This window comes from Durio zibethinus, chromosome 10 (genome assembly GCF_047325235.1).
Source record: "Durio zibethinus cultivar Kanyao isolate XHJ-2024 chromosome 10, ASM4732523v1, whole genome shotgun sequence".
Lineage (NCBI taxonomy): Eukaryota > Viridiplantae > Streptophyta > Magnoliopsida > Malvales > Malvaceae > Durio > Durio zibethinus.
Window position 1 is genome coordinate 14,017,507 of NC_143171.1, and position 72,089 is coordinate 14,089,595.

General features: G+C 30.8%; 1 protein-coding gene and 1 pseudogene across 2 annotated transcripts; both read left to right on the forward strand.

Moving 5' to 3' along the window:
* Positions 1-5,472: 5,472 nt before the first annotated feature.
* On the forward strand, positions 5,473-24,331 carry LOC111291864 (TOM1-like protein 5; annotated as a pseudogene). The gene is made up of 11 exons (XR_016345782.1): positions 5,473-5,779; positions 6,045-6,132; positions 12,211-12,323; positions 12,486-12,561; positions 12,651-12,749; positions 12,834-12,947; positions 20,396-20,553; positions 20,943-21,018; positions 21,141-21,226; positions 21,779-21,955; positions 23,996-24,331. The product of XR_016345782.1 is annotated as a TOM1-like protein 5 (transcript).
* An 11,041-nt stretch (positions 24,332-35,372) lies between these two features.
* On the forward strand, positions 35,373-39,741 carry LOC111292666 (serine/threonine-protein kinase SRK2A-like). Its single transcript, XM_022885160.2, has 9 exons — positions 35,373-35,922; positions 36,249-36,323; positions 36,408-36,509; positions 36,620-36,673; positions 36,774-36,866; positions 36,954-37,046; positions 38,229-38,333; positions 38,436-38,534; positions 39,225-39,741. Exons 1-9 carry the CDS (start codon positions 35,803-35,805, stop codon positions 39,534-39,536), a joined length of 1,053 nt encoding a protein of 350 aa, XP_022740895.1. The 5' UTR covers positions 35,373-35,802; the 3' UTR covers positions 39,537-39,741.
* The last annotated feature ends 32,348 nt before the right edge of the window (positions 39,742-72,089 follow it).

Here is a 72,089-nt window from a genome sequence, read left to right on the forward strand (position 1 = left end):
AAAGCTCAAAGTACATAAGAACTCCATAGGTCAAGTAAGATTTGCCAAGCTTTTAAAAGATGCGAATTTCTTGTGGATAAAGATAAGTTGATCATAGATGATGATCCTACTACCTATCAAGAAGCAATATTGGATATTGATTATAAGAAATGGCATAAGGACATGAAATCTAAAATGGAATCCATGTATGCAAACTAAGTATAAACTTTGGTAGAACCACTTGAAGGGATAAAACCCATAACGTGGAAGTGGGTTTTCAAGAAGAAAATCGACATGGATGATAATGTACAAACGTACAAAGCTAGGCTAGTTGCAAAAGGTTATAATAAAAAATAAAGAGTTGATTTTGATAAAAAAATTTTAACAATAGCCATGCTAAAATCTATTAGGATTTTGCTTGCTATTGCTGTATACCATGACTATGGGATATGCCAAATGATTGTCAAAACAGCATTCCTTAATGGGAATTTGCAAAATGATGTGTACATGACATAACCCAAAGGTTTTTTAATCTAAAATGAATGCCGACATGGTGTGTAAGCTTCTAAGGTCTATATATGGACTTAAACAAACATCAAGGAGTTGGAATATATATTTTGATAAAGCAATTATAGAATTTGGATTCATAAAAAATATAGATAAACTTTGTGTATACAATAAGATAAGTGGAAATGCAATCATTTTCATAGTGTTTTATGTGGATAACATATTGATTATAAGATACAATATACCCATGCTACAATCTACTAAGATTTGGTTATCAAAAAAGTTCTCCATAAAGGATTTAAGAGAATAAACATATGTTCTAGGCTTAAGGATCTATAAAGATAAATTAAAAAGGTTGCTTGGTCTTTCACAATTTGAATACATAAATAAAGTGTAAAATGGTTTAGTATAAAAGAATCCAAAAGAAGATTCTTGCCAATCTTGTAAGGAATAAATCTTTCTAAAGGCATGTGTCTTAAAACACAAATTGAGAAAGATAACATGAATAAAGTTTTATATGCTTTAGCAATTGGATCTATTATGTATGCAATGCTATCTACAAGGCCTGATATCTCATATGTTTGAGCATAACAAGTAGATATCAAGCAAATCCAAGTGAATGTTAATGGAAAGCCATGAAATAATCTTTAAGTACCTGAAAAGAACTAAGGATGTGTTTCTTGTTTATGGTGGAGTCAAACTCCTTATTGAGGGCTATTATGATGTATAAGCTTTCAATCTAATAAAGATGATAACAAGTCATAAAATGGCTATGTTTTCACTCTAAATGGTGGAGTAGTAAGTTGGAAAAGTTTTAAATAGAGTACAGTTGCAAACTCTGCAATCGAAAACGAATATGTCTCTGTATTTAAGATTGTAAAATAGGCCATTTGGATTAAGAAGTTTGTAACTAAACTAAACATTGTTCCTAGCATTGTTAATCCATAACAGTTTATCATATCAACAATAGAGCTATTGTTCAAGCCAAAGAATCTTATCAAAGATCCAAACATGTATTGAGGCGATATCATCTCATTAGAAACTTTGTTTCTAAAGGTAATGTTAAAATTGAACTAGTACATATTAAAGATAACATTGCTGATCCTTTTACTAAAGTTATGTCCCAATAGAAACATAAAAAGCATATAATTAAATATGGTATTAGATATATGAATGATTGGCTTTAGCGTAAGTAAGTAATTGTTGGTATTTGCTCTTTAAGTCAAATCATATTTTGGCTAAGTACATTCATATTTGTAGTACTTTGATATTTGATATCTTGTAAAAGTTTTTATTTTTTATCATTGAACTTGTATACATAATTTCAATGTTGATGCTTATATGATAAAGTCTTTGGAATATAAATAAAACTTTGCAAGAGAATTACAATGAGATTATAATTATGAGATCATTATTGCATAAAATCTATATATTCCAAAATTGTTCCTAGTCGATGCTTTATCAATAAAAAGACATTGACAAAAGTTGTTGAGGCTAGCACTTGATTATACTTTTGCTTATGAAGTAAGTAACTAATCTTATAAGTTAAAGTTTAGCTAAACTTGAGCTAACATATGGGTACTTGTTATAAGAATAAGTTCATTGAATATGACTTGATATAAGAATGCTATATGATAGTTCACATAGTGTCTATAGCTACATTCTCATGTGATGGTTGTATAAGTAATCTTTTGACTTAAGATTACTTATAATCTTATATGATAAATGTTATACTTTAACTTTACTATACTTATGGTTCTAACTAAGAATGCTTTAGTCGAATATTGTTAGGTATAACATGAGGCATATAAAGATGCATAAAGTAATCAAGATGGGATTCATAACCTTATGTGATCATGAAAGTATCTTAACTAATCTTGATTGAATTAACTTGAGAAATCTTTAGTCAAAGTGAAATAAGATTTTAGATTGCTCTAAAACTTATTTGGGAGTTAATGTCAAGGGCAAGGCTTAATATGGTTGAATAAGCTTGAGTAGACAGTAAACCATACTAAATGTTCAAATCAAGATACTATGTGATAAAAAGATATTAATTATACACTAAGATCATTCATAGATAGGTTGTCAAGTCATAAACTTTTCTTTAGCAGTTGGGGGTCATGACAATAAAGCTAGCATTAATCATAATCTATAAACATAAAATTGACTAATTGAAGAATTGGTAATGAAGATAAAAAGTTTGTTTCATCTATAGCTAAATGCTAAGACATACAATGCTTGTGTTTATTGTTGACATGCTAAAAAACTAATAGGTCACACACAATTGGATAATTATAAAAGATTAAAATTAGAACAAATTATGTTAGACTTAATTTGATTTTGGTATGACCCAAAAAGAGGAAATAAAAACAAGAGAAAGAGCTTCTCTTGTTGGTACATTTTACTAGCATAGAGTTAATTATGAAAATTTGTATTCCAAGCATTAAACCTAATGTGGCCAAATGTTTCCCCTATAAAAATAACAACAAGCTGCCTCTTCTTATAAGTAAGAGTAACAAAACCAAGTATTTAGAGAGAAACTTAAAAAAATACAAAAAGTCTTGAAAACACTTACTAGCTATAGTGTGGTTTTGAGTTCACAAAACCTTAAAGAAGGTTCTTTCACAAGAATTCTTGTGGATCACCATTAGAGGCTAAATACTTTGGTAATTTTTTTACTCAAAATCTATTTGGAAGATCACCAAATTGAACCAAAGAATTTTCGATATTCAAGGTAACACCTTTAACTGAAACTATGCATGCTTGTAAATGATCTTGGCTTTATGAAATTAAAATTTTAAAAATTCTATTGCTTTAACATTTATAGTGATACAAAATTTCATTTATTCAGCAAGTCAGTCTTTATAAGATATTTCCATATTGAAAGAGGAGTTATAAACAATGCAATAACGTATCCAGCAAAAAAAATGAATGTGCTAAAATTGAATAAGAACATGCTAAAATAGGTCAAGAGTATGCAATATTTTAGTAGTTGCATGATCGATTCGACACTTTTATAAATTTTGTGCAACAATAATTTTCAAGGACCGATCAAGTGGTCCACCAATCAAGCATTCTATTTAGTAACTACTTATAATTTTTAATATCAGAAATAGCTTATTATTAAGTATAAAGACTTTTTATTTAGTAGGTTCTTGAGCATGCTATGATCATGGTGAAAAAAATCATTCATCAAATGATAGTGCTCCAAGTCTAAATGGTTATCAATTTCATACATTTTAAATTTTTGGTTAATATACTAAAACAATTTGAATATAATAGTATTAAACTTTGTTTCACATGCATTTTGGAACAGATTATGTATTTAGATATTTCAATATTTATAATATTCAGTTTATGAATTTAAATTCATATTGATTTCTTTCAATATTTTTTTATTTAATTACAGTAGTAAATATTGAAAGAAATAAAAAAAAGTAAAATTCCTAACATAGTGATCACTACAAATGCCACTAAGTTAGCGGTGTTTTTCCTTAAAACATAGCAATTTTCCTCAATGTAGGTATAACCGACACTTTTAATGGTGTTTTTGGCAAACACTGTGAATTGTTTAGCAGTGTTTATAAACGTTGCTAAGCGTGAAAAAAAAATATTGTTAAAAATCTATTCTTTTGTAGTGCATGTTTTAAGGTTTGGATAACACAAAATCAATTGGTACCATCATTCGGATAAGCGTTATGAGGACATTATAACTTTTTTCATGCATAACCATACTCCTTGATCTATTTTTGATTTCATATACTAAAATCTACTTCTTAAAAATACTCAAGTTAAGTTTGAAACTTTTTTTTTAAATGGGACAGATTAAGTTAAATAGCTGATTACACCTAAATAAAAAAAATGGTGATAACTCATAAATTGTATCTAGTGATAAATTTACGAATTTATATGTTATGGTTATATCTTTAATTTTTTTTCTTTGATATTTTATATTAAATATGATGTTAAAATGATTTAAATATTGCAATTTAATGCATGTAATGCAACCCATGACACTTTTGGTGTTGTTTGCCACATATTTTTTAAGTTTGAAACTCATTTATGATATTAGTATGATATTCAAACTATCTTTTTATATATTTCAAATAAGTAAAATTTTCAAAGTTTTTTATCTTATGGTTAGATAGATATTCGATATATTGCTAAATATTAATAATAAAAAAGTTTTTAAATTTTAACTAAATATTTAAAATTTCTCGTAATCTTGGAAGTAAACGAAAAATAAACCATGCAAATAGATAGATAAATAGATAGAGAGAGAGAATGTATAGTTATTATTATTATTTAGATTTATTTATAGTTAATTAAATAATCTGTTAAACCTGAATGAAAATTTAAGTAAAATTTTTTAATTTAAGTCTAATTTGACTCAATTAGGTTATTTTTAATGTTAAATATTAATTTTATATTTAATTTTAATTTTAAAATATTCAAATATTAATATAAAAATATATTTTTAACAATTTAATATTAAATTTAAACTAAACAGGTTTAAATGGACTTTTATTAGCTTATCGACTTGGCCATGAACATTTTTATATTACTATTATATTTTTATTTTAACTACATATTTTTTTAAACTTTTATCTTAAGATATTTTTTAAAAAGTTATAAACCAAAAAGTAGCATAATATTTGTGAGAAATACTAATTTTTGTGAATATAGTATATAATTTAATAAAACTAATCCATGTATGGTACGTTTACAAACTAGTTTGTATACATTAAGAGAACAAAATAATAATTTTAAAAATTAAAGAAAAATTTATTATATTAATTATAAGGATAAAAATATAACCATACTCCAACTAACCTTAAACAATTAGCAAAAATCCCATTCTTAAAAAAAAGAAAAAAATCATTTTGCGCTTTGAATGAGTGGGGACTTTGAGTGTCCAGAGCATCCTTGGCACGCCGCCAAAAAGAAAAAAGCGCAAAGAAATAACGACAGCTCACCTTTAACTTCAAGCGACGTTAGGAAAAGGAAGCTTTGGACAGCTCCTCATCGGCATGGCGATCACTGCTGCTGCAAGGTTCAATCAATCTGCCCAAGCTTTAAAAAGGGAATTTCATTTAATCGGCACTGTGGAATTCCTTCATTAAATTATTGTTATTATTACCATAAATAAATAACCAAATTTAAGCTTTATTAATCTGTTTTAAAGCTCAGTTTTGGTAAATTGATGCTTCGCTTCGTCTTTTAGTCTCTGTATCCGAGTGGAAGCTTTTGAGGGTTTATCACGTGTTCCTTTACGTGGTCTCTGTCTGTACAGGTACGCCGTCGTTTAGAGTTCCTGCGATGAAATGTTTGTTCTGTTTTTTTCTTTTTTCAGAAGTTATTTTAATTTGGTTTAGAAAGATATATAAGATTGAAAGCAATTGAGATCTGAACCTGTTTTTTCAATTGGATAATTTTGAGTTAATAAGTTGGTTTTCTCAATTCACCCTTTTCTTTCGAGGTCATTTATTCTTCACTTATTTTACCACTGATGGTGTACTTTAATGTTTTTCCAAACTGTGTTGTTTTGTTGTTTGCAGAGTAACAAGTGAGGCTGTATGCAATTAAAAGTTGCTGCTAATAAGAAAAAAAAACCGCTCAACTAGTTTCGCTCTTCCTCTATCAAAGGTTTGTCTCGTTTCTCCAAGGATTTGAGGACTTGATTAACTAATTGAATGACCCTCTATTGTTGCTTTATTTATTCTAAGGTCTTTCTTTTTGTTGCATTTGTGCATGTAGTTCTATCACATAATTAATTGCCTGATTTGCTTTTTCTAAAATCATTCCTTGAGTTTTGGCTTTTTGCTTGAAATTTTCTGTAAGTGTTATGTTCTTCTACAGTATGAGCTTTTGGGTTATTGATTTGCTGGAAAAAAATGGTATTCAATGTATATATTCATGTGTCATGTATAGTTCTAAATATGTAAGAAGTGGTTGTAGATTTTTTCTAAATACCATATCTCATTATTTATACTTTGGACTGGTGAATTGCGATTGGTTATACATGTATGTGATTCTTTTTCTTCTCAGACATGTAAGAGTGAGAGCTTCCTTGAGGAGTTAACACATTTGTCACATAGTAAAGTTCTGATTCAAGAGAAGTAATTTTTTTCTTTTTTCATTTTGGCTAAAGAAGAGACTTAAATTGAACATGGGTATGACTTGAAGTGGTATTATCTGAGTAAAAATAGGTTTACAAATGACGGGAATGCAGATGTAATTGCAAAAAGAAATAATAAATACCTACATAAATAAAATCTGTTGATATCTTCTGTTAAATGCTGGTTCAAGCAACATAGCATTATTGAATTACTTTCCATTTGACTATTTTTTCTTCTATTTTTCAAGAGAAGGCTGGGAGGGATTTGGAGAAGGAGGAGTAGGAGTTGTGCATTTATTATTTCTCCATGAAATGCTATTAAAAAAAAATGCTCGCAACGTTTTTGAACCATGGAGCTGGGGTAAGGAAAATATTGAGAGCAAGAAGAAAACAGAACTAATAGATAATTTAATGTTGGGGCCTATGCTAATGTGCTTTTCCGAGGCACTACATGCTTATATATCCAACATATGTTTATATATGTACATATATACAAGCAAACCTTGGGTATTTGTACCACCTCACAACTCGTAGATAATGATTTAAGCCCGTTACTAAAATTGATAGTAATTAAAGTAACATATTTGATAGTTGTAAACGTTGACTGACTGACCCTTTATGTAACCTATATGATTTGAGGTTTTTGTTATTAATTCAAGGTCATAGGTCTAGAGATTGGTGTTTGGTTTTTTACCAATAAAATTGTACATGCCAATAAGCACACTGTCCATATGAATTGCTGAAAGTCTATTAATATGTGTTAAACTGAATGGAAAGCTAATAGTAAAATTGAATGTATATTGAAAAATTAATTGTAAAGAATTATACAAGCACCTTAGATTTATATACAACTAACTAGTGGGTAAACTAGGAAACTAAATCTTCCTAAAATTGATCCTATAATTGAGGGATTGTCTATCCAAATTTTTTATCCTTCATTCTAGGGATTCAAATGCTTAATTCTAGAGATACAAATATAAATATATGGATTACAAGATTACAACCAGCTGTGAATAAGTGTTTTCTCACACTCCCCCTCAAGCTGGTGAATAGGTGTTTTCCATTCTCAGCTTGGAAATAATTTCTTGAAATGTTGTATTGCTAAGACCTTTAGTCAACACATCTGCAAGTTGACCCTTGGTTGATACATATAGTGTACAAATCAACCCACTGTCTAGTTTCTTCTTTATGAAATGCTGGTTTACTTTAATTTGTTTTGTTTTGTCATGTTGCACAGGATTGTGTGCAATGCTTATTGCAGACTTGTTATCATAGTAGAGTCTCATTGGTCCATCCCACTTGATCGTCAAGTCTTTTAGGATAATCTTTAACCATAGTAATTCACAAATTCCTTGAGCCATTGCTCTAAACTCTTCTTCAGCACTTGATTTTGCCATCACATTCTGTTTTTTACTCCTCTAAGTTACAAGATTACCACCTAGGAAAGTGCAATTGTCATGGGTCGAGACTTAAGCTCTGACCCGCACGGCTCCAGGACCCGGGCATCCACTCATCCAGCATCCCAGATTAGTCTAATTGCCATGGTTCACACCACCTCTGCCTTGTGAGGCACATTTTGTAGGACAAAACCGTGAGGTCAGGGGGGCTAAAGCGGAAAATACCTCACAAGGGTGTGAACCGTGGTAGATAGGTTGATCTGGAACGTCGGATGAGTGCATGCCCGGATCCTGGAGCCACACGAGCCTAGAGCTTAAGTCTCGGCCCGTGACACAATAGCCTAAGGTGGATCTTCTATCAGTTACTGAATCTTAATAATTAGCATCTGTATATATCTCTAGAACTAGTTTCAAATTTCTTTTGAAAAAGATATCTCTCCCAGGATTGGCCTTCAAATAGTGCAATACACAGTAGAGAGCTTGTAGGGGCTTTTTTTTAGGACTATGCATAAATTGACTTAGCACCCTCACAACATATGGTATATCAGGTTTAGTATATGAGAGATAAATGAGTCTTCCAACTAATCTCTGGTACATTTCTCTATCTACAGCAGTATCTTTATTAGCTTCTCCAAGTTTATGATTAGGATCTATAGGGGTATTTGCAGGTTTACATGCAAGCTTCCCAATTTCCTTCAAAAGATCCATCACATATTTCTGTTGTGAGATGAAAATACCATATTGTGAGTGAGTTATTTCAATTCCTAAGAAGTACTTCAATCTCCCTAGCTCTTTTATCTCAAATTCTCTAGACAAACATTGTTTTAGGGATTCTCTTTCTTTTTCATCATCTCTAGTTACAATTATATCATCAACATACACTAATAGAACTCTGACTCTCCCTGAATCAAAATGCTTGATAAACAATGTGGGATCTCCTTAACTCCGCTTATATCCCATTGCTAGCATCACTTTGGCAAATCCCGAACCAAGCCCTAGGAGACTGTTTAAGGCCATATAAAGCCTTTTTTAGCTTGCATACTTTGCTTGCTTCTAGATGATCTCCAAATCCACGTGGAACTTCATATATATTTCTTCTTCCAAATCACCATTTAGAAAAGCATTCTTTACATCAAATTGTTGAAGTTGCCAATTGTAATTTGCAGCCAATGATAACAAAATCCTAATTGTATTCATCTTTGCAATTAGAGAAAAGTTTTCTGATATATCACTCCATAAGTTTAAGTATAGCCCTTAGCCACCAATCTGGCTTTATACCTTTCAATAGTACCATCTGCCTTGTATTTTACAATGAAAACCCATTTACATCCTACTGGATTTTTTCCTTTAGGCAACTTTACCAGTTCCCATGTCTTATTTTTCTCTAAGGCCTCCATTTCTAATTTCATGGCTTGCCTCCATTTCTCACTGAATAATGCCTTAGATAATGTAGTTGGAACAGAAATAGTGTTTAGGCTCACAAAAAAATCTTTGTGGGATGGTGAGAATTTTTCAAATGACACAAAATTAAAGATTGGGAATAATGGATGCTTAGTATATTTTCTAGTTTCTTTCTAATGACCATAGGCAGATCATAATCACTAGTTATAGTTTTAGGAGATTCATGCTTATTTTGAGAAACAGAGTCAAAGATTGTAATTATCTCATTTCCAGAGTTAGGATCAGGTTCTTGGACTTGCATTGGTTCATGATCTAGAACTTTTCTTCTTGAGAACCCTTGTACTTTCTTCATAGAATCAAGAATAATATTATCCTTTGTCACATCTTCTATGTTTGGAATGGGTTCAGACTCAAATTCAGTGTTTGACTTGGACTCAGAAGAAACAGGTTTCTATTCAGAAGAATTAATGGGTGAAAATGTTGAAGAGGACAAATCAAGCAAAAAAAAAGTCTTTATCCTTACCTTTCATGAATGAAGTCTCCCCCTGAGGATAAGGTTGAGTAAAAAATGGTTTACTTTCTTCAAAAATGACGTCTGTATGCACAAAATGTTTTGGTAGGAGGATGATAGCACCTATACCCTTTTTGAGTTGATGAATATCCCACAAAAATACACTTAATTGCTCTAGGATCCAACTTCCCCTTATTGTGACTTTGAACATGAACAAATGATGTACAACCAAATATCCTAGGTGTGAGGTTGTTTATGGTATTAAAGTTGGGATAAAATTGTTAGAGTTGTTCCATAGGAGTTTTGAATCCCAAAACCCTTGAAGGTAACTTATTTATAATATGTGTGGCAGTGAGAACAGCTTCCCCTAGTAGGATTTTCATATGTTTGCTTGAAAAAGTAAAGCTAGGGTTGTGGCTAGTAAGTGACTGTTTTTCCTCTCTACCACTCCATTTTGCTATGGAGCATTAACACAAGATGATTCATGAATAATCCCTTCCTTTTGTAAATAGGTAGATAAACTCTAGTTGAAATAGTCTCTTGCATTATCAGACTTAAATCTCTTGATTTTCACTCTAATTGATTTTGGATCATGTTTTGGAAGCTTAAAAACACATTATTCACATTTGATTTGGATTTAAGTAAAAATATCCAAGAGACCCTGGTACAATCATTCTGAAAGAAACAAATCACCTTGCACCAGAAGTATTAGGAATTGTAGAGGGACCCCATATGTCACTATAAATCAAGTAAAATGAATAGAACTTATTTTTTTGCTAACTGGAAAAGACAAACGTCTATGCTTTGCAAGTTCACAATTATCATAATGAAAATTTTTTGCATTTAATCCTTTGAACAAAGAAGGAAGCATGTTTTTCAAAGTTCCAAAAGTAGGATGTCTAAGACGAAAATGATAAAGTCAGATTTTGTCTTTATTGGGAGATTTTTCGGAAAGAAATGATAAAGGTAAACTGTTTTTTTGTATTACTTGTGTTGTTTGATGTCTCAAGATAATATAATCCATCCTTTTCCTTAGCAAGTCCAATCCTCTTCCTGAACTCTGGTCTTGAAATTCACAATAAAAGGGATAAAAATTCACTTTGCAATTTAGGTCTCTGATAAGTTTTTGTATAAATATCAGATTAGTAGACAATTCAGGAACATGAAGAACATTTTTAAGAACAAATGAGGTATTAATTTGAATATCTCCTAATCCTGCTATTGTAGTAAGTGAACCATTTGCAACAACAATTTTCTTATTACTAGGACACAGGATATATATACTAAATTTCTATGAGGAATGTGTCATATGGTTTGTGGCTCCTGAGTTAACGACCCAAGAATTTGTAATAGACTTAATCGAGACATTTAATCAATAAGAATCAAAAGCTTTCCTTGAACTGGAGACCTTACCTAAAGAATATACTCCAATAGGCTTTTCGAGAGTTTTCAATAGGCTTTTTAGTTTCTCAATCTCTTCTCTATCCAACTCTCTTTGTTCTTGAGACTTTTGTAGTACTCCGGTGGTTTTACGAGTTGTCACTTTCTTAAATCGGGTAGTAGTGACAGATTCTGCTATCTCTGGTATGGTTATCTTTCTCAGAACTGAAACGAGTCTTAATAGTAAAGGCTTAACCAAAGACGATTCTAGGCAATGAAGGCCAAAGAAGGAAAAAATAAGGCTGAAATATTTAACAAGATTTGGCTATGAAAGCTTGAAATAGAATTCAGCAATGAAGGCTGAAAAAATTTTCCCAAAAAGTGCCTAACGCTCTAATACCATGTTAAATTGAATGGAAAACTAAGAGTAAAATTGACTGTATATTGAAAAACTGCTCATAAAGAATTATACAAGCACCTTTGGGTTATATACAACTAACTAGTGGGTAAACTAGAAAACTAAGTCTTCTTAAAACTGATCATATAATTGAGGGATTGTCTATCTTAATTTTTTGCCCTTCATTCTAGGGATACTAATACTTAATTCTAGAGATACAAATATAAATATATAGATTATAAGATTACAACCAGCTGTAAATAAATGTTTTCCCACAATATGTATTATTTATTATATCTTGAATCTGAAACATGCTGATGCATGAATGACAGATCTCAGTTTAAATTGCTTCTTCTTATCTGATTTTCTTTTTACATGACTATATAATTTTAGTTCGGAACTTTATTAGTCTATTTACTTTTTGAACTTGTATCTGCAGTGATCTATGTATTTTTTTTCTTGCTGATCTATTCATGTTGTTGTCAGTGTTCTTATTTTCTATTAATTTTAGTTCATTCAGAAAAAAGCAGAAATGGCAGCTGAGCTCGTCAATTCTGCTACAAGTGAGAAATTGCCTGAGATGGACTGGACAAAAAACATTGAAATTTGTGAGTTAGTTGCTCGAGATCAAAGGTAGTATTTTTTTCCCCTTATATATATTTTTATTTTAAATGAAAATGACCACTAAGAGTTTTGTTAAAATTGACGCTTCAGTTCATTGTTCTGGGTTGACTATATTCCATTACAATTTTTCTTTTTGTTTATTTGGTGTTGTTTTATGATTTCTTTACACAGGCAAGCTAAAGATGTTAAAGGAATTAAGAAACGATTGGGGAGCAAAAACCCAAATACTCAATTGTATGCTGTATTGGTGAGTATAGGCTATTTTTGCTTAATGACAATCTGACCATATGTTGTTCTGCAGCTTGAAAACACATTCTTTAACGCCTAATTTTGCAGCTATTGGAGATGTTGATGAACAATATTGGTGAAAATGTTCATAAGGAGGTGATTCATACAGGAATTCTACCTATTCTTGTGAAAGTAGTGAAGAAAAAGGTGTACACTTGTTTCATTTCTACAATTGTTCATCGATTTTGTACAACTCTAGTGGTTTTCTTATTATTCTTTCCTTTGTCACAGTTGGATTTGCCTGTACAAGAGAGAATATTTCTGCTTTTAGATGCTACTCAGACATCCCTTGGTGGTGCTTCTAGAAAGTTCCCTCAATACTATTCAGCATACTATGATTTGGTGGTAGGTACAGACATGAAACTTGTGTAACACCCTTTTGTTGTACATTTTTTATGAGTTAGACAAAAGGTATCCTCTCTGGAAACCTAGGGCTAAGGTTATGAGTTGCACTCAATTTAAAAGACTTTTTCTTCATGAAGCATGGTAATGATGATAGTCAAAGCCATTAATAGATTCAGTTTGAATCATATGATTGCTGCATTTTATACATTTATTGCTTATATTTTTTAAATAAAAAATCTGCAGCTTAAGTGTACACTCTTCATGAGACTGTAGTAGTTTAATAATAGTAAGGGTATGTTGTTGGGATTGTTGTTATTGTGATTTTTGTGATTTCTTCTTGACAGTGATGGAACAAGAGATGGCCTCCATTATACTTAGTTTCTTCTAGATTCTTTTGGCCAAGTTTGCTCAATATTTTCTCAGTAATTTACTATTTCTCTTTTTCTTCCTTGGCAGTTTAGTTTTTCTTCTTTTGCCTTTGTTTCTTCAGTTCTATTTATTATATGCGGTTACACTCCTAAGCCACCTCCTCAACCTATGCCATAAACAAATCAGATCATACCTTTAATGGATATAATTATGTCTAAATGCTCTCAAAAATGTCTACAGCTCTTTCATTATATTTTACCATCTTTTTTTCTTCCCTAGCAAATTGCTAATTGTGTTATTTGCTTGCTTCCTTTTAAATATCTGCAACCCTGTAATCACCAAAATCCTAACAAGTTGAATCTCAAAGTTCTGCAAAAATACCTTCATCTGCACAACCATCTCTTTAAGTCCAAAATTCTGGTTTACATTAACTGATATGAAAACCTTTCGTATAAATTTTGTCGAATCCATCTTATGTAAATACTTTTTTATGTGATATCTAGAAGAGTCCATTTTCATTAGCATTTTGTAGTTTGGTTTACTGTTAAATCTTGATGCCTAGGAGTTATTAAAGATGATGAAGGTAATATGAGCAGGCACAGTTATAGAGTAGAAACAAGTATGCGAGTAATCATTTAGGAATGTTATAGAGTAGAAACAAGTATGCAAGTAATCATTTAGGAATCATTATTACACCTATTATCAAAAGACATTAATTATTTGTTGTTAGCATATGAAAGGAGTTGAAGCAGAGTGGGTTTGTAGAGAATTGGGTTTGTGATTGTAAGGCATAAGCTTGATGCGTAGTCATTTTGAGCACATTCATACCTTCTTGAGATGCATGTTGTGAAATGCAGCTTGAACCAAAAGCAATAAAGTGTATGTCTCCTTTAATGTCCATTCCATTTTTGTAAAGACATTAGTGCTGTTAGAATTAAGGCTTTAGAGATCAACTTGCTAATCCCTTGGATTAGCCTTTCATTATATAGACGAGACTAAGGAAAGAGAATCAATTACAAATTACACATTAATGCTCCCAATTAATCCCTCCTAAACTATCTCCATTGGAATATTCCTATAATATTCCAACTCACACACAAGCATACACTAACACTCCCCCTCAAGCTGGAGCATATATATATATATATCAGTTATGCTCATCTTGTTACATATTAGTCAACTCGAACTCCTGGAAGTGATTTCATAAGAACATCGACTAGTTGTTCCCTTTAGTGCACATGTTTCAATAATATTGTTCCTCTCCGCAACTTTTCCCTAATGAAATGACAATCAACTTCTATATGTTTGGTTCTTTCATGAAATACTGGATTGGAAGCAATATGAATCATCGCCTGATTATCACACCATAACTTTGTAGGGGTCCGAACTAAAAGCCCAATTTCATCTAAGAATCGAACCATCCATAATACCTCTATTGTAGCCAAAGCCATGGCTCTATACTCTAATTTTGCGCTAACCTAGCAACTAATTGCTACTTCTTGCTCTTTCAGGACACTAGATTACTCCCAAGGAAGATAGCATAACCAAATGTAGACTTCTTATCTATAGGAGAGCCTACCCAATCTACATCTGTATAGGATCGAGTACCCTCATCGCGAGTAGAACTGTAGAGTATTCCTTTTCTAGGATTTCTCAACAAATATTGGAGGATGTGCATCGTGGCTCTCCAATGAAGATCTCTGGGAGCTACCATGAATTGACTTACCACACTCATTAGAGAAGATATATGAGGTCTTGTTATGGTCAAGCTGTTTAGTTTTCCCCATAGTCTCTTGTAAGGTGTGGGATCATCAAGTAAAATGCCATCTTTTGGAGAAAGCTTGATACCTGGATCCATCGGTGTGTCTCTTGGCTTGGCATGGAGCAAGCTTGCATCTCTCAAAATATCCAGCACATACTTCCTCCAAGATACAAAGATTCTCTTTTTACACCTTGCCACTTCAATACCCAAAAAATATTTCAATTGACCAAGATCCTTGGTCGCAAATTGGGACTTAAGATACATCTTAAGTTTGTTAATCCCTGTACTATCACTGCCAGTGATGATGATATCATCTACATACACTCCCAACAATATAAGGCTAGAACTCTGTCATATTTAAAATATTGAATGATCCTTCTCACTGTCGCATGCCATACTGAACAAGATTTGCACTAAATTTCCCAAACCACACATGTGGCGATTGCTTCAGACCATACAGAGACCTACACAAACGGTACACCTTCCCAAACTCCCCCTGAGCAGCAAAGCCCATTGGTTGATCCATATATACCTCCCCAGTCAAGTCAACATGTAGGAAAGCATTCTTCACATCCAATTGATGTAATGCCCATTTATGTGTAGAAGCAAAATTGAAAAATAGGCGTATAGATGTCGTCTTTGCCACTGGTGAAAAGTATCAAAATAATATACTCCATATGTCTATGCATATCCCTTTGCTACTAGTCTTGCCTTCAATCTAGCTAATGAACCATCGGGATTCAATTTTATGGTGTAAACCCACTTGCACCCAATAGCTTGCTTCCTTTTTGGTAGGGAAACCAAGTCCCATGTATGGTTGGCCTCTAGGGCCATCATCTTATCCTCCATAGCCTTACACTATCTTGAATCTACAAAAGCATCACGAAGAGCACGTGACACAGTAATAGCGTCAATTGTGGCAATACAAGTCTGAAGATAAGCAGATAGTCCTTTGTATGAGGGCTTTTATAAAAGAGAATTTTCACAAGTTCGCGTACCTTTCTGTAGAGCAATTGGTACATATTCAGCCATAATGTCTCGAGGTGGATCCATTGATGGAGAGATTGTCTCGATAAGGGAAGTTTCCTTAGTCGGATCTACGCAGGTCCTTCTAGTGTACGTATGACCAAATCGTTTATCTGGGCATGCCTTAGAAGGAGATGCATTGACTGGTGATTGCTGTTACTTTTTAAATAGAGCTTACAAGTGCACAAATCAAGTAATAAAGTGGAATATTCCAAGTATTGTCTTTTCAGGGATTATAGAATGTAGTGTTGGATAGTTCAGGCTGAGAACCTATATCTAAACAATTAAATATTCAAGGTTTTAAGGTTACAGGGTTTAAATAGATACGGATCAAGTAAAGATTAAAGGTAATGTATGACAAGGTTCTAAACTTCACCAAATCACTTGAGAAGTAAAAGATTAATGCCAACAACTAATCTGAAAGCCGAGAATTAAAAGATTGTAAACAAGAATGCCGAATTGCTTTGAAAGAAAATTAAACTTGCATGAAAGAAATTAAAGAACATGTAAAAGAGAGTGTAGCCGAATCTTGCAAAGAAAACAAAGAAACTTGGATCAATCTTGGAAAAGGATGCTTAGCCGAAATTAAAGAAAACAAGAAACATGATTTGCAAACTTTAAAAACAAGAAAAGAAATCTTTGAATGAAAATACTTCTTGATTGAACAAAGATTTTAAAGAACAAGAACTTGGTAACTGACAAATCTGTCACTTAAGCCAATACCTTAACTAAAGAAATAAAGAACTAAAGAAACTAGAGAACTTAAAAAAAGAAGAGAAGTGAGGAGAGGGATGATGAAATAAGTGAATGGCCTTGCCTATTTATAGGCATAGGTTTGACTAAGGGGGATAAACTACACAAGTGGTTGATTTTAATTCAAATACAATTGGATGAGTTTTATCTTGGTCTTCTGAGCTTTATGGCCGAATAGGACTTTCCATGCTTGAGTGTTCTTGGCCGAATGGAATCTTGGTGGATTAATCTTGGCCCTTGCTTGAATCTTGATCAAATCTTGGATAATCTCCTCCATTAGATTTGGCTAAGGCTTGGAGTTTCAAGAGAAATTGGATTTTTATCCAATTCTTGAATTTTGAATGAGTAAAATCCTACTCCAATTCTTTAAGATTAATCAACCATCTTCATAGTAAGCTTCAACTTCATCTTGGCCGAATGCATTTACTCACCATTGTGGAAGGAATACATGATAACTCTTTGGATTTGCTTTGGCCGAATGTGATTAACCTTGTAGAGTCCTTGTGCCATGCATTCTCTTCTTGGCTAAGCAAAGGAAGTATGATTATCTTGAAATTTCATCTTGGCCGAATGGATTGGGATCTAAGTGGGCTTGTGCATGCTTGAATTTGAACCAATGGTGGGCGGCATTGTGCTTGCATGGTTGGGCCGAATGTGAGCTTTGCATGATTACATGCATGGCTTGCATGAAAATGAGTCTTGTGCTTAAAAAACCTAAAGCCATGAAAATATCATGAAAAGCACCAAAAATCATCCAAAATTTTAAATTTTAGCACCATTTTAACATGTAACAACTATATATATTTTGGTATTATCAACTGTTGTACTATGTATCTAATGGATGAGAAAATCTTCTTCTGATATTAGAGGTGATGGATGAAACTGTAGTACCGAAGGAAAAGAAACTGACTCATGAAACACGACATTTGTCAACATACTAAAGGAACCCATGTTTGGAGAGTAGGATCGATACCCTTTCTAGATATGTGAATAACCTAGGAAGATACACTTAAAAGAACATGGTTCTAATTTACTGTGAATTGAACGAGTGTCACGAACAAAATATGTACACCCGAACACCTTGAGGGTGATTGGAAATAAGGGACGTTCAGGACACATAGCTCGTAAAGTTGACTTAGATGGATGACTAAAACAACAATGAGACTCATAAGCTGATGATAATTCTCCCGAGCATGTCATTAATCTAGACTATCTTCTATATGTTATCAAGCACGTAAAGACCTCCTTCGACCCTCCCCCTACCAATAGTCTGCTTCATTAATAGATCTTTAAAAACACAATAAGTAGGAAAAAAGGAAACACTACAATTTAAATTCCTTGTAATCTGACTAACTAAAAGTAAGTTAAAAGTAGAAAAAGGGACATATAGCATGGAATGCAAAGGTAACGTGGTATAGGTTGAGCCTTGCCACTTCCCACAATATCTATAGAGTTTCCATCAGCAACCAAAACAGAGGAGCATATGAATAAAAAGTACCTGTACTACTCGTCATGTGATTCAAAACTCCTAAATCAATCACCCAAGTCTTAGAGAAAGTAGCTAGACATGTAGTAGATTTACCTTGTATAAAAGTTGCTGCTGGAGAGAAGATTGAAGTTTGATTCTGAAGCATTTGAATAAGCCTGTCATACTCATCCTGGGATAATTGAACTCCATTCTCCTCTTGCTATTGGGGCCAAAACATAGCATCAGTCACACATGCCACTAGCGGGCCAGAATTGCCCCGAAGTTGCGAACAAACATTCCGTAAGTGTCCTTGCTATCCACAATGATAGCAAGACCCTGGGTCTCCCTTACCACTTCCACGTCCTCTACCTCGTCCACCATGTCCTTTGCGCGGTGGTAACCCTTCACGTTGTGGGGCCACAAATACTGCCCTATCTTCTGGTGGAGGATCATGTTGAGTGACCTTGCTCGGGCACTTATAAGCATCTAGTAAAGAAAGTGGATCTGTTTCTACTAACATCTGAGTACTAGCACTAGCGTACTCCTTCCTCAATCCTGCTAAGAAAAACACTATAGCTAGAGCCTTTTGTTGCTTCTAGGTTGAGTTAGATCGGTAGACAGGGGCATGAGTTCATTAAATTCATCATATACCACCTTGAACACAGCAAAACTCCCTCAGGCTCCTATCGGATTGCTCCATTCTAGTCCATGCCCTGGTAACATCTAAGATCCTCTGCCAATTCTCAGAATTTGCATAAACAATTTTTAAAGCATCCCAAAGTTCCTTACTTGTAAAGTATTGATTGAACATCACCTTTACTCGACGTTCCATTGAGTTGAATAATTGTCCAAGCACTCGATTGTCCTCCTGCTCCCACATTGCATACTCCGAGCTTTCTTTTGCTAGTGGCTTACTTGTCAAAAATTGAGCCTTTCCAAGACCTCATGAGGTCACCAACATAGTCTTGTTCCATGATAAGTAGTTGGAGCCATCAAGTTTCTCATTCGACAACTGTGAGCCTGTGATAAACTCCTGAGTTATCACCTTCGATGCGATTGCCTCTTTTTTTGCCATGGACATAGAACCTTCTTCCTCTAGAACACAACTGGTAATCTTTCAATCGGGTAACACAACCGGTAATCAACAACTAGGAACTCCATCACTAGTTTTGCAGCCATGCTCTATATTGAGAAGAACTTGTGTCCCTTAATCTATCATTCACGAAAAGGTTGCAACCGCTTTTTCTTGCCTCTTTTGAGAATAAGGGGGCGTCCTCCTTTCAACTAATGAGGGACTACTAAAGAGGAAGGAAAGTTTTAAATATGCAGTTTTAGGGTTGCAAGATCAAAGTCTGTAGTAGCAACGGCTTAGGTGACAATGTAGGGGCTATCTCAAAGGGGTTTGGAGAAAGAGAGAGAGAAAGGGGGGGCAGGGGCTAGGGTTGCGCTGCTGGCTCTTATACCATGTTAGAATTAAAGTTTTAGAGAACAACTTGCTAATCCGTTGGATTATCCTTTCATTACATAGGCAAAACTAAGGAAAGCGAATCAATTACAAATTATACATTAATGCTCCCAATTAATCCCTCCTAAACTGTCTCCCATGGAATATTCATATAATATTCCAACTCACACACAAGCATACACTAACAGGTGCGATTCATAAGCTATCTTGTGAAAGTTCCAAGTTCTTTTTATAGTAACACAATAGATGATATTTTAGGACATGAGTGGATATTTAACCTTTTTTAATTAGCTTTCTGAAAAGCATGGTTTTGAGAAAGATGAACACATTAGTGCATAGAAACTGTTTCCCTAGTTTTCTGTCAGTTTTTCTGTATTTTTTTCATAACTTTCCATTATTGAAAAGTGTGCTTCCTAGGAATATATGCTTCTTAAGGTCCAGTGTTATCCAACACTCTATTTTGATACGTTTTCCTGAGTGTAAAATAAACGTGCTGCATAAGTAATTTTCTGTTGTTTTATTCCTGAGAACACGTAATTAGTAGATGCAATTCTAGTGAATTTGATGGTAACTGCATTTTTCTTTTTCTTTGTTAATCCTTTTAGAGTTCTGGAGTGGAATTTACTCAAAGGCCTCATGCTACACTATCAAATCCACCAACTTCACTACCAAATAAGAATAATACACTTAATGGGGAACTTGCCTCCACTAGACATGAGGCAGTTGCACAGCAAACAGAGACTAAGATTGTTCCTGAGTCCAGGTAACCTTTTTTTTTTTTTTCCTTCTTTTGAGCATGTGTGTGTCATTTGGCTTATCTTTACTAGTTATTCCATTTTATAAGAGGGCTGTTTTCCTTTTTTTTAGCTATACATTGTACAGAAGGTTAAAACATGAAATTTTATCTAGCTTATCTAAAAGCACACTGACCTTCTTTAATGTATGAAATGCTTTATTCATTTTAGGGAAGTAGGATATGTTGGTTTTTTTTACTGGCTATCTGTTTTAAGTTTCTTTAAAAAATTAATTTTTATGCTTACTAATAGCTAAATACATTTCTAATACATTGATATATGAGATATTTGTTTGTTTCATCATGATTATCTTGTCTAGTAAACAAAATTCCTCAAGTCTGTTTTTCTTTCATTACAGCATTATTCAGAAGGCTAGCAATGCATTAGAGGTTTTAAAAGAAGTACTCGATGCAGTTGATGCCCAAAATCCTGAGGTATGGGTGATATTTCCATGCTTACATGCCTCATGATTGATGCATTTTATTACCCTCAGATGCATGTATAAAATTTTGACCTGGGATCTGTCATTTTGACTGCTATGGTATGCTTCTTTTAGGGTGCAAAGGATGAGTTTACACTTGACCTTGTGGAACAATGTTCATTCCAGAAGCAGTGAGTGATGCATCTTGTGATGAGTTCTCAGTAAGTGCTGCTTTGCAATTAGGAGCACAGTATTATTTTGAATTCTGAGAAACCATTTACTGTTGTGTTAGAGAGAAAAAGAGAAACTGTTACTTTCTTTCCAATGGGTGCATTTACTGGCTATATTATTTTTAGTTGCAAGTGCAGCGTGGACTAGAGGCATGTAGTACCATGGCAAATGGAATGATGGTTATTAGGATGAATGGAGAGGGAAAGCCAGGGTATCAATAGTGGCATGCAGTCCCATGGCAAATAAAATACCTATGATTGTTTATGGCTCATTGTGACAAAAGGATATATAATCATATGTTTTTTACCATGGTTTTTTGGAAATATATTTTTTTTTTTTGTGAAAGTGAAACTGCATTCTTACACTCAAGTAGAAGTTATATGATTATATGCTAGTTGCCCAACTTGGAGGTTATTTGTTTTGTTTATGAAATGCTAGGATGCATATTGCAATTCCTTAACAATTTTTCACTTCAGACTTCATATAGAATTCAAGTAATTTGGTGTTGCAGCTTAGTTGGATGCTGTCTTTTATTTATTCAGGGATGAGAAGGTGGTTTCTCGAGCAATTGAGTCGAATGAGAAACTCCAAAAAGTTCTTGTCAGGCATGATACTCTTCTCTCCAGGAGAACCTCTGTTTCAAATAGGCCAATGTCAACTCTAAATCATTTTGACCATGAAGAAGAGGAAGAAGAAGAGCCAGAACAACTTTTTAGAAGGTATGCCTATCTTTTGAAGATTCGAACATTCCTAGAAAATAAATAAAGCTCTCTCTTTTCTTTTTATTGGTTTTCTCTTTGAGACATTATGTTGGTTGACCAATTCTCCTAAAAGCTTAAGCTAAATAGGAAAGGACCCAACTATTTTATTTTAGCCATGTAGCTCAGAGTTGGGTAAGCTTATGTGTTAGAATGTGTAACTTTTTAATTGTCTTAAATCTAATACAAAAGGATATACCACTAAAAAGGGATCCAAAAGTAGTATACGGGTGCAGGTGTCATGCCAAGCGCTCCAAGAGGGAGTAGGCAAGGTACTCCAATACATCGGACATGAAAGAGAGGTCATTGGAGTATAAAAGGGTTCACACCACCTCTTCCTTGTGAGGCGTCTTTTGTAAGACAAAATTGTGAGGTTAGATGAGCTAAAGCGGACAATACCTTACAAGAATGTGAACCGTGACAATTAGGCTGATCTGGAACGTCGGATGAGTGTATGCCTGGGTCTTGGAGCCGCATGAGCTTGGAGATTGACAAGTGGTATCAGAGCAGGCCCTAGACTGTTCAACTCATGCCAAGCGCATCGAGGGAGGTAGGTCACTCAACTATGGTTGTGCTTTTAAGATGGTAACTAAATTAGCAAACTTTTCAATTTAGTCACTAAAGTTTGAGTAAGTGTGTTTTTGATCATCAAATCATTAGTTTCTAATGGTGTGTTGACATGACAATACTATGTCTCCTGTTAGTTACCATGTAACATTGTTACGCTAGCAAAATTATTGTTTTCTCAAAATTTATAATGTCACTTGGCATATTGGATGATGTGGCAATGCCACGACACTGTCATGTTGGCACGCCATTAGAGATTAATGGTTGGGTGACAAAAATTTACACAAATTTTAGTGATTAAATTGAAAAACTTTAATAATTAAGTGATCATTTTAAAAACAAGACCATTATTGAGTGACTAATGGTATATTTTACACTTAATTTCTATATATCACATTTGTTTGATTCTAAATGGTGTATGATCATTTTTAATTTAATGAAGCTAATAAGAGGATAGAAATGGTTTTTCCTTTTTAAAATAGAAAAAAAAAAAACAAAAAGAAAAAAAAGAGAAATTGTAATGAGCCTTTTTTACTTTGAATTTAAAAAAAAAAATTTCCAAGTTTTAATCTATATATGAGCTATTCCAATTTTAATAATAGATATTTGAGTTTGAGTTTATAAACCTAAACAACCTTTAAAAACCTAGTAGGCCCAGGTGGCCACTCAAAGGCTACAAACTTCATTCTACTTTAAACCCTAAAATTTCAAGATTGCTTTTGTATAACTCTCTCTCTCTCTCTCGTTTTCAGTCCTCTGCAACTGTATTTTTTTACTGCTACTCCTTTCTCTTATTCTTTTCTGCAGCCATGACTTAAAGTGACTCACCTATTTTCCTTATCTTCTTCTTTCTCTCTCTATTACCCTTCTCTGCTTTTGGATTTCCAGTATATGGAGCACACTAGTGAAAGCAAGATTTGAGAAAACAAAGTATTAATTGATACTAACATCTAGCTATCCTTTGCTGCCTATTTGTGGTGAGATTTTTTGCCATCTTAGACACATCAAATATCATGATTAGTTTCAAGTCATGTCAAGACGGGTGTGCCTCCGTTTTTAATGAGTTCGAGCAACATAGTATTTAAGTTCTAACATGCAAGCGGATGAATGATTAATTGTTTGCATGCGGACCCAAGTGAAAAAGGAAGTGTATGCTAAAGAAGGATTAGAGCAGCATTGCACACAATAGGTAACAAGACACTAGGTTCAAGATTTGAACTCAAGAGTTCTTATAAAGTGTTAATTAGGGTGATCAGTTCTCCCAAGAGCTTAAAGTAATAGGAAAGGACCCAACTATTCTATCCTAGTTTGAACAGATAGAATACTGCTTTATTGAGGGATAAAATTTTGCTACTCTAATTTTTGCCTTTATTTCGTTTTTGTTGATTGTATGAATTGACAAAATTCTTTCATTTCAACTTCCAAACTTTATAGGATACAAAAGGGGAAAGCATGTGCAAAACCAGAAGATGAAGAGTGCTCTAGAGTGCAGCCACACTTACGTTTGTTTGGGTCACACGTTCTTGGAGAAAAAGAAAGGCTAAACCGTCCACTTATTCGACCATTGCCATCGGAACCATCATGTGAAAGCAATGCAAGTCCTTCAGCTGTTGCAATTCCTCCTCCCCCTGCAAAACATATTGAGAGAGAAAGATACTTTCAGGAGAAAAGGTAGATGGTTCTGCTGTGGTTGGTCATATGAGAGGCATGCCATTACACAGTCGTAATGCTAGCAGTTCTTGCAGCGGGAGCATGGATTTTAGTGACTAACTAAAGGTAAGTGCTTTTACAATTTCTGCTTGTAGATATATCGGTTTCTTACTTCTTAAGAATGAAGATGGATTTCCATTGCTTGTGCAGTCAGGTGTTGGTTGAAAGAATGACTGAACCTCCCAACATATTTTTAATCATGTAAAATGATCTTACAATCCGAGCCTTCTTATTTGGTGTTTATGTGTGGCTCGTCTTGAAGGGTGGCGGGTTGTTCTCTTCATTCAGTTGTTGCTTGCAAACAATCGTGCAAGGTAAATTTATCATGTAATTGCATGTTAATACAAGTGGAACATGTGTCATAGTTATTGTGAGGTAATAAAATTTTTATGCTATGATTTATTAGTTGAGCCAATTAAATTAGGGATGGTATGTTACATTTTTTTCTTTTATAAATCGAAAAAAGAAGATTAAAATTCAACTCTTCAAATAAATACTGCACTAATATATATATATTTCGGATAAGGGGCAAATTTATTATTGTATCATAGATGAATATTAAATGTTATCACTTTAGTTTGACGTCATTGAATGTTTTCATTGTTCTTTCATTTTTATTGAATTCTGCCATTGCATTTTCATTTTTGGTATTTTTTTTACTAAAGCAAAAGAAAATAGAATATTTTGTAAAACATCCAGATAACGCATTTAAAATAAGGTTTTAATAAAGATGATATAACGTGGATAATTCATATATAGCTAAAATATATACGTTGAAAAAAAAAGATTTTTCGTTTTTTATAAAATTTTATGCTTAATTACATGTTTTTAGATATCATATGAAAATATTTTTCAAAAAATAATTTTAATTTAGCAAATAAAAGAAGCCGGATAAACAATCAAAGGAGAAAAAAAATTATATATATATATATATAGCTGAGCTTGGTAGAAATAATATGAACTATTGTTGTCAAAGCTGGCTACGTTCTCAGATTTCTTGACTAAACAAACCTATAGTTTCTCTCTCTATATATTTTTTTGTCTTTAAAATTTGAAAGGTATTTATTTTATTATAAAGTTACATAAAAGAAATATTTCTTCCAACTCGGTACACCACATGTACATTTTTGCTACATATGGAATATTTACGTCATATACATGTTTTATACAAAACTTAATCTAAAAATGTGTTTTTATAATAGATTTGGTCCAAAAATTTAAAAAAAAAAAAAATGTAGTCACAAAATTCAATGAAAATGAAATAAACTTCGATGTTCACTTATAATAGAGTGATAAATTTATTTTTATCCCATTTTTAAGAGTGATAATGCACTAATCTGTAAATTAAATGCATTGATTAGTTCAATTTTATTAAAGTGTGATTAATTATAAAAGCAAGAACTTGTTAGCGGAATAAATATTTTAAGTAAAAAACATTTTTCTTTTTTTGAAATCCATATATGTATATTTAACATCTTGAAAGTTAACAAAATTATTAAACTTAACATAAAAACCTCAATTCTCCTTTTATCTTTTTTGTGAATAAATTAATTTGTGTCATCACTCATCCATTCATACATCAAGTAAAACCACCCTTTTTATCATTTTATATATCCTTCCTTGGTTAGCATTCTACCCTCATTATATTCTTTTTTAGTTGGCTTTGAATTTATGAGCTATATCCTCTTTAGACTCTGGTGGATAACCCCATTTTATCTATAAAAAAATGCTGCATAAATATAGTATTATAAAAGATCATTACGATATGAGCTTTGGCCCTTGTGTCATAACTAATTTGCACAAATTTTAACAATAAATTTTACGTCAATTTTGACGACATTCTGGTTCCTTCCTTATTTTCAAGTCTTTTCCTTTCTCATCCTTGCAATAGAATTCTATTTCATGCACAACCCATAAAGATTTAAATTTCATTTCATTTTTCGTGGAGTTTTAGGATCAAAAGCAATCAGAAAATTTGATGATATAGATACAAATATAATCTAATCTATAATTTGTCTCTCTATCTATATTTATAATTTTGTAATATAATAATAACAAAACATGATTATTTATAAAAAAAATAATAAATATTTGGAACAAAATTATTGGAGTAAATAGCATGACTCATAATATATATATATATATATGTTCTAGTTGATGAGAAAGATTTTTTTGTCAATATTTTTTAATTTTCATTCTTAATTATTTTTAGATAAATTTATTCATAATAATATTTATTCAATGCAAAAGCAAATAGGTATGCTATTACAATTAGATATGATAATTTATATATTTGTGTCATATCCATTTCATATTAAACACGAATAAAATATCAAAATTATCATATTATAATTTATATCCACATAAAAATATGAAATATATTTATTTTATTTTTGTCAGACGTAAACATGCATCTATCGGCAAAATAAAATGCAATAAAACAGTAAGATAACTGCATTGTGTTCTTTATCTTAAGAACGTGTTTTACTAGATTTTAACTCATATTTAAACAAAAAAATTTAAGAAGAAAGAAGAAGAGAACATAAATCTTAGCTTCCTAGTTATAACTTCTGTTACGTCGTTCCTTGCCTTCATGTTTTCATCGTCGGCGAAAACTACTCCCTGTGTTGTTCTTCATTTCATGTTACTATTAGTTGCAAATCATTTCAACGGCTTTTGCTTTCTTAACCTTCAAGCCAAATTACTCTCTATCAGAATGTTGATAACTATTCAACATTGAGGCTAAAATATCTCTACCATTTGTTGAATTTTTTTCTTATATTAATCTCACTCGAGAATGCCTTAAAAATATTAAAAATTAAAGTTTTTTTTATAATTTTTAATTTATCCTTAAATTTTATATTTTTATGCTTATTAAAGAGTGTAAATATATAAATTTTTTCGAATTCATCACCTTCAACTTCAATATAATATCAAGTAATTCAGCAAAAATTCAGTTTTATTGAATTCGCTGACTTTTTAGCCTTTACCTTAATTGAGGAGCTGCGCATTAACAGTTACAAACGGCCCATATCTGCCACTTTGCTAGTTTTCCCTATAAGGCTTGTCACCACACAGTTTCAATTGTGTGGTACTCTTCGAACTTTTATGGATTGGATTTAATTCGCATGTAATGGACTTCGTGTTATATTTAAGCTAAAAATGGTCTAAGACCATAAAGCTTTACACAAATTTGGGCCTTTATTATCCTTGGATTAGTTTAATTAATCGAATATTAACTTTAAATAATTGAACTAATAATCCAAGGAATCACATGGTTTGGACTATCTAATTATTTTATTCGTTTGGTTATTGAGCCAATACATACTAATTGCTTTGAATGTAACTTAATTACTTTATTTATGGGCTAACTTCTTTGGTCTATTTTATGGATTATTTTGGATGTCAACAATTACCTCAAAATATTTTATGATATAAAGTCCAATCATTTTTTACTTTTTAACGAAAATAACCCCCTCCTAAAGTCTTTTAACAAAGGGAAGAACTAACATTTGTCATACCTTAGGCCTCTATGTTAAGTTCGGTTGTTTAGGATCATTTTTTTTTTTAAAATTTTAACTTGAATTTGATGCATTTAAGATTTTATATTTGAAGTGTTATAAAAATTGAACTTTGATAAAAAAAAAAATTTTTTTTTAACCTTAATTCATAAGGAAAAAAAAAAAAAAACTTATTCATACCACTTGAAGTAATTGTCAGTGGGCATATGAATTTTTTGTTGTTCATCTTTTAAAGTAAACTTGAGTGAAATAATTTAGGGCATAAGAAGAAAATAAACAAAAATAATAGAGTTTTTGAATTTTACCAATTTATTTAGATAAATCCTTACATTTTTATTGTACTTAAATAAGTTTTTAACATTTACTTAATTTATACCCAAATAAATCTTTAAACTTTAATTTGTTTCTAAATAAACTCTTATCCTTTAATTTGTATCCCATAAACATTCAACATAAATCAATTTTTGTTTGAAATAAAGATATACTTAGATACAAATAAAAGAATAAAAATTTATTTTGATACAATAAAAATATAAAAATTTATCTAATAAAATAATAAAGTTCAAATTTTTTTTAATATTTTAACCAAAAAAAAAAAGAAAAAACCACAACAATATAGAACAAGATATTAGTAAACTAAGATAAAGCAATTCAAAGATTCTACATTCATTACCTTAATATCCTCCATGTCCAAAATTGCAAATAATTTTGACCGCAATTTCAAATTTATTTCTTATCATTGAACCTTTTTTTTTTTATAAACTTTATAATTTACAAAATATTCACAGGAGATTATAAAGTGATTTACTTAGGTCTAAAACATGGCAAGATTTGGTATGTTGGAATTAAAGCACAATCAAAATATTACATGAAAGAATGAGTGATTGAAGAAATTTATAGTTTATAATTCTTGCTAGGTCAATTTTTTATAAATTTGAAAGTTAGAGAGATATGAATGGTATGGTTAAAAGGGAAGTAGAAATTTATATGTCATATTTTCCTTCAACTAATCAAGAGATTTATGATTGGAGGGTAGAAGAAATTTTGATGTTTGAGTGATCTAATCTTTCACCATTTATATGTTGTTTGTATATAGAAAAAAATAGTAGAAAAAAATGAAATAAAACTTGAATTAATTTAAAGTCTCCTGAGAGATGATCTACTCTAGGAAGTTAGTATTTCTTGTGTGGTATGCAAGTGACTTCGTCTCATGATTTATCTAGTTAAGTGGTCTTTGAGTTTTATGGGTGGAAGTTGTGGTAGTAAGTTTTGCAAGGAAGGATAATGAATTAAAGGGCTTATGAAAGCATTTACAATTGATTGAAATAAAAAAAGAGGGAATCGAAGCAAATACCAAGGTGACAAACAATGATGGATAGAGCAAAAAATCATGGTTGGTAGGGAAAGTATTAACAACAAGAGCTTGTAGCAAAGAGGTAATGAAGAACACGTTGAAGATATTATGGAAGTTGGCCGAACAGGTGAAAATTGTGGAGCTAGATGATAATTTATTTCTATTTAAATTTTCAACATGTCTAGATATGTAAAGAGTGATTGATGGATCGCCATGGAGTTTTGATAAATAATTGATCATGTTTAATGAATTTGATGAGAAGTTGTAGCCGGAAGACTATGCATTTTCAAGTGTTTTATTCTGGATAAAGGTATATAGTTTGCCTTTAGGGATGATGAACTAGATGAATGTGACTATGATAGGAAGAAAGATGAGTGGTTTTAAGTCAGTTGATGCGACCTTGGAGCAAGAAGATAGGCTCAATTTTTGTGTATCAAAATAGAAGTTGATATTACAAAACCTCTGCGTAGGGCAGTACTGCTCACTAATGGGGAAGAAGGAAAGGAAATATAAGGTAGCTTATCCTAAGAATGGCTACCAAGCTTTTGTTACGTTTGTAGGAAGCTGGGTTATATTGAGGATGAATGTGAGGAAAAAAAAGAAAAAGAGATCATAATACTTTAGCGAGGTAATATGGTACATGGCTTCGCACTTCACCGTTAAAAAGTAGACCTTCAACATGGGACAGAGGGTAGGCTGCTAATAGGTTTCATGGGAACAACAAAAGGAGTAGCCACGATAATAGATCTTCTACGATGATAGCTGAGTTGCATGAAAATTGGACTCCACATTTAGTAAAGAAAATTTGGATAAGCTTGAATCACAAGATTCGCATAATAATAAAGGAACCATTTTAGAGGATAATGATAGGAATTTACGGGATATGAAATTCCCTAGCTAGAGTTCAAAAAGGTATGGATTCAAGTCTAAGAAAGTTAATTAGGAGTTTAAAAATATAATCGAGCAAATGAATATGAGCCTACAAAAAAAAGGTGATAATAAAGATACTTTTGAAAACAAGACTATTGCCCCAAATGTGGATAACCAAACTGATGATGAGATTGCATGCAGGAAATATACAATGCACTAATAGAGTAACTCCAATCCAACAAGAAAAGTACTATTGCATAAAGAAATCATGGCGATGCAAAAAGCATGCATGAAACAAATCATGAAGATGCATAAAGCATAAATGAAACAATAGAGAAGGTATGAAACAATGGGGACTAGAAGAAGGAACATAGGGTAGTTTCCAAATTGACATAAAAAAGGTTAGCAAAACAAGTAAAAAATACACAAACAAGTGGACAAGCTGAGATGGGAAAAAAAGCACGGGGACTGTGTACTAGAAGATATAGATGTTGATGTGATACTAAAAGGAACAAATACGAAAAGAAAAAAGAGGAGAAATAAAACTATCATGATGAAACAATGGTGATTGGCTTTTAGTCCCGTCGAATGCAATAAGGTGACTAGCTTGGAATTGCCATAAGCTTAGAACCCATACAGAGTTTGTGATCTTCGAAATATTTTGAAGAAAAAAAACTTTGATATGGTTTTCACGTCAAAAACCATGTCCAATAAAATAAGGATTAATAGGGTATGAAGAGTATGCCAATATAGTGGAATGTTTATGGTAGATGCAGTGGGGAAGAGTGATGGTTTAACTATGCTAAGGCAATGGGAAGTTAATATGTCACTGAGAAGTTATTCTAAGTATTACATTGATATGGGATGGTGGATACAAATGGCAAGTAATGAAGGATTATAAGGTTTTATGGAGAATTGGCTACACAGGCTAGGGCATAATGCATGGGATATGTTGAGAAGATTAGGTCATGGCTTTGTATGAGGGATTTTAATGAGATTTTATGAGACAAAGAGAAAGTTAGGGAAAGAGTGAGACCTGTAGCACAAATGGAAACATTTTGAAAGATATTAGAAGATGTCGAGCTTTGTGACTTGGGTTATATTGGATATGATTTTACATGGCATATGGCAGAATAATGGAAAAGACGATCCAAGAAAGGTTGGTTCACACCATTAGGAATAATGATTGGATGGATTATTTCCTCGACTTTATGGTACGACACCTAACTTGCTCTACTCTCGAATATTGTCAAATTTTTAATTGACACAATAGGGGCTAAGCAAAATAGATGGAACCGATCATTAAAAAGACAAAAATACTTTGAAGCTATATGGCTTATCGAGCCAGATTACATGGATATCATGGATAAATAGTGAAATGGTAAGGATTACATAGATTTGAAAAATAAGTTGTGTGAGACCTAAGACAAGCTTTATGATTGGTATGCAAACAAATTCCAAGTTTTAAGAAATGTATTTAGGAGCTACATGGCTAATTGAAGGTGATGCAACAAAAGGCTATTGATGATGTTAATTTGAGCAAGAAGAATGAGCTTAAAACGTGCCTTAACAATTTGCTTGATCAGGAAAAATTATTTTGGAAACAGAGATCCCAGGTTAATTGGTTGAAAGATAAGGTAAAAAAAACATGATTTTTTCGTGCACAAGCATCTCAGCATAAAAGAGTGAATAAATTAATTAGAATAGAAGATAAGAATGAGGCTTGGCATGAAAGAGAACATGAAGTGGTTGAACAAGTAGTGAGATATTTTAAAAATATTTTTAAGTGTCAAGGATCACCAGATCTAGCTCATTTGTGTCACAAATGACATGAACGAGTATCTCCTATCAAAGGTCACAGCTAAGGAGATTTAGGAAGCAATTAAATAGATTTATCCTACCAAAGCTATGGGACCTAATGGTGTGCATGCATTATTTTACCATAAATTTTGGCATATCATAGGACCTAAAGTTATTAATTTCTATTTAGATTTTCTAAATGGAACTAGTAGCTTGGATAGTATCAATGAAACCTATATTGTCCTCATCCCCAAAACTAGTAGTTCTAGGAAAATGACCTAGTACAAACCAATAAGCTTGTGCAATGTTTTTTATAAAATTATTGCTAAAACTTTAGCTAATAGATTAAAGCTGGTGTTACCAACTTGTATTAGTGAAAACCAAATCATTTTTGTCTTAGGTAGGCTTATATTTGATAATGTCCTTATAGCCTATAAGTTGCTACATACTATGAAACAAAAAATTAGGGGTAAGATGGTTGGTTCGCACTTAAATTGGATATGAGTAAAGTGTATGATTAGGTGGAATGGCAGTGTCTCAATGCTATTATGAGTAAACTAGGCTTTAGTAGTAGATAGAGATCCCTAATTATGAGTTTTATTTCTTTTGTCTCTCATAAGGTGGTTATAAATGGTTTAGTGACTAACAATTTCTCTCATGAGAAAAATCTCCGAAAGGGGATCTCTTTTCATCTTATTTGTTTTTTATATGTATAGAGAGGTTATCAGCACTTTTATCTAGTCACCAAGGGGATAGCTTACTATAAAAGAGTTCAAGGTAGTGCCCAAGACCCAAGAATCACTCACTTATTTTTTGTAGATGACAACTTGCTTTTCTTTAAGACAAAGTAAAGGGAATGATGCAATATGGTGAGAAACATGCTAAAGATGTATGAGAACATGTTTTAGGCAGCAAATCAATTACAATAAATCAAGATTTTTTTTTAGCTCAAATACAAATAAAGATGGATTGAAATGATAAAGAGGTTTTTTGGGATCCAATCCACTTTTAATCCGAAAACGTATTTGGGGCTACTTATGTTCATTGGAAGAAAGAAAAAGAGGGCTTTTGTGGAGATTTGGAGAAAATGAATAGGAAATAAAACATTGGAGTCATAGATGGCTATCAATTGAAAGAAAAGAAGTGTTTTATTAAAGTGGCTCTACAGTTTTATATCGGTGTATGCTATGTCTTATTTTCTGTTCTCAAAAAGCCTATACCATGAGATCAACATGATTATTAACAGGTTTTGGTGGTGGCACTCCATTAAAAAAAAAAAAAGGAATCCATTGGATGAGTTAGAGGAAACTATGTACAAGAAATGAAAAGGGTGAAATAGACTTTAGAAGCATAAGATTGTTTAACAAGGCCCTTATTACGAAATAAAGATGGAGACTTATGCAAAATCCTTCCTCACTTGTTCATAAGGTCTTAAAAGTCAACTATTTCCCTAAAACTAATTTTCTTGATGTAGAATTAAGGAGAGCACCTTCCTATACTTGGAGAAGCATTTGGCAAGAAATTGCTATCCTAAAACTTAGCTTGAGGTGGCGTGTGGGAATAGGGAAAGAATCAAGATTTGGCATGATAAGTAGATTCCAGTAGTGTGCAACTTTAGTCCTACTCCTCAAACAAACCACATACTAAGTAATGGAATGGTGAAAGATTTGTTCCATGTAAATGGTGTACAATGGAATGATGAAAAGCTGGATAATATGTTCTATAAGGATACGACAAAGTATATTAGAGCTATACGCATTAGAGTGGTCAACAAAATATTTTGGTTTGGCACTACACCAAGAGTGGAGTCTACTCTGTGAAGAGTGGATATCATAAACTGGTATTGAATGAAATGAATACAAGCTATGGGGAAGAGGATAATGAAGGCATGAACAATAGTGGTATGAATCTATTCTGGAAGTGGTTGTGGTGACTGTCAATACCTACCAAGATTAGAATCTTTCTATAGAGGATGTGGAATGATATCTTACTAGTACATGGAACGTTACAAAGTAAAAGAATTATGGAGAACGTGTGGTGTTTGAATGTAACGAGGAAAACGAGATAATGATGCGTGCTATAAAGGATTGTATACGTGCGAAGAAAAGCTAGAGGCTTGCATACCCATATAAAGACTAGCATGATAGGTAGATAAGAGATGTCAGACAATGGCTGGCCTGGGCTACAAACAAACTGAATGAGGTTGAGATCGGTAGATTTGCAACATTGTGTAGGGCTTTATAGAGGGCTAAAAACAATGAAGTCAAGAGTAATATAATCAAAACGGCCCAAGCTACGATGATGTTTGTACACCAATTCTTGCTAGATTATAGTAGAGCTCAAGAAAAGGAGAGAACAAAAATGGGAAAAATGATAGATAAATGGAAAGCACTTATAGAAGGATGATTGAAAGTTAATTTTAATAGGACTCTTGAAAGAAGAAGAATAAGACGTGAATGGCATCACATATTCAAAAGTCATTGAAGGCATGGCTTTGGTCAGAGTGGCAAAGTTTGCAGGAAACTTGGGAATGTAGAGGGTGATCATGGAGGGTGAAGCATTTATGGTACCTTCATAAATTTAAACAAAACATGAGACCAAACCTATCTATGATAGGAAACTTAGGGAATGATACCAAAGTGGAGCTATCTAGGTTCACTGAATGGAGAATCTCTCATGTATATTAAAAAAAAATGAATTGGCTTATAGGCTAGCTAAGATAGCGATAACTAGAAAGAAAAACTTTATATGATTGGATGGTTTCCTAATGAGATTTATGATATTATATTAAAAAAAATTGTACCGAATCCAAGTTTTATTAAAAAAATTGAACTAATTTAGTACTTTTTCAATAAGAATTTTTCTTTCTTAATGCAACTCAACGCAAATCTACAAATTTATTATAATTGAAGAAAAAGTGAACGTTTATTGTATTTGAATGAAACACAAAAAAGGGGGCAAATAACCTTTCAAAAAATCGGGTGCGTTGCTTTATTATTATAAATATAAAAAATATTAATTGCGATAAAATCGAATGAATTTAATTTTTATTAGGATTGGATAGATTGAATTGACCTCGCCAATAATCATTTCATTTATTAATAATATATTAAATTTAGTTTAGCAATCAAAAATTAACTTTTGACGATTTTTTTTTGAAAAAAAAAAGAAAGATAGGAGTGGTCTGTTCGGGTTTGATAGCTGTATCTACACAGGATAGTTGAGAAACGCGTTTAAGGTAGGCACCAAAACAAAATGAATTAAATTCCTGTGTGAAGTAGAATTAGAAAAATAGTTTGACATTGCACATGGACATGATTGATACATTTATTTATTTATTTATAAAAACCAGTTGATGACTTGATGGAGAAGATTTACGAAGTCGGCATCCAAAATGAAAAAAAAAGTCAGAGGTTGTCTGTGCAACTTCAACTTCTTGGCCCTAGCAGCACGGCGTTATGGCAGATCCCAGTTCAGCTCCTCAACACCCAATCCAAGGAAACAAATTAAACAAATAAGTGATCAAAAAAAAGAAAAAAAAAAACTAATTGTATTCAAGCTGATCTGCTCTCATGCTCATGGCTTCCCATCTCTATGGCCGATAACTATGGCCATCACACTGTTTTAAACGTCTTTTTTGTTTCGACACTGCCCATATTATATTTAATGTAATATAATGTATACATATTATTATTGTTAATTCCCAATTCCCCTCTTTCACTTTCACTTCCTCAATTACCTTTTTAAAAAGTCTAAAATTAAAAAAAAATATATTTATATGTATCGATCTGAATCTCTACATCTGCTCAAATAACATATATGCAGTACACACCTCTTCACTCACACAACACTGATCTCTGGCCTCTACTGTAACCCCTTACCCATTACTGAATCATGAAACTTTGATATTCTAAAACGAAGATCACAGCATCAACATATAGTTTGTGTATAAACAGTGATAGTGTACAAGTAGTTTTTGAGATAAGATGGACAAGTATGAGGTGGTCAAAGATTTGGGAACCGGCAATTTTGGGGTGGCCAGACTTCTCAGGCACAAGGAGACCAAGGAGCTTGTTGCCATGAAATATATTGAGAGAGGCCAGAAGGTTTGTTTTTCTTTCACACCAAAATATTTTATTTTAACGGATTATTTACATCTTTCTTTAATTTTGAGTTTTTTTTTTAGCATTTGTTAGGTTCTGACCGAATCAACTCATGATTTTACTTAGTATTTTTTCGGTTTCATGATCCATTTGCTGAGAATCGGAGTGATAAATCTGGTTTTAGCTTGACTTGAGTTAAACTCGGATTTTTCTGTTTCTTTTAAGTTTTTTCTTTACCATTTGAGATTAATTCTTTTTTTTCTTTTTTTGTTCTCTTCCTTTTAGACGCCAAATGGATTGATTGAAAGCCTAGTTGTATTTGTTTGCAGATAGATGAGAATGTGGCTAGAGAGATTATCAATCACAGATCTCTTAGACACCCCAATATTATCCGGTTCAAGGAGGCAACTATCATCTCTTCATTGATCTGTAATTATTTTTTTTTTAATTTGCAATGATTCTATTTTGATGGTATGCGAATGCTGTAGGTGGTTCTGACTCCAACACATTTAGCAATTGTGATGGAGTATGCAGCAGGTGGTGAGCTCTTTGAACGGATTTGCAGTGCCCGTAGATTCAGTGAAGATGAGGTCCTTTTCTCTTTCTATTAGTGTTCATTTCATTAGCATTTTTTCTCTTTAGTGATTAGAAACAATTAATCTTACTGCTTAACTATTGTGTTTGTTCTTTTTTTGTTCAGGCTAGGTATTTTTTTCAGCAGTTGATCTCAGGTGTTAATTACTGTCATTCTATGGTAATTTAAACTCAAAAGTCAAAACTATAATGTTTCTAAATGCATGCAAAATGCAAGAGCTAAATGCATTTTTATTTCTTTGTCTCTTTCTTGTTTGCAGCAAATATGCCATAGAGATTTGAAATTAGAAAATACACTTTTAGATGGAAGTCCTGCACCTCGCTTGAAAATCTGTGATTTTGGTTACTCTAAGGTTTGGAAAAAATTACATCTGCTCCATTCTACTTGTTTGCTTTGTGGTTTTCCAATCATTAATTTGTTTTCCTAAAACCTGGTGTAGTCATCTCTGTTGCATTCAAGACCCAAATCGACAGTTGGAACTCCAGCATATATAGCACCCGAAGTTTTATCCCGGCAAGAATACGATGGAAAGGTAATTATTTTGACTGTTTAAAAAATAGAAAAGAAAAACCTGTGTAATAAAATCTAGATATCCAGCTTAGCGTCCTATTGAACAAACTCAATCGCATGATTTGGATCTGGCATGCCACTTTTGACTTTGATGCAACCACAAAGAGTTAATTTGAAGATTTTGAAAGCCATTAATTTTCTGAATGCATGATAGTTTCTGTTCTACAACTTTTTAATTTTTTGTCACTTTTTAAGTTAATGCACTATCTTTTCAAAGATTATAGGAGATGTGATGCAATGGATTTTGTAACTATCCTTGTGGATGAAAGTTTGTAATACCTCATACATATTGGAAAGGATCAGCTTAATTCTCAAAGGCTTGTTATATTTAAGTAGCATTTTGATATTCTCTTCTTAATTTAGGATCCTTTTCTTAATAAGTTAACAAAGAGATATTTTGAGCATTAACTAGACAATCCATATGTCATGCTTTTACGTGATTTTGAAGGTTTTCTTAGTGGTTGCATTTTGTTACTTGATGAAATTTATGACACTTGTTAGTCAGGCTAAATTTGAATGGCTTTTGAATGACACATTGTTGTTACTTGACCTCACCGTACAAAATTGACATAGCTTTGTTTGGAGAATATTGAAAGCCCTTAAACAGAGATCATGACCTTCATGAACCTCAAAGTACTATTTAGTTATGGCTAAAAGTGTTTGGCCTTTGTTTGTGAAGTGCCTTTGTCTTTTTGGATCTGCCCTTTCTTATAAGTTATGCACAAGGGGCTGGTTGTGATTAGGCACAACTAGTCTGACATGTGGATATACAGATCTGTGTGGAGCACTGATAAATAACCTAAAGCAAGAGGAAGTGGATGACAGTGCCTTGACATCTAAAGTCTGGTCCCAGTGTTTGTCGGCAATGAGATACAACTTAAATTGACATCTCAAAAAAATGCTTAAGCAATATCACTTCCATTTTTATGTGAAGTCACCAAGTTTATGAGTAACATTCCATTAACATTTTTTTTACATAAATTATATGAAACAGAAAATTGATTATCTTGATTTATAATTGTCCACACCCGCCGTCCACTTTTCCTTCTAATTTGATTTATATACTCTAAAATTAGTAAATTGTAATTAGTAAAGTAACATATAGAAGTATTGGTGAGCTTAAGTGATATCTTTTCTTGTATAGTTGGCAGATGTGTGGTCCTGTGGGGTTACCCTCTATGTTATGCTGGTGGGAGCATACCCTTTTGAAGACCAAGAGGACCCAAGGAATTTTCGAAAAACAATTCAGGTAAATGCCAATCTGCTATCTTCTTGTCTTTTATTAAAAAATATTTTAATTCATATCATAATGATTTTTTTCCTTATTATTATTATCATTATTTTTTGGCAGAGAATAATGGCTGTTCAATACAAGATTCCAGACTATGTTCATGTATCTCAAGATTGCAGAAACCTACTCTCATGCATATTTGTTGCAAATCCATCTAGGGTACGTATCATTTATAAGTTAATTGGTTAAGCATTGTGATTGCATCACGTCAATGCTTTTGCTGTATGCAATTAGCTTTATAGAAAACCTTACAAGCATCTAGCAGACAATATAGGTAAGTTAGTAGTCAGTCTTTTGTAGCCCTTGATGAATGAAAGATTTCATTTCCAGTGGGAGAAGAAAGAGGAAAAAGGAGGCAAAAAAAGAAAGAAAGAAAAGGATAAGAAACCTACGGAACTGTGAATTGATTCTTCCATGAATAACATTCAAATGAAATTTCTGATTCCTTATATAAACAGAGACTGTGAATCTATTGTTTATTGGGACAACTAATTCTGACATCAATGGCAGCCTGGATTTGGGATGTTGACCACCTGTTTAATAAACTTGTTTTTTTACAGGTTCATTTAGGTTGCAATTGATAACTTAGATTTAAAATAAAGGATTAGTGGTGAATTTTAAGTGCTTATAGGTATTTTTGAATTTGAAATTCATCTTCTTATTACCTTTCCAAATATGTAGGCATTAATGAATCTTAACTAATTTGTGCATATGCATTTCATTCTCACACTTTATATAGCATACCAATTCCTAATGCACTCTCTCAAATTTATTTTTCTGATCATAGCAGGATTTCAAATGTTAATTCTTTACCCTTTTTGTTTTATTTTTTTTATTTTTATTTTCCAGAGAATCACACTTAAGGAAATAAAAAATCATCCTTGGTTTTTGAAGAACTTGCCCAGAGAACTAACAGACGCAGCACAAGCTTCTTATTACCAGAGGGATAACCCTACATTTTCTCTTCAAAGTGTGGATGAGATAATGAATATTGTGGAAGAGGCAAAAAGTCCACCTCCATCATCCATGCCGGTCAAGGGCTTTGGCTGGGGACAAGATGATGATGAAGAGGAAGACATCGATGCAGAAGATGATGAAGAAGATGAATATGATAAACGGGTGAAGGAAGTCCATGCAAGCGGAGAGTATCAAATCCATTAAGCAATGTAATATTTATCCAACAGTTGTGTAATCAAAGTCTTAGCTTTATGACTTCAAGATAGTTTATTTGATAGCTACCCGATAACTTTTGTTTCATTGCTAAAAATTGATCGTTCCAAACTATAAATTCTCAAACTTTAGCACTATGGTACGAATGTAATTTTATCAGGATTCACTATGGATTGCAGGGGAATGGGGATTGAAATCGTGTTGTTATTAGAAAATTGGAAAAAGTGTCTTAAAGATGGATTGCAAGAATATGAATGGTGAGTGGCGGAGGACGGGAGTTTAGCTTAGACGAGTGAGAATGCAGTTTATTCATTTTGATTTGTTTATACATTTATTTCAGTGTATGTGGCTCCTTGTATGTTTTGATTTGCAAGGGTTCCTTTCTTTGTTAAATGATAATCTAATGCCGATGGTGATGTGCCTGGACGACGGCTGAATTATATAGCATATCTTTTGTTTCGGTTTCCATTTTTTTTTTGGTTTTGTAAGGTTAACTACTTATGTCTCAATTAATTGTATACATTGGATGACTAAATATTCAATTAGAATGTTAAACAATAGACATTAAAAAAAATTAATTAATTGATTTAATCTTAATAATCAATACTTAAACAATTTAAAAAATAATGACGACTATCCCTTGGATCATATTTTATTTAATCAGGTATGTAGTAGAATATGAGATTTAAGGATAGATTAAGAACATAAATTTTTTTTTTAAATGATTGATATAGTATTGATCTAATTTTATTATTTGACCATTTAACTTTCACAATAAATACATTTATATTCATTAATTACCAAATGTCCAATTATAATGTTGAATACTAAAAGTTATTAAAAAAGTATTAATTATTATTCATAAAAAATACTTAATATGAATAATTAGTCAATTAATTAGCTCAACCTTATATCTAATTTGTTTCTAGTTTGTATATGAATCATAACACTAACATTATTATATTAAAAAAAATGAGAAATTATTTAATACATTGTTATTGAAACTTTTAATTATATAAGCAAAGGTGATAGATGACACATATCTCATTTATTTATTTATTTTTAAAAATATATCTTAAAAAATATGTATCATCTGATTACTCTCACTTATGAAATTAAAAAATTATAGTACTAATATATTTGATAATTTCTCTAAATAAAATCGTATACACTAATTGATCAAATATTACATTAGAAAATTAAAATAAAAAAAAGTCATATACAGCAATTGATATTAACATAATAATATTGGATATTCATATTTGAGTGTTTCAACTAATTTTATTTCATAATTTTTCAAAGTTTGAAATTTTTTGGATTTAAAATTTTTCAAAATGATTATTTTTGGGTTCCGTTCATTAATTATTTTTTTTAAAGAGGATTTTTAAGATCGGAGCACATTTGTTAGCTCGTATTTTTCTTTAAGAAATAAATGGACCTTATCGTGGCGGATTCATCATTTAATATTTTAATGTTGTTTTAAATGGGCTTATGATATTTGAAGTCCATATAAATCCAGGCATGTTACAAACCCTTGAAATTTCTTTATTATGATGGGAAGTGTTGGTGGTTGGGTCAAACCCCAAATCAGAAATTGCCTACAAGAGAACAGGTTCTTGTTGTACTATTGATTGTATAGGTAAATGAAGATTGAAAATTTTAGAAAATTTATTAAAATGGAGTTTTTTTTTTCATTTATCATTTAATAAATTGATAAGGCTTTAATCTAAAAATATTATGTGGAAAGATAAAAAAATAAAAATTCAAAGTAACATAAAAGACACAAAAATCAAAATTAGAAAATAAATAAAAGGTTTAAGTCAGTTTTTCTTCTCATAAAATACGGAGTGATTTTGACGATAAAATTCTTTAAAGAAATAAGTAATTTTCTTAAATATTTTTAAAATGAAAAAAATTTTAGATTCTACCAATATATGAGAGTGATCTTTAAAAATTTGTGATTTTTAAATAAAGGATAGAAAAACAAACAATGAAAGTTGATAACAATAAAAATTTAAGAAAATTAAAATAATATGAAAAACAAAGACCATTTATCATGATTATGAAATATAACAAATGATTGATTGGTATTATTATTTGAACGAGTGTCGCATGGTATTAATATTTTCTCTACTCATAACTTTTTTTTACTAATATTTTATTTTATAGATCAAAATTTATTTTTTTTAATTAAACTTAAGCTAAGCTTTGGATCTTTTTAAAAATAATAAATCCAATTGGATAATCAATTACAAGAAAAAAAATTGAAGTTTAATTCCAACTTTCAAATGATCATATTCTTGAATTTTCATTTGTAACAATTTGATGGCTCCACTAAAATTTATGAGAGTCAAGTCATTACTCAATCATATTTTACCATCTATCTTGATTAAATGTCCTAGTTTGATATTTAATTTTATTTTTCGTCATTTTAAATAATTTTTTGCGCACATAGTTAGATGATGTAATTTCTTTATTCATATTTTGATTATGTCTTTTCTTTATTCTTGTTTTTTATAATATATTTTTAATTATTATTCATGTTCTGAGACAAATTTTCATCGTTGTCTCCTGAATATGCCGTTCCGCACTTGAAGTTGTTAATCAACAACTTTGAACATGAAATTATCAGTTGACGCAACAGGGTGTTAATTGACACTCTTTTCGTTCATTTCACATTTATTTATATTTCATAACTTTGATGATGTAAAATTTGATACTTAGGTAGTGCTCTATGAAAAGAGATTTTTTTAAAAAATTATGGTAATTTATGCATGGATGTTAGATCATCGTGTTTGGTAAGCATTCAGTGATTTATAATTTTAGATTATTAAGAGTGATTAGATCATTGTATTAGAAGATAATTTATTTTATTATTTAAAATAGTAGAAAAATTTTATTATCGAGATGAAATGATATATAAAATCAATAACAGTCAATACTATTCTTTTAATACGTGAATTAAAAACTTATTTCTTCTTAAAATTGTAATTATTTTGTATTATAAATTTTTATGTTTTCCAACTAATATTCATGCTAATAAATTTAAATATAATTTATGTGTTTTTTTAATTTTTAAATATTTTTTATATATAATATACTTTTTTTGCAGTTTCAATGGATTAATTTTATTTTTTAATTCAAATATTTTTATATAATTTATACTATCTAAACAATTTACTTATTAATAAATATATTTTCTAATTTAATAATTTAATTATATTTTATTATGAAATAAATAAAATATTATTAATATTTTACAAATTATTATCTTTAAACAATATTAAAATCATTCACTTGTGTAACTATTATAATATTCATAGTTATTATGGTATTTGCAAATAAAATATTATTTAATTTTTGGTAATACCAAACATAATAATATTAATTTTTAATAATTAATTATTATTAACTAAATAAAGTAATTCTAAATCATAACTGATGTGATCATTTGGTAATAAGATCACGTGATTAAATTACCAAGGTAATTTTGAAAAAAAATAGGAACACTACCTTAAAGTTTAATAAATATTTGGTCTAATTTATAAAAGAGCTTATCTACCGTAAAAGCATAATCCAAATGTTTGACTCTTAAAATTCTAAAATTTTTAACTTATATGAGAAGTCGATTTGAGGTTTTGGATGAAGCTATAAATCAAAACTATTTTTTTAAGAAATGTTAATTTTAATAACAAATATTTAATAAGAGTTTTTTATATTCTTACTTTACTTTTCAATAATTCAAAAAATTATAAAAAAAAATTATCACTTCATATTTATTTTATTTTATTCATTTTCTCTAATTTTTATTGTCTATAACTTGCAATTAAAGTTGTTCCTAAAAGGACAACTCTCTTAATTTAAGAACAACTTAACAATTGGGTTGTCCATTCATTGCCCCATGTCAATCAATTTTTGTTCGCATAGTTTTAAATTTTTAGTTTTATTTTATTTTGTTTTTCTTTGTAGTTTTATTTTGTTTTGTTTGATTTCTTTTTATTGTTATTTCTTGATTTGTTTACTTTTATTTACATACATATTTAAAATTTTAGATTAAAAATATGAGTTATGCAAATAAATTTATAGATTTTTTATAATTATATTTAATTATTTGTATCATGTATTTTATAAAATTTTGAAAATAAATGAAAAATTTCCAATGATCAAATTAAAAGAAGATTGCAAGTTGTGATTTTAAAATCTTCCTAAAAGTGTTGACAAGATTTTGAAAAGATTCTAATAAAAAGAATTTTTAATTACTTTTTAATAGTATAATTAGTAAAAAATAAAGGTTGGTAAAATCAAGATAAAAAATGAAAATGAATACTTTTTTCCATAAATAAAAAGTAAAATAAGTTTGGTAAATCATAATGTTGGGCTTTGATTGGATAGAACATAATTAGTTGGACTTTGATTGGATTTGGAAAAAAGAACATAGGTGTTTATTTGATATGTAATTGTAATTTCGAGTTTTTTTTAATAAGTTTTGAGTTTCCATAATTTATTATTTATAAAAGAATAAAATAAATATTAAAATATTAAAAAATAATAATGATAAATATAAATATAAAAAATAAAAATTAAGTTAATTTTTTTTCTTTCTTTTTTGTTTTAAATATATTTACAAAAAAAAAGTTTATAATCTACAATAAATTAAAAAATTATACATTTAATTGAATAATTAATAAAATTAAAAAATGCTATTAACATACTATGAAAAATTAACAAAAATATAATAATACTATATGAAATATTATATATGTATTCTAATTTTAATATTTTAATATTTTTTACTTTAATTATTTTATATTAATATAATTATAAATATATTCAAAATAATAAAAAATTTTGACAAAAAATAGTTCCCTTAACATGACTAATTCTAGTAGTTTAAAAATATCTCTTCATTTTTTTTACTTTTCATTTAAAAACTTGTGATTTAATTTAATAAAATTGACTAGTTTTTATTTATTAAAATATACAAAATATTATCCAATAGGTTTTTTTAACATTATACAGAAATTCTTTATTAAATTTGTCAAACCTATTTTAAATTTTCTTATTTCTATCACATTTCTTATAAAAAGCTTTGTCCATATCACATAGGCAATTACTTATTTGAATCTTGATGGACCAATTTTGGGCTTAGCAAAAAAATGGCCCAACAAAAATTTATTGCTTGCATGCTATGCTCTAGCAAATATGAATTCAACTATCTATAGTAATATATAAAAGTTGTCCGCTATTTGTATTGAAGGAGACAGCTTAACAATGTAAAATAAAAAATTAAGGATAATTTTTGTCTTTTCCAGAAGTTTCTACTTTTATTTTCCCTAAATGAAGAAAGAAAGCTTTTGCCTTCTAAACCCACATCGCATACTAATGCTTCACATTTTACAAAGAGGACCTAACATCATAAAGTAGTACCTCTATGGCACTTAGAGCTCTTAAAACCCAATAGAGTATACTATAAAGCATAAAAGTTGTCAGGGTACAAAAAAAAGTTGGCAAAGTTGATTAGGTTTGGTGTTTAGGTGGTTGACAAGAAGAAAGAGTAGTGAAGGACTTAGAATCCTAAAGAAGGATCGGGTTATACATATTTTTGCCTTGACGATATATGGTCTAGTAATCTTTTCAAAGGTTCTAGGGTACATTAAGGCCTTAGTGATTGACTTCTTTGTACAATTGGAGCAAAAGATTAACCCTTCACCGACAATCTTAATAGAAACCATTCGATCTTTGAGTCATTACTGAATGAAAAGAGTAGGAAAGATGTTAGGATGCATTTAGTTACTTTATGTTTGAACTCAAAGTCACTTTTGGGTACCAATTGAGCTCCTTTGATATTTTAGACAAAGTATTTAGCACCTCTGGCTATAAAAGAGTGGCCCAAAAGTTTTTCTAAAGAGCAATGAATGGTGTTTTTTGAAGTTTAGAGAGGGATGTAGTGACTTGGAAGGCACCTTAGATGCCTTATGTCTTGATCATGTATAGTTGTGTGGATCAACCTTAGGTCTCTTTACTAGGAATCTAGGGAGCCATTAGTTATGCATTGTTAATGGTTAGACAATAGTATGAGTGTCAATAGATCATCTTAATGACCCAATGGTTAGTTCAGATAGAGTTTGACAATAGTGAGGGAAACTACATGGCTAAAGTACATAACACTATGAAGATTTAGAGACAGACGTTCAAATCAAAGTAAAGAAGATACATTGATGATGTTACTCTGGGATATTTGGTTTGTAAGGCCAAGCTTCAACGACATTGTGCTTCTATCGGATCATGAGTTAGTGTAGCCAGTTGATCTATGGGCCAAAGCACCACTATCAAAAGTAGATGTTCCTAAGATGGAGTTTGAGATAAAGAAAAAAAAATGAGGATAAAGAATTTAAAATTGCAAGAATAATTGGGACAGTTCAAGTCTAGGGAGAGTGCACAAAAAGATAAACTCAAAAAAATAATAAAGGAAATAGATGTGGTTTGTGGCGACCTCAAGGAGTTACACTTGAAAAACCAAAAGTTAGGGCTCAGTTAAAAGAGAAAGGGAATAAGAGTAAGCACTGGGAAGAGATACATCAACTCAAGGTGGAGGTACAACTTTGAAAACATAAAGCCTAAGAGAACGATGATAAGATCTCTCAAATAGTACAAGAAAAGAAAGATTCAGTTGAAGCGATTACTCTAAATAAAAGAAAGTTAAGTAAGTTCTAAGAAGAGAATGAAAAGTTCAATGAGGATTTGAAGAGTGAAAAGAAGAGGTGTTTGGCTAATCAAGAAGAAAATGATGCAATTGGTATAGAAATCCAAGCCTTGGTACTGTAATTGCAAGAAAGCAAGGACTACATCACCCTTCTATACAGAGAATGATAGGAAAAAAAGGCAGAATGAAAATATGTGTGCAGCTAAAAAATGGGAACTTGAAAACAATGTAAAGTTGAGAGTTAAGGGAAGCAGAAGTTTATTGACATCCTTAGTACTTAGATCAGAAATGCTCTCAATGAAGCTAAGGTAATGATGGAAAAGGTGGATTCACTAAAGCAAAAGGTTATCCCCACTAGCAGTCACAATTAGCTTTTATTGGATTTCTTGGATGAGGTGAAATGGTAATATGAACAAGTGTGAATTTCTATGGCCCTAGTTTTAGGATGGTTGATGATTTATAGACTTTGAATTCTTAGAATTAGTAAAATTTTTTGTTAATTCCAGTTACCTAGAAATGAATATCTCTGTTTATATTCTTAATAATATGCCTAAAAGGGCCTATGAAAAAGAAATGATGGCTGTAAATATACTTTCCTTAAACTTTTGAGGTGAAGGGAATACCTTTAAATAACCTGACTTGAATATTGGAGGGGATTTAAGAGATTTCCTTTTTGATAAAAATAAATAACAAAATTTGACCTGCATGACTTGTATCATTTGCTTAAACATATTTTTTATGCCAACTTAATACAAGGAATGATGGTTGTAAATATACTCTTATCAAAACTTTGAAACAAAAAGATATCTTTAAAGGTCTTACCTAATTATTGGAGGATTTTTAAAGAATTATCTTTTATGGCATATAATAAATTTTGCATCATGCACTTTTTGTTGGTAATATACCCTAAGACTAATCGAATTGGCTACGAGATACCTGCCATGTTATGCATTTCTATTATTATCAAATGCATTCTTTATCTATGAGATTGTATACGTATGATCAATATTACTTACTTCTTATAGATAAGGTTCTTGGAATAAATATGCGTTGCAAGGGAATTACAATAAAATTGTAATTATAAGATCATCATTGCATTAAAAGCACTATTTTAAAATTGTTCCTAGTCAATGCTTTGTCAGGAAAGGACATTGATAAAAGTAGTTGAGACCAACACATGGTTATGCTGTTACTTATGAAGCAAGCAACCGATCTTATAGATTAAAGTTTAGGTAAACTTGAGCTAACATGTGAGTGCTTGTTATAAGGAAAAGTTAACTGAACATGACCTGAGGTGAGAATGCTATATGGTAGTTCACATAGTGTCTATATTTACATTCTCATGTGATGATTATATAAGTGATATTTTAACTTGAGATTACTTCTGATCTTATATGATGAGTGTTAGACATAGACTTTACTTTACTTAAGGCTGTAACCAAGAATGCTTTTGTCGAGTATTGTTGGGTATAACATGAGGCATATGAAGATGCATGAAGTAACCAAGATGGGATTCATCACCTTGTGTGATCAAGAGAGTATCTCAATTATCTGGATTGAATTAACTCAAGAAATATTTGGCTAAAGTGAAATAAGAGTTTAGAATTATTCTAAAATTTATTTATGAGTTAATGTCAAGGACAAGACTTAACAGGTTGAACATGATTGAGTAGACACTAAACCATACTTAATGTTTAAACTGAGATACTATGTGATGAAAAGATATTAATTATATATTAAGATCATTCATAGATAGGTTGTCAAGCCATATTGACTTTTCTTTAACAATTGGGAGTCATGGTAATAAAGCTAGCACTAATTATGATCTATAAACACAAATTGTCTAACTGAAAAATTAGTGATGAAGTCAAAAAGTTTGTTTCATTCATAGTCAAATACTAAGGCTCAAAATGCTTTTGTTTATTGTCAACATGCTAAAGAACCTAATGGGTCACAAATAATAGAACAGTTGTGAAAGATTAAAGTTGAGATAAATTAAGTTGGACTTAATTTATTGGGTTAGAATCCACTATAAAGAAACATGCAAAAGTCTAATACTAAATGGGATGTTGTATGGCTGACCAAGTAAGTAATCCTATTGAGAATAGGAATTGGTTAAGAGGTTATTCTATTGTGAATATAATTAAGTATAAAGAAACCCTCATACCCTAGGGTTTTGACTTACCCTTTGTTTGTATATAAAGAACTTAAGTCGCCTCCTCTTTAGTAGTATTCTAAGAGAATAGACATCTTATGTGTTGAAAATAATTGAGAGAAAAAATTTAAAAAAGGTAATTGACAAATCTCACTAGCTAGAGATTTTGGTTTTGAGTTGTTACCATCATTTGAAGAAGGTTCTTTCACATTATTCATGTGGATCACCATTAGAGGCTGAACATGTGGGCATTTTTTTAGCTTAAGAAACTATTTGGAAGGTCACCAACTTGAACCAAAAAAGTTTTGGCATTCAAGCTAACAACCATAGTGAAACCTTTATAGTTTGTATATATTGTGTATTTGTATGATCTTATTGATTGATCTTGGCTTTAGGGAATTAAAATTTTAAATTTTCATTGCTTTAACTCTGATTAATGATGCTTAATTATCTTTACTTCTCATATATGGTAATTAATAAAAAGTTAGAGCATAGCACATTCTAAAATGTAAGACCTGTTGTTTCTCATTGATTGCTGCTTTTTGTATAGAGCCTACAAGTGCACATATAAAATAATAAAGTGAAGTATTCAAAGTATTGTCCTTTCAAGGATTGTAGAATGTAATGTTGGGTAGTTCACAAGTAGTAAATGTGAAAGGTTGAGATCCTATATCTAAACAAATGAATTAGTAGGGTTTTAGGGTTATAGGGTTTAAATAGAATGGATCAAGTAAAGATTAAAGTTAAAGTATGGCAGGGTTCTAAATTTTATCAACTATCACTTAGGAAGTAAAAGATTAATACCAATAACTAATCCTAAAGCAAAAAAGGTTTTCATACTAACCCCTTAAATTTTGTGATGGCCTTGAGTGTTGGCATAGGTTAATGTTTTTTTCTTTTGGGTTTGAGTAGTTTCAGGGTTTGCATGATTTGGGGTTGTGGTTGGATTTAGGGTTTGGATTAGATTTAGGGTTATAAGCTAGGTTTAGGGTTTGTTTTAGGGTTTAAACTTGGTTTAGGGTTTAGGATTTTGGTTTTAGGGTTTGAGGTTGGTTTAAGGTTTATGTTTGAGGTTGGTTTAGGGTTTAGGTAAGAGTTTAGGGTTTTAATTTTAGGGTTTAGGTTAGAGTTTAAGGTTTTGATTTTAGGGTTTAAGATAAGGTTTTGGTTTTATAGTTTGAGGTTGGTTTAGGGTGTAAGTTAGGGTTTTGGGTTTAAGTTAGGGTTTAGGTTTTGATTTTCTGGTTAGGGTTAGTTTTGGGTTTTCCATATTTTTATGAATGTCCTTAAAAAATCTATAGTATCTAGGTCGACTTTTGGAGCAAGCTCACTTTTCACTTTTTTAAAAATGAGGTTTTTATTGATCTTTTTAACAGACATTTCAAAATGCAAATGAATTAGCAAATAACATGAATATATCATAACTGTGCATGAACAATGTTAAACATAAATGAACAAACTTTGAATGTGGAAACAAATCAAATCCAAACAAATTGATAAAAAGTATATAACAACATGATAGAAGTAATTAACATAAAGAATCTAAATAAATCATGATATATATATAAGGGAAAAAATGCAAAATGCATAAGAATTTTAATAATATGAGAATTAAAAGGCATGGGATTTGCAATGCTTAAAAATAAAATAACACACCATAGAATGAAATAATAAAACTACTTTAAGATTCAAGTTTTTAAGAGCCAACAAAGGTGATTTTTCAATCCCAAAGCTCCATCTAACTATCCTCATCTTACAACCTATCCTTTATGTAAAATTTAAAAGGCTTTAAGTTTTCTAAAAAAAGATTTTTTTTCCATATTCAAAACTAGAAAATAATAGCACGCAAATGAAACTTAGAAGTTATATGAATGGTAGAACCAAACATAACCTAAAATCATGTATAAAAGACCATTTTTTAACTTTAAACTCCTCGAAACCTTTGCCTTCTTTGTATCTTAAAAACCATTTTGTTTCTTAAAGAGAAGATCTTTTTTTGTCTCCAAACTAGCAAATACAAGTAAAAAATAGATCTTGAAACACTCATGACCAACCAAAATAAACACAAATCAAACTATATCTAAAAGACACCTTTACAAGCTTAAAAAAAAAAAACTTTAGAAAATATCTATTTCATGCTTTCAAAAGTTTTCATTTTTAGCAGGAAATCATCCAAAATAAAGATGGAAACAAAGGTTTGAGAACCTTATGCATGAAAAACATCAAGGAAAAAAGATGAAAGAGATCATAAAAGAGCTACCTTTTCTAAAGCTCCCTTATTTCACCTTTTTTTTCTTGCTTTTTTATTCTTTTTTTTTTCTCTTTTTCCCTTTTTGTTTTGTGACCAACGCTGTTTTAGTTCTAATTTAAAGCCAAAAAAAAAAAAATCCCCCTAATGGCCCTTTGATTGGATCCCACCCAATGGTGTACAGTCATTTGTCTTTTTTATCAAACTTAGTGGCCAAGCTCATAATGTGGACCATTGGATGTAAACCTTTTAAGATCAATGGCTTTGAAAAAATGCAACAAAATTTTGGCCTCTAGTGCAGATGTCTTAATAAGATAAGACCATTTTACCTTTGTTAGTGTTCACAATCTTTTTTAATGATTTTCATAAAACTTTATGTTCCAACTTTTATTTTTATGATTTTCAAATTATGAACTTACCTTTAAAAGACATTTTGGTAATTTTATCCTTTCTGGAATGCAACCAAGGTTTTCAATGCATCAAGATTCATGGAATGATATTAAATGGATCTTTTTGTGAGAAATTGACTTGAAAATGTTAAATTATGAAAATACCTTCGAAGAGCATTTTGGTAATTTCACCTTTTTGAGGTGCAATCAAGGTTTTTAATGCATCAAAATTCATGGAATAATATTAAAACATGACCTAGAGTTTTTCACGAAAAGTTGACCTCAAAAAGGTCAAATTATAAGAATATGCGTAAAGGGCATTTTGGTAAATTTAACCTTTTTGAGGTACAATCAAAGTTTTTAATGTATCAAAATTCATGGAATAATATTAAAAGCATGATCTAGAGTTTTTCAAGAAAAATAAACCTCAAAAAGGTAAAATTACAAAAATACCCCTAGAAAGCATTCTTGTAATTTCTCTCATACAACGTGTAATTATGATTTTTAGGAATCCAAATCATAATTTTATTAATCTCAAGTCTTAATAGTTATTTTCAATTGTGAATTTGAACTGAGTTTGATTAAGTTTGACTACATTTGAATTTTTTAACCATGTTGAATGGATTTGATCATGTTTGACCATGGGGCATTTTAGTCATTTTACCTTAAAATTTATTTTCAAAAGATTTTAAATCTTAAAAAAATATTGGACATGAACTGGGCTCGATTTTAAAGCATCACAATTGGATAAAATATGCTCGTACAAAATTAGGTGTCTACACTAAGGTCATCTCACTGATAAAGTATATATGGCTCAACCAGTAGGGTTTGTTGATAAGGATCATCCTACATATATTTGCAAGTTGCATAAAGCCAATTGTGGCCTCAAACAAGCTTTAAGAGCCTAGTATTAAGCCCTAGGTACTTTTCTGTTACAATATGGTTTTATTAACCTTGTTTCTGAGGCTTCACTATTTTTATATGCTCATAATTCTTTTCTCTTCTACTTACTAGTCTTTGTTAATGATCTTATCATTATTGGAAAAACAAGTAAGCTACGACTAGTTTTGTAACTTAGCTATCTAAATGGTTTTCTCTCAAAGATCTTGGTGATTTGAATTTTTTCTATACATTGAAGTTATTTCCACCTCACTTGGTTTGTTTCTCTAATAGCATAAGTATATCAGGGAACTTCTTGATAGATTTGACATGCCCAATGCCAAGAATGCTATCACCCCAATGGCAATGATGACCTAACTCACATTGAATGATGGAATAAATTTCTTTTGAATATTTGCTTGTTTCTTAAGAATTTTGCTAAAAATACTCTAAAATGCATAAATATTCAATGTGTCGGTAAAAATATGAGAAAAAAGGAAATTTAGAGCTTTTGGACTCATTTTGGATGTATTTTGGTGCAAAAAGCTATAAAGGGTCAAAACTAGTATGCATATGCTTTTGTTGCCAATCATGGGAGATTTTCTTACCTTTTTCCTCTATGATTTCCTTATCTTACTTGAGGCTAATTGAAATTTATTTTAAGCTTTAATCCTTATATTTTTCATGAGAAAATATTATTTTTAGCTCATTAGTGGCTTGTTAACTTTCTATTATTTTTGTTGTGCTAGAAAGGTGACTATTGCATTGGTATGGTTTGGAGCCATCTTTAGAGGTAGGAATTTTACAAAATTTTATACATACAAATTGGAAACTAAATGGTCTATATTTGGTTGGAAATTGAAGGAGGAAGTAGTTACAGGTTAGCACCATAAATTGGAAGCAAAGATTGAATGCTAGTCATGTGATGCACTTGTTGTATGATCAAGGCTTGTGGCACTACTTCTTGGATTCAAAAAGGAAGCAAATGCAATTGCTTAGTTGGCAATTTGGAGGCTTCTCATTGGAAATAATTTTGATTTTTTGGAGTTCACAAGATCAAAGGAAGAAGGCTTGAAGTGAAGTAAAGTAGAAGCAAACAAAGAAGCCAAAGAGCAAGATAGGTAAGTTGGAAAGATCTAGAAGACATAGTAGTTGAGTTGGCTTTTTCCTACATTTTGATTGATGGAACCATCTCACATTTTGCCTATTAATAAGAAAGATTGGCCAGCCATTGAAGAGACTTTTAGAAACTTTCTAGATTTTTGTTTTCATTTTTCATTTCTTACATTTACTTTCTTTTCTTTCCAAATAGTTTCCTCCTTGTCCTTTTAGAGGGATATTTGAGAAAAAATTTCTTTAATTTTCCAGCGTAGTTTACTTTTCTTGCTTTTATTTTACATGCACTTCAATAGTCTTTCAACAAAGTTCATGTTCTTTAAGGTTTTGAGTTCAATTTCTGGCAATTTCTATTAAATCTCAAATCTGTTTTGCAATTTTCATTTCCAACTTAGTTGTGTTTTTTCCATTAGATCTTAATATATTTTTGCTAGTTTTAACCAAAATTTTTTTTTTGTGGATTCTTGATTCATACCTTTAGAAATCTAAAAAGGATCACATTCAAATTCATTTTACAAATTTCTAGAAAATTCCTCAAAATTTTAGTTAGATCCAAAAGTTGAGTTAAAGCTTGAATGGGTGATAATACATGAAGTCTCTTCTCTCCTAGCTAGGCATTTGGTTTGCTATTTTGTCATTTTGCACTCTTTAATTCATTCATTTACTTGCTTGCTTAATTTCATTTGATTGCCTTTAATTTCAAGCATTTCAATTTTATTTGGCTGGATTTTATGCAACTACTCTATTTTTACTCTTTCTTGCATTCGGTTATTGTGATGTTTCAAGACCTGAAGGTGGGTGATCAGAAAGTTGGACGAATGGGAAAATTTGGAAAACATGTGCTAAAAATAATTTTGATAAAAACAAAACAAGAAGTAGGCACTAATCTTTTTTATGGTGTGATTAGCCACCCAAAAATTTTGTCCTTTTAATAAAACATTTTAAAAAGAGTTTAAAAATTTTATAAAAAGAACAAATTTGTGGTTTACGAAATCAGAGTTTAGGTCTAAGAGTTGGTTATGCATGGAAAATGATTAGCACTCCCATAGATCCCATCAAAGAAGGTGTCAATAGATTGTATGCTATCCTTTAATTTTGGTAAAAATGGTCCTATTTTTTTTAATGTTTAAAATTAATCCATTTTTTTTTGTTCTTTTTTTATTTGGAAACAAGAACAAATCAAATTTTAAAAACAAAACCTTTTTTTATTTTGGATTAAAATGAAAACACCTTAAATACCGAACACCCCTTTCACTCTCCTATAATTGGATAGAGTTTTAAAAAATATTTCTAATTTAAAAATTTTCAAATTGCCCCACTAAAAACTGAGATAACACCTCGCATAAATGAAATTAACTGAGAGTACCCCTATAGTTGGCCAAATCTCGATGACTATATTTGATTAAGATGTTATCTTATTTAAAACTTTTTTTTGAAACTCATTTTGAAAAAAAACTATGCATGATATGCATGAACATACTATATAATGAATGCATGATATGAATGACAAGGTATGAATGCTTGCGATTTATGAACACATTTAATAATGTAAAGTGAAATGCAAATACATGATTGGTTTAAGGGTTGGTTTGGTTTTGGAATGTAGCTTAGGGTTTGGAAGGTGGTTTAGCATTTAGGAGGTAGTTTAAGGTTTAGGGTTTCAAATTTGGGGTTTTATGGGAATTTGAGTTTCACAGGAATTATACATGTGACAATTACAAATTAGAAAAATGCCATTAATGATGCATGTGACAAAGGCATGACATGAGAACAAAATAAGTACAAAACTTGGTTTTTGTAAAACTAAGTCACAAATAAGCTGTATATGAAAATTCAAGAAAAAATGGGTCAAACATGAAATTAATTTTAATGTTCCATCATTTTTTTTTATCAAAACCCAACCAAACAAGCTTAAAAATCATGGAGATCACTTGCTAAACTAGCATTTTTCATTAAAATTTTGTTTGAACGCATTGAAATCTTGCCAATCATCATAAAAACATGATCCCATACATGAATCAAAGAACAAAGAATCACCAAACAATGAAAAAAGGTTTAGCCATCACCAAATTCAATATGGTTGAATGGCTTATGTTACGCCCTTTAACATTCCTTCATCCCATTTCACCCAATCAAGCATTGATCACTTAGAAACCTACTACATGAGAGGATTTATAACATTAAAACAATCTCAACAAATATGTAATGATAACAAATGACAAGGAGATTATATGAATAACAACACTAACCAAACAACAACATATATGTTCAACCATCAAAAATCATGCAAAACATTAACAAATTTATCATTAAACATAATAAGCCACATTTTGAAGTAACAAGATATAAAAAAAGGCCAAGACGAGTTCGGTCATGCTGAAGGCATGTTGGCTGAACCTTTATCTTGTTTTTCTATGTTGGATTTGAGTTTTTTGTTGCTTGAATTCTAACTCCAATCCAACTATTGATTAGTTAGGTGAATATATTCAAGTTTTGAACAAGAAAATGAACTTGCAAATTAAAAAAAAAGGATGAAACAATATGAAAATGTTATGGAAAATGTGATAAGGATACAAGAAAATGAGAAAATATACTTTCAAACAAGCAATGCAAAAATTTCTTTTTTTTTTTCATTTCACGAATCTTTTTTTTTTTGGTTTTTTTTCTCCTCCTTTTTTTCATGAGCTCCCTAGCTCCAAATTGTAGAAAAATGTCACTCTACTTTGGTAAAGAAGATGAAAAGAATCTTTCTAAAATTGAATGCTAGCCATTAGATCACAAACTTATCCAAGGGTCTAAGTTTCACCCTTGTTTTTAGTTTCAAGGAGCCATCTTTCACCATTGGATCAAGCTCCTCTAGATGATCCAATGGTACAAGTTGTACACTACCAAAGGTTGGATTTTTCAGCCATTAAAACCATGTGAAAAGATTATTTTACCCCCATTACAAAGTTTTTGATCTTACATTTTCTTGGAAATTAATCTTCCCTTGTTCATTTTTGGGATTTTAAAACACCAAAAATCATGAAATAATATGAAACTAAAATGAAAAATTTGTGAAATTTCAACTTTGAAAAATGTAAAATTATGAAATTACCCATAAGGGCTATTTGGAAAACATGCAATCCATGCATACAAGGGAATTTTCAGCCATGTAATACAATGAAGTAGCCAAACCTCATTGGTTTAATGCCATTCAACCATGTAGCTAAAGAGAATTTTACATGCACATGGACTTTCAAGTCATCCTTACATTCGGCTAAAGCAAGATTTAAGAGGATTACTTGAATTTCACTTGCATTAAGACTTGTCATGCGACAAAAAAAGGAAGTTGCCGCAATGAAGGACTCCTACATCATGTGGTCAATTTAAATTACAAGAAAGGATAAAGCTCACTTGGATAATTTTGCAAATTCAAGAACTCTCCAAAGCCTTATCATGTTCGGCCAATTCAAATCCAAGAAGACTTCATGAAAATTTAAATGCATAAGGACTTTATCTATTCGGCCAAAAGAGATGAAGCATAATTGAAGAAGTTCAAGCTTACAAGAACACTAGAGATATTCGAGCAAAGATGGTTTCATCCAAAGATAACTTTTTTTTTCTTAGATTTAAAGAATTTCACTTGAATAAGGACTTATCTCTTTGAATTTTAAGAGTTTAGATAAATAAGCAAATTATCCTATCTTGAATCCATCTTAGCCAAACCAAGGAAGGAGCTTTGAATCAAGATTGTAGCAAGATGATCATACGACCAAGATTGCTTTTCATGACTTATATTTGACCAAAACTCCACCATAAAAGTCCAAGCTTGGCCAAGGTCTTTGGAAGATTAGGATAGCCCTCATCTTTAGTATTTGAATAAAAATCAAACTCTTGTAATTTACCCCCTATGGCTGAAACCCTCTTTATAAATAAGGAGGCCATTCTCACTTGTTTCATTATCCCTCACTTTTCATTTCTCTTCTCTTTTTTCTTTTCTTAGTTCTTTTCTTAGTTATTCTTTAGTTTTAGTTATTGGCTTAGGTGACAGATTTGCCAAGAATAAAATATTGTTTTTTTAGTCCTTTTTTTAATTTAAGAAGTGTTTATTTATTTTCAAGTTCTTTTTTTCTTCAAAGCAATATTACTTTCTTAGTTTTGATTTCAAATCTTGTTCTCTACTTATTTTTGGCAATCACTCTTTCTTACTCTCTAAGTTTTCAATGCTCTATAGTTTAAGTATTTTTTATGCAATTTCTTTTATTACAACTCTTTCTTTTATGCACATTAGTATTATGCCAACCTTTAGGTTCCTATTGTCTTCAAATTTTTAATCTTTTATTTTCTTAGATCTAGTTTTGGCTATCATCCTTAGCTTACCAAGTGACAATTAGTGGAGTTACGATCTAAGCCTACATTACTTTATTCTTTTTTTTTTTCCAATTTTGCAAATCAACCCTACTCTTTCATTTGTTTAGATATAAGAGTCTAGGATTTTACCTTTGGTTCTTACAACTACCCAATAATTACAATCTATAATCCCTTAGGAGATGATACTAGAATACTTTGTGCACTCGTAGGCTGTAGAAAAAGCAGTAATCACAGTCTAAACAAGTGGTTATGGAATGTGAAGTGGAGGACATAAGTTCAAGTGTGGAATTCTCAGAGGTTGCCTGAAGTTTTAAAGTCTGGTCTTAGGTGCTTGCAAAGGAAGTTGAAGGCAATTATAAGAAGGATTTGAGTGCAGGTTTGGATTTGGGATAATTGGTGAGGGTTGTTTGAAACCTGGTGACTTTGTTTTGGAAATCTAACTTTTGAGTTCAGTCATCTGTGTGGTTAAGTCATTCATCTTTTTTATAAGCTTGTTCAAACTTTGATCTTCATTCGATACACCATGTGCATCAAAAGCCTTCTAAGGCATGTTGAGCCTAATAAGAGCTAGTTGATCTTGATTTGACTGAATTGAAAATGTTAAGACTCTTTAGGAGAAACAAACTTAACCTCACCATAACTTTTAACCATTTCTACTAATTGAGCAATCTATTGTTTCACTTCCTAAAGTTTATGTCCAAATTCCTCTTAATTCAACTCTAATGCATTAATCTTTGCCTCTAATTAGTCTCTTATTTTTTCCTCTTATGATACCCGTGAAGACGAACATTTTATTTCAGGATTTAGACAAAAAATTCTATGTTATTACCCTTATTAAATGAATGCCACAAATTTCTAACTTATATGACACACAGTGCATGTTTGTGAATGTATGAATGTGCTAATACTGTAAAAGAATGTCATGAAATGGAATGACGCCTGAGACAATGGATTTTTACATGTTATAATGCCCCAAATCATAAAAATTACATAACCTATGAATGTGTAGGCAAGAAATGTAATGTCTTGTTGTAAGAGTGATGGAATATGTTTTCATGAAAAGTAATACATGGTTTATAAAACCTTACCATCCATGAATCCACATGCATGAAATGCAATGACATACTCCATGAGTAATGAGATTCATGTATATGATTGATGAAACATACTCATATGAAATGCATAACATATTATTTGTATGACATATGTCTATATGAAATGCAATGCATATGTTATGCCAACCCAATGAAATTGACACTACCTTAAGATGTGTATGAGATGGAATGCATGTACTACCTATATGCATGAAATGGAATACATGTACTATCCTTAAGACATGAATGAAATGAAATGCATGTACTATCTATTGATGTCTGTATAAGATAAAATACATATACTTATCTATGAAGAAGTTTATGAGATAGAATGCATGCATTATCTAATTACTTCCATCTTTAAAATCATGATAAAATGCATGTAAGAAGGATCAAATGAAATGTAGAAGATGAAATAACATTCAGACTCAAAACTTCTATTTTTCCTTTTCAAAAAGGAAAAATATTCAATGACACATATATTTATTATTAACAAAGAATGATTAGGATTCAAAGGTTTTTTTAAAGTTTTTTTTTATTCATATTTTTTATTGGCCAACAATGAATTTAAGAAAAACTTTCATTCTTTTTGAACAATTTTTTTTTTGTTTTTTGTTTTTTTATTTGGCAAATAAGCAAAGAATTTAAGAAAACTTTCCTTCTCTCTCTCTTTTTTTTTTTTTTTTAAATTTTGTTTTTGTTGCTGTTGTTTTTCTCTTTTTTTTCTTGGAATTTTTTCTTTTTTTTTTTTGATTTTATTAGTAAAAAAGAAAATTTGTTTTAAAACATTTCTTGATGATGCACATTTTGAACAAACATCAAGTGAATCAAATAGTATGTTAAAAGAATATTTTTATATTTTTTTGAAAGAATGCTTTTTTTTTTCTTCAAAATTTTAGTCTTATTTATGCCATTATTACCCCTAAATATAGAGTGTTCCTTTATGTGATTTGTTTAGAGTAATTACCAAGGAGAAGGTGAGCATAACTCTACCTAAGGCTAGCTCCCTATGGCTCATTATATGCTAGCTTGGGGAACTAATGCATCTAAAAGTTCTCAAATTGTTCTTCACATTATCATCCATCATAGACTAATAAAGCACCTCGATCCTCACCCATTATAGATTACATGCAAAAAATGTTCAATCTGAATGGGAGCATTTCAATAGCCATTGTGAAAGTTTACACCTCATGAGAGTATAACTACTTTACTTCCTTTTAAAAATGATTAGCGTCTGGGTATAAAGCTTGTGCATCAATGCAATGTGTGTGAACAAACAACCAAACTTTTCATACTTTCCTAAAAAAACCCTTATCCTAAATGCCCCACATTTATTAATAACAAAATAAAAAAAAGTAATTTAAAATAAATGACATAATTAAAATATGCATGAAATGCAAAACAAATGCACACTTTTTTTTTTTTTGAATTTTATGCCTTTTGAAAAAAAGAAAATTTGAATTCAAAACATTTTTTTTAATTTTTTAATGAATTTTTTTAATTTTATTTTTTCATTTTATTAGGAAAACAGGAAAATGAAGATTAAGGAATTAAGATTAAACACTAATTAGGACAATTAAACCAAGATTAATGATAACATGCAATCAATATTTGGCTTGACTCCCAAAAATGTGTCTCCACTAGAGTCGCCAAGCTATCAAGACATTTCAAGACCCGGGGATAGGTTACTCGAAAGCTGGACGAATGGAGAAATTTGCGAAAGGAAGGCTAAAAATATTTTCAATAAAAACAAAATAAAAAGTCATCGCTAGTCTTTTTTAGGATGTGATTGGCCACCAAAAAATTTTAACCTTGTACAATAACAATTTAAAATAGATTTAAAGGTTTTACATAAGAATAAATTTACAGTTTGCAAAATCAGAGTTTAGATTAGAGAGTTGGTTACACATGGGGAAGGATTAGCACCCCTATAACTCTTGTCAAACATAATACCAATTGATTGCATGCTATTCTTTAATTTTGATAAAAATGGCCCTATTTTTCTTAATGTTTAAAAATAATTTCTTTTTCTTTCTTTTTTGTTTTTTTTGGAAACAAGAACAAATTAAATTTTAAAAAGAAAACCTTTTTTTTTTTATTTTGCATTAAAATGAAAGCACCTTAAATATTGAAATACCGTTTCAGGCTTCTATAATTAGGTAAAGCTTCAAAAAATATTTCTAATTTATGGGGTTTTCAAATTGCCCCATTCAAACTAGGATAACACCTTGCATAAATGATAATCATTGAGAGTCCCTCTATAGTTAAGCCAGATCTCGATGACTATATTTAATTAGGATGTTATCTTATTTAAAAGAATTTTCTTTTGAAAACTAAATTTGAAAAATACTATGCATGATATGCATGAACATAATATATAATGAATGCATGATATGAATGACAAGGTATGAATGCATGACAATTTATGAATGTATATAATAATGTAAAATGAAATGCAAATGCATGATTGGTTTGTTTGGTTTGGTTTTGGAAGGTGGTTTAGGGTTTCGGAAGTGGTTAGGGTTTGGGATGTGGTTTAGGGTTTCAAATTTTGGTTTTCATGAGAATTATGCATTTAACAATTACAATTACAAAAATACCATTAATGATGCATATGACAAAGGTATGACATGAGAACAAAATAATTGCAAACCTAGGTATTTACAAAACTAAATCACAAACAAGATGTACATGAAAATTCAATATAAAGTTGGATTAAATGTGAAAGACTTTTAAAATCGATTTGAATTTTCCACCATTTTCTTTTATCAAAACCTAACCAAATAAGCTTAAAAATCACTAAGATCACTTACTAAACTAGCATTTTTCATTGAAAATTTTTTCTGAAGACATTGAAAACTTGCCAATCATCATAAAAAATAGATCCCATACATGAATCAAAGAATAAACAATCACTAAACAATGAAACATTGTTCGACCATCACCAAATTCAATATGTCCAAATGGTTTATGGCTCTCCCTTTAACATTCCTTCATCCAATTTCACCCATAAAAGCATTGATCATTAAGAAATTTACTACATGAGGGGATTTACAACATTAAAACAATCTTAACAAATATGTAACAGTCCAAAAATGATAAGGAGATCATGTGAATAACAACATTAATGAAACAACAACATATATGTTCAACCAACCAATAATCAAGCAAAACACCAATAAATTCATCATTTAAACATCAAAAGCCACATTTTGAAACAACAAGATATCAAAGAAGGCCAAGATGAGGTTTGGCCATGGTGAAGGCATGTCGGCCTAACCTTCAACTTGTTTTTCTATGGTGGATTTCAATTTTTTATTGCTTGAATTCTAGCTTCAATCCAACTATTGAATAGTTAGGTGAAGTAGATTCAAGCTTTGAATAAGAAAATGAACTTGAGAATTAAAAGAAAATGGATGAAACAATATGAAATTGCCATGAAAAATGTGATGAGGATGTAAGAAAATAGAAGATGGAAATTGAGAAAGTATACCTTCAAGCAAGCAAAGCAAAAATTTTTCTCTTTTTTTTTAAAGAATTATTTTTGTTTTTTTCTTCTCCTCCACCATTTCATGAGCTCCCTAGCTCCAAATCCTTAAAAAAAAAATCACTCTTTTTGGTGAAAAAAATTCTTTCCAAGATTGAATACTATACATTAGATCACAAACTCATCCAAAGGTCCAAGTTTCACCCTTGTTTCTGTTTCATTGAACCACCTTTCAACATTGGATTAAGCTCTTCTAGATGATCCAATGGTCCAAAATGCACAATGGCAAAGGTCAGATTTTTACAGCCATTAAAAATCAATTAAAAAGACCATTTTGCCTTCATTACAAAATTTTCAGTCTTTAGGCTATTTTCTTGGAAATCATTGTTCCCGTGTTTATTATTGAGATTTTAAAGCACCAAAAATCATGAAATAATATGAAACTAAAATCTAAAAATTTTTGTGAAATTTTGACTTTGAAAAGTGTCAAATTATAAAATTACCCTTAAGGGGTATTTTGGTAACTTCATGCCTTTTGAGGTACTGCTATGGCTTTGAATGCACCAAAAATCATCAAATATATTTAAAAGTGTGATCTAGAAAGTTTCACAAAAAATGACCTTAGAAAGGTCAAATTACAAAAATATCCTTAAAAGATTTTTTGGTAATTTCATACCTCCAAGTAAAATCAAGGTTTTCAAAATTCTAAAAATCATTAAATAGTATTAAATCATGATCTAGAGTTTTTCATAAAACTTCAACCTTGGGATGGTACCCTTAAGCATATCTTTGTAATTTCACAATTCCTAAAGTGTGATATGCATTTTCAATAGAGCAAAAATCAGAAAACTATATTCAATTATGATCTAAAAGTTTTCACAAAAATATAACTTTAAGAAAGTTAAATTACAAAAATACCGCTATAGGCATTTTGGTAATTTTATACTTTTCAAAGTGAAAATTTTTTAATACTTTAAAAATCACAAATTTCAGTTTAAAACCACATTGATCCCCATTTGGTTGTAAATTTTAAAAATTGAACTAATTTCTAACCATTTTGACCAAGTTTGATTTTGTTTGACTAAGTTTAATAAATTTTTACTAGATTTGACCTTGAGGCATTTGGGGTCTAATTGGCTCCAATTTTGATTTTATAAACTTGCCAAAATTAAAGAAATGTTGGATTTGTACCAGGTTGAATTTTAAGCATTTCACAAATGGGCTTGATTTTGCTTAGACAAAATTAAGTGTCAATATCGGTTTATCATCTACTTTAATGAGCTGAGTTTTTTTTGTTATTGTTTTTTGCAATTTCTTTGTCAATTTAGATAGTAAACTTATAGATCTAGATTGTCTTAGCTTGATTTAAGCTCGTTCCATTTAGAGAGTTGTAGATCTAACTTTTCCTTCAAGAATCATTACTTGACACCTTCAATTGCAACTTGTGGTTTTCAATTTTCTGGTTAGATCTTGTGATTTCTTTCCATTGCTTGCACTTGAATGTTGTTTTTATTCAAGTTTACATGTTTTTGCAATTTACAATTTGTTTAGGTCATTTTCTAGGAAGCTTTTAAATGTTTCTTTTGTTAGAAGTTGCAAGGTAGTTAAGGTAGTTAAGGTAGTTAAATTCAATTACTAGTTAGTTATTTTGGTTTGTGCCTTACTATTTTGACTGTTAGTTGATCATGTTATTTTTGGTCTTCATATTAGTTTTACATTTCAAATCATGTTCAGGTTAATTCAATCCATTTTAGCTACTATTTTAGTTGATTTTTCTAGCTTGCTCATTTTACATATTGCAAATTTACTTTTTACTAGAATTATGCATTGTTCATTGTTTTACTCAATTGTTCTAGTTAGCTTAGCCTTGTATACACCTTTCGATTGAGCCAACATTAGTAGGAGTGTGGGGATAATAGGTAGTTAGATTATGAATTTTTTGGCTAATCCTCGTGACAACAATATCTAGACCTTAGGTCTCTATTATTACTTGAATGATCCGTGCACTTGCAAAAAATATCCCAATCAATAGGTTCAACAAATGCCACTACAGACAGACAATTGATTGGGTCTCTTCAATACCTCTGCCTAACAAGGCCTAATGTTGCCTTGGCTGTCAATGAACTTTCTCAATTCGTGTAATCCCTTATAGAGTTGTAATGGACAACTCTAAAAAGAATTCTCAAGTATTTGAAGGGCATAATCAACCATGGTTTATTTCTCAAGAAAAATGCTTATCTACAACTTATTACCTTTAGTGATGCTGGTTTATAACTCAATGACAAGTTATATACTGTATTTAGGCACTAATCTTGTCTCTTGGGAATCAATAAAGCAAGAATTAATGGCTAGGTCATAAAAAAAAGCTTAATATATAGCTTTTGCTAATTTTGTTCTTAAAGTTCTTTGGCTCAAAAAGTCATTGACAAAGCTTTATATTTCATAGCAACATCCAACTATGCTATTTCGTGACAATATTAGTGTCACTTATCTAAGTGCCAATCCAGTTTTCCACTCAAGGATGAAGTATTTACCTGTGTATTATCACTTTATTAGGTATCATGTCAACTCAAGAAATTTGAAAGTCTCCTATGTCTCTTCCAAAGATCTACTAGTTTATGGGTTCACTAACCACTGGCAAAATAAAAATTCTTCTTTTTTCGATCCAAGATTGGTATCGCTGATGGCATCACCATATTAAAAGGCTATATTGGAGCCTCTCAAACTCAACAAGCTTAATGTCCAACAAACTCAATAAATGGTTGCATGTTAGGCAGTTACAATAGCAACTCTTACACTAGACTTGAAGACTGCAGGTCATAGAAGTGGCTCATGCTCAAAGGATTCAGACAAGACTTAGATGATTCAATTATTGGACTTATTCAAATGGTTATCAACTCTTTCAAATAAATTCTTAGCTAGTAGTTATAGCTTAGATGTAATCATAGAATAAGTTTAAACCTTGTACATAAAGATAAACTGTATATAGGATAAGTTGCTCATCTCGATCTCTTAAATGTAAGTTGTTACAATGTGTGTATATGTAAATAAAAAAGATTGAATATATGACACACCTTTAACATAGAAACTTAGTTTTCTTATATTATATGGATGGTTTTTATCGGATTCATAATTAGAAAATTGGCTAAAAAATTAAAAAGATTAATCCTTTTGAAAGAAGGACCTATCCTCTATGAATAGATATCAATCTCCAAAATCATGACAAAATTATTATGACAAACTTTTATGAATAGATTCACACTTTTTGATGGACTTTTAGTGACTAAAATGTTGTCGTTAAACTATTTTTGATGGTAAAAAGGGTATTAGTAATGAAAAATTCCTTTGCTAAAATATTGTTTTCTTGTAGTGGTTTCTTCTTTATTTGTGATTTATTTTACATTTTTCTAGAATTTTAGGATGGCATTGAATATTTATTATTTTATATTCATGCTTTATTCACAAATTGCTATATGTTATGCACATGTTTTTGGTTGTTTATCTTACAGTCAAATCTTTTGGCATGTTGGGAGTCTAATGATAGTAGGTACTTTTCTTAGATAAGACTTAATATTTATGTACTCTTGAGTTGGACTTCATGTGCATAATTAATTTAGCAATTAAAATTAGTTTTAATAATGTTTAAGACCCAAGTTTAAATGCAATATAACACTATTTAAAAGACCCAAGTTTAGTAACTTAGCTAGAGTTGTCCACTGCATACATTATGGTTGAGTATGCATATTGAGAATTTTGGACAATTGATTAAACTTTCCAATTTGAAAGATTTTCATTAATTGATATGAGTGTTTGGCTGCCAAAGTGGCTCAGGTATTGTAATTAATGGAATATTTTATCATTTAGAGGTTACAAGATACTAAATTATCTTATGAAATTGCCTACTTAAAAGGTGTTAATGTGTAGGGTAATTTGTTTCGGTATATGAAGCATCATAATTGAGGGTGTACCAATCTAGAAAATTTATCTCTCCAAAAGGAATATGTTTCTTTGATAACTAGGACATTTTTATAATAGTTTCATATGGAAAGTTCATACTAGTATGTTACATTCTTTACCCAAAGAGGTGTTTGTGGTGATGCACGGGATCTTTCAATTACAGTTAGCATGTCATGCATCGGATCTTTCAATTACTGTTAACACATCATAAACCGTTGCTACATATTTTATATTTTTGCCCATGAACTAATGTTTAATTTTTTGTCTTAAAAAGTGACTTTTATTGTCAATAACAATCAAACCACTATTAAAGTTCTTCATGGGTCAATGAAGATTTAGATTTTACCTTGGTTATGAGTGAGATAGACATAGCCTTGCATTTTGAAAAGACTGTTATGATTATTGATGCAAGTACTATTAAATAAAAAGACTTTTTTGCCAAATAGGAAATGGCAAATCATATTTGTTTGTATGTTATTAAGAGGTCTATTTTTGAACATTTTTTGAGTGGGTTGGGTACCATTGAAACTGTTAGACGACCTCTATCATGCTATAAAGAATAGATACCGAAAATCCAGTAAGTTTGAGGCTAGAACCTTATAAATGTATAGACATCTAATTTTGTCTGAGCACATTCTAGCCATTTGAGATGCTTTTTAAAGTTAGGTATAGTTCATGTCAAATACTTCCTTAAGATTACCAAATTTTTTTAAAACTAAATTTTGGATTAAATATACCCGAATGGCTCGTGGTCAAACTTGGTCAAATATGATCAAACAATATCAATCTTGATCAAAATTAGTCAAACTTTGTTAAACTTGGGTCAACCCTTGGAACTCATAACTAAGTAGATTTGTTAAGGTTTGAGACTAATAAAATTGTGATTTTAATGCACTGAAAATCATGATTGTACCTCAAAAAGTTTAAATTACCAAAATATCCTTTAAAGGTATTTTCATAATTTTATCATTCTAAGGCTGATTTTTCACAAAAAGCTCCAAATCATGTTTTGATATTATTTCATGAATTTTCATGCATTAAAAACCTTGATTGCACCCTGGAATGGTTGAAATTACCAAAAATGCCCTTTAGAGGTATTTTTGTAATTTTACCTTCCCTAGGTTGATTTTTTGTGAAAAGCTCTAGATCGTGTTTTGATATTATTTTAAAAATTTTAATGCATTAAAAACCTTGATCGTACCTCAAAAGGATTGAAATTGAATTACTAAAATATCTTTTAGGAGTATTTTTGTAATTTTATCTTTCGAAGTTAGTTTTTCGTAAAAAATTATAAATCATGCTTTGATATTATTTTATGAATTTTAATACATTAAAGACCCTGATCTCACTTTGGAAGGGTTGAAAAAACCAAAATACTTTTAAAGGGTATTTTTATAATTTAACCTTCTCAAGGTTGGTTTTTCATGAAAAGCTCAAGCTCATAATTAAATATATTTTCATGAATTTTGGTGCATTAAAATCTCAAGAACAAAGATCGGATCATAAGCTTTTAAGAAAATCTTACAAAAGGGCTAAACACACTACTAGGGGCAAAATAGTCCTCTTTCATCAAGACAGTTGCACTAAAAGTCAAATTTTATGCTGCATTCATTTTGAGCCATTGATTTTTCAAGGGTTTAAATCCTAAGGTCAAAGTTGGTTGCTTGATTGTTAGATCTGAAGGGGAAAGATTATTATGGCCGTTGGTTGAAATTTGATCAAATGGCTAGAATAATAAGGCTTGGCCTTTAAATTCATTATTAAGGGTTAGACATGGAGAAATGAGGGGGTAGCAGCTAAGAAAGTGGTATGAAAGGCAGAAAAAAAAGGGAGAAAAAAAGAAAAATATTTGAAGGGAGCTTGAAAGGTATAATTTCTCCTTGCTTTTATGCATTTTCATGCAAGCTTTCACACTTGTCCATATAGTTTTCCTTTATAATTTTTCAAAAGGAAACAACTCTTCCCATAGTTGTTCTCTTCCATGTTTTAATCTTTTATTCAATAAATTCAACTAACCAAGATAAAACGATGATTTGAAGTAAGGAGGATAAAAAAACAATAATAAATCCCCACAAAAAGTTTTGACCATGTTGCCCCATACCAAAGCCAAACCTTCTATTGGCTTTTTTATATGATTTGCTTGGTTAGATTGAAGTATTATGATGTGATTATGGTTTTGGAGATAGTTATTTTCATGCTAGTCTACTATTTTGATGTATTATGTTGGTTGTTCGGCAAATATAAATGTTTCTAACACTTTCATTCTTGGTAGTTTCTTACATGGTTGATAAAAATTCTTTGATAATAAAAAACCTTTACAAGTTAGTTTTCTAAGTGCTTGATGCATGTCTTAGCTAAAGAAAATAATGGAATGATTATGGAAAAGCCATGGGAAGCTCCCGGCCTAGCTTCCCCACTGCTTGCCCGAGACTTCCAACTTGATTTCATGGCTAGATGGTTGACATTTCATGAACTCTTGCTTTTGTTTCTAGTTAGAATTTTATGTTTTCTATGTGTTTGATAGAATTTTCAAATGATGAATTGTTAAATGAATGGATTTTTAGTAGAATTTTACTTTGTTTTTCAAGTGTTTGTTTTGAATATTAATGGTGGATACATAGTCATACATGTTTGGCCAACACAAGAAATACTCTATTTGGCCATGAAGGTTTTGATTTAACCTCATCCATGGTTTGGGAGAACCTTGGTTCTTCTCTTGACCTTTGGTTTTTAGTTTTCTTTTTGTTAAGTTTTAGCATGCATGGTTAGTTCATGAAGTGTTTTTGAAATTACTTTAAGTTTTGGCTTTCCTATTTAATTCTATTTCATGCATCAAATATCTACATTTTGCATTGATACCATGTCTAATTGTTTTGTCACATGCATCACTCATGCAAACAACCAAACCTGAAATCCCAAAGCAAACCCTTGGACCCTAAACTAAACCCTAACCAAAACCAAAACCAAACCTTTAGACCCTGAAACAAATGTTTAAATCCTAAACCAAACCCTTGACCTTTAACCCTTAAGCTTAAAGCAAACCTTAAACTCTAAACCAAATCCTAAACCAAACCCAAATGCTAAACCCCAAATCAAACCCAAACCCCAAACTAAACCATAAACCAAACCTGAAACCCTAAACCAAACACTAAACCCTAAACCAAACTCTAAATAGAACCCTAAACCAAACCTTAAATCCTAAATCAAACCCTAAACCCTAAATTGAACCCAAAGCCCAAACCAAACCTTAAACCCCAAACCAAGCCCTAAATAGAATTGAAACCCTAAACTTAGACCCTTAAACCCAACCAAACTTTAAACCAAATCTTAAACCCTAAAAGGCAACTCTAGACCTATCCTCATGCATTTGCATTTCATTTTAATAAGTTGTTACATGTATTAGCATTTTTGAATTGTCATCCATACATTCATATTTGTCATTCACATTTTAATTGTCTTGTATATATCATCCATCACTATCTTCAGGCATATCTTTTACATATTTTTTTTGAGTGAAAGTATTTTAAGAAAATGTTTTAAAAAACAATAAAATGAGGTAATATTTAAAGTAAAAGTAACTCTTGAATCTAGCATAAATATAAAAGGATTCCCAACAATTATCATTTACGAGAAATATTATCTTGGTTTTGTAGGGCATAATGAAAACTCCTAAAGTATTAAGATATTTTTGGAATTCTACCTAGATATAGGGGAAAGAAGGAGATGTTTCGATATTTGGTATTTTTTTTTGATAAAAAATGATTAATTTTGTTTTTACGAATTCAAAAAAATAAAAATGATTTATTTTCAAAACATAAGATTTCAAGAAATAATTTTGGTAGGAATAAATAAAATCTAAGGAATTAATTTGCAAACATTAAAGTTGGACCATTTTTACAAAAACCTCAAGGATAACATACAATCAATTAGTATCATTTTTCATAAGCACAGTGGGCATGCTAATTTTTCTCCTCACGTAACCGAACTCCCGAATCCAACTCTATTTTCGAAGACCAAAATATCTTTTTAATAAACTTTAAACTCATTTTATTGTTTTATTTAAAGGATAAACTTTTTAGGTGACTAATCACACCTTCAAAAAAAAAAAAGATTGGTGATAGCTTCCTTGGTTTTAAGAATTTTTAAAATGTTATTTTTCACGTCTTGTGATCGGATTCCTAGACCCAGACATTATGATAGCTTGGCACTTTGAACTATTTTTTTTTTTTTAAAGTCAAGCTATGAGGCCTTCAATCCCACATTAGATGAATGTGTTGATATGGTATGATATATTTATGGAGACCTAAACCCAAATTTGTATGCACTTTTTATGGATAAAACTATGAGATTTTCAAGTCAAAGCAGACAATACCTCACAGATTGGGTGCAGATCTCCATAAAATGGTATCAAAGTGGTCACCAGTCAGCGGAAACTAAATGCTAAACGGTAGGGCCATGGGAGTCACTAAATGCTACATGGTAGGGAGACATCTCTAGAACCCAACGTTTGGTGTGAACTTGATCTTGTGGTTGGACTCGGCTTGATGGAGACATCAAGCTTTAAGGGGGGAGATTGTAATGCCCCCAATCTCATATTAGAAGAATGTATGGATTTGGTATAATATATATGTAGAGATCTAAATCTAAATCTGTGAAACGCCTTTTTTGGGATAAAACTGTGAGACCTTCGAGTCAAAAACAATACCTTATTGGTTGGGTGTAGGTCTTTACAAATGGTATCAGAGTGGTTACCAATTGACAAAACCTAAGTGATACATTGTGGGAATTGTCATAAGGTATCGATTTAGAGACTCAATCGCTATATGTAACAACTTACAATTGTGTAAAATACAAGAAGTTACCACCAATCTTTTTTAGGGCGCAATTGACTGCCCAAAAATTTATCTTTTTAATAAAACAGGTTTAGAGCTTTATTAAAAAGATAGTTTTAGTGTACGAAAACAAGATTGGGTTCAAGAGTCGATTACTTGTAAGGAATGATTAGCACTTCCACAACACTTACAAAATTGGTACCAATTAATTATGTGCTATTTAAAATTTTGGATAAAAATGATTTTTATATGAAATTTAATTATAACCCCCTTTATCTTTTAGAAAGAAGATCAATTGACACAAACTTTGTTTAGGAATGTTATGAAAATTTTGGATTAAAGAAATATTTTCAAATTTTCCAACATAAAGTCAGAATTCAAAGATAATCGTTTCATCAAAATTTTAATGCAACATTCCTTATAAAATAATAAAATAACATTATTCGTAAATGATAATTATTAGTAACTCTTCAACATCTAGGCAGAGTATCAACACTTATATTTTATGAAATGCTATTTTATTTTTACTTGTTAAAACTAAAATTTTTTAAGAAAACTTTTTATACAGTAAAACAATAAAAAATAAAATAATTAATATTAAACATTAACGAACATATATATGAATTATGAATGTACACATTATTCTAAAAATGGATATATGCAGATGATGATAAAATACAAATTTAAGGATTGGATTTTCAAATATAAAGAGACCACTTGGACTCTCCAACATCTAGGCAGAGTTTTGGTTATTTAAATTTAAAATCTTGTTTTATTGTTTTTATATTTTTATGTATGTTATTTTAACAAAATGAATTTATTTTGAAATGCAAAAATTGTATGAAAATTTTGAATGAAATAAAATTTCCTAAATATCCCATCATCTAGGTATCATTTGAGAATAAATTATTTTATAAAAGGGTTTTCATATAAATCCTTAAAAAGTTCAAGATTTTTTGAAACTTTGAGATTTTAGGACTTAGGCTTTCTAATTAAGGTTTCACTTAAGTTTTTGGACTTTATGATTTAAGGTTTTATTTAGGGCTTTAGGGTTTTATCTAGGGTTTCAGATGTCACTTAAGGTTTCAGTTTTTACATAGGGTTTTGGTTTTGACTTTTACATAGGGTTTCGGTTTCACCTAAGGTTTCATTTTAAGATTTTAATTTTGAGGTTTCGTTTTAATGTCTTAATTTTAGAGTTTTAATTTTAGAAATTTATGAACCTTTAAAAATCTCCAACATTTGGGCAAACTTTCGAAGCAAGTTTGGTTTTTATATTTTCCTAAAACTTGGATTTTTATATTAATTCAAACAAGTTTTTTTTTCATAAT

Excerpts from the sequence above, each read along its gene's own strand:
- LOC111292666 (XM_022885160.2), top strand. The coding sequence starts at position 35,803 with ATGGACAAGTATGAGGTGGTCAAAGATTTGGGAACCGGCAATTTTGGG. Across the intron at positions 36,510-36,619 it reads GTAGATTCAGTGAAGATGAG|GCTAGGTATTTTTTTCAGCA; the intron begins GTCCTTTTCTCT and ends TTTTTTGTTCAG. Across the intron at positions 36,867-36,953 it reads GTGATTTTGGTTACTCTAAG|TCATCTCTGTTGCATTCAAG; the intron begins GTTTGGAAAAAA and ends AACCTGGTGTAG.